Raw genomic sequence first — 60948 nt, forward strand, 5'->3', positions numbered from 1 at the left:
AAAGAGGGGTAAGGAGAGCGAGAGCCATACCACATCTACTTCTCGGAGCATCTCCTCCGTGTTTGATGCTGTTTTCCAAGCCATCCATCATATAAGCCGGCCCTCATAAACTCATCCGCTTCAACTATTCTTCTGGTGGCCGATACTGCTGTAGTTTCTATTGTTGATAAGTCAAGACAGTGTTTTTCTAAAGTATTGTGCTTGAAATGCTTCTCTCTAAATTTAATAGTACAAAAGACTTATATGTGAAAAAAGCCGAAAAATATAAAGAGAGTGAAAAACTTACAGGTGTGTTCCCAACAGCAACTCCATACTTGTTTCCTGTTATGACTTTACACATGAATTTCAAAGAATGGGAAAAGGGGTAGAAGGTGAGTTTCATACGATTACATCACCAATAATAATTCTCGTTATCCTCTCGCTATCCTTTACAAGTTTATATTAATCCTCATCCGAACTACAATAATAACTCTCGCTATCCTCACTACTATCATTTTCGGATTCCCATTCGTCTTCATCTTCGTTTGCCTCTTCCAGTGCATTGTATTGAGGCAGATCACCAAGGTCAATTGATATTTCGAATTCGGGAACTCCAGGTACGTCAAACGGTTCTTGGACAATATTAGTATCCCGGAGTGTTTCTTCACCAATTTCTATCGAAGATGATAACTGTTGGTCAGCAACGTTGTCGTCATTGTCATCATGATCTACTTCTGGAATATCATATAGCCCTCTTCGATCAATCTTCTGAACAACTTTCCAACCATTGCCGGCTTTAGGGTCATCTAGATAGAATATTTGTTTCGCCATTGTTGCCAAAATGTATGGGTCTTCATCGTACCAATGTCTCGTAGTGTTTACTGATAGTAGACCATGGTCTCGCTTAACACTTGTTCGGTTATGTGGGTTTGTATCAAACCAAAGACACTTAAATAGTATCACTTGACACCTGTCTTTGTAAAGCAATTGTACTACACTGGTTAGTTTGCCATAAAAATCAATGTCTTCACTGTCGCCCGCACCCGGGACATGAACACCACTATTTTGAGTAGACAACTTGTCATCACGTGTTGCCCCCAAGAACTTGATCCCGTTGACATGACAACCTGAGAACAATTCAACGTGAAGCGGTCCTCTCGCCAAGTTATATAATTCTTCATCGTAAGAGGGTGAATTCAAGGCCTTCAATTTGTTCATCTAATATAACATATACAAAAAGTTAACCTGTTAGTGTAACCAAATTTAAGGACGGGCATGAACAAGTTGGAAAATATGCTCAATTCAAACCACATACAACTTACATGTGTGTGAAACCATGAAGGAAACAAGTCACGGTGCTTCTTGGCATATAAATGTGAAGGATGTTCCCGCTTCATCAATTGTTCATGCTCTTCAAGGTATGGCAAAGCATCATCACAATTGTTAAGTATGAACCAATGTGCTATCTCCATGTCCTTTTTGGTAAATGATTCACCTTTTACAGGATCGCCGAATGGTCGTGCAATTTGGGCAAAAACAGACAGTTTCTCTTTTCTGATACCACCGTCATTATTGCGTTGAGGACGATTGAAAGTAGGTGACTCATATGCGACCCATGCCTCCACAAGTGATCCTTCGGGCTTTGCCCTGTTTCGAACACACTTTTTCAACTCACCAAGATATCTGCACAAATAAAAGGTATGCTACAAATAATTCAAAGTGTTCGTTGATCATGAATCTGTTATATATATAGACGCTTAATTAAGTACCTTTCTATTGGATACATCCATCGATAGTTCACCGGTCCGGCAAGCAATGCCTCATCTGGCAAGTGAATCATCACGTGAATCATACTTGTAAAGAAAGCTGGGGGAAATATCTGTTCGAACTTGCATAAAACGTTCACAATGTCGTCCTGCAATTGTTTAACATCCGACTTCCGCAAACACCTTGCAGTCAATTGCGAAAAAAATCTTGACAACAACACGATTGGTTTCACCACATCAAGAGGCAATAAGTGTCGAATACCAACCGAAAGAAGGCATTGTAGTATCACATGACAGTCATGACTCTTCATGTTTGAAAATTTACACCCCCTCATGTTCACGCAACGCGAGATATTAGAAGTATACCCATCTGGAAACTTTACAGAAGAAATAAAGTTGAAAAACTCTTTTTTCCCATTCGGCTTAACTGTAAAAAAAGGATGGCCTTTCTTCAATGTACCACCAACTCTCTTCATCCACAAGGATGACTTAATGCCCATTCGTTCCAAATCGAGGCGAGCTTCGATCGTGTCCTTCGTTTTTCCTTCAATGTCTAGAATTGTCCTGACCAAAGTATCAAACACATTTTTCTCAATATGCATAACATCGAGGTTGTGTCTCATTTTTAACTTTGACCAGTACGGGAGCTTAAATAACATACTCTTGTGCGTCCAGTTCAGATGTGTAGTTGGTCTGGGCTTACTGACCCCTTTGCCGAAATGACCAAATTCCAAACAGTTTAATTGATCCAAAATCTCATCTCCGGACCATTCTCTTGGTCTTGGCCGAGTCTCTTTTGTGCCATGGAAATCTTTATCGTTCTGACGCCACTCGTTGTCCTAAGGAAGCCATCTACGATGACCAAGATAACAAACTTTTCTTGCATGCCAAGAAGATGTTACGTTCTCCTTGCATATTGGACATGCCAAATAACCCTTAGTCATCCACCCAGAAACCATTGCATATGCGGGAAAATCGTTTACTGTCCACATCACTGCCGCTCGCATGGTAAACATCTGCCCAGTATACTTATCGTACGTACAAACACCGTTTTCCCATAAATCTTTTAGCTCATCAACCAACGGCCGCAAATAAACATCAATGGACTTTCCTGGATCTTCAGTAATTAATAGAGTCAACATCATGTATTCTTTTTTCATGCACTTCCAAGGCGGCAGATTATAAGGAAATACGACAACCGGCCAAGTGCTGTGGATTTGATTTAAAACCCCGAACGGATTAAATCCGTCAGTGGCAAGTCCCAATCTGACGTTGCGCGGGTCAGCTGCAAAATCAGGGTACATCCGATCGAATGCTTTCCATGCCTCTCCATCTGCAGGATGCCTCATAACATCATCATTTACTCGTCCTTCTTTATGCCATCTCATGTCGGTTACGGTATGCATCGACATGTACAATCGCTGCAACCTAGGCTTCAATGGAAGATAACGCATTACTTTTTGTGGAATCTTGGTCTTTCTATTCTGTGATGTCATTTTAAACCTTGGCTCATTGCAGACAGGGCATTTATCCAATTGTTTGTTCTCTTTATAAAACAATATACAATTATTTACACATGCGTGAATTTTTTCATACCCCAATCCGAGACCCTTCAACACTTTTTGGGCACTTTTATGATCTTCAGGTAAACAATTCTCCTTTGGAAGCATCCTCTTGATAACTCCCAAAAAATAATCAAAACACTTGTTTGACAAACGAAACTTGATCTTGCAATGCATCAACTCCACAATTGCTGTGAGCACCGAAAAGTTCTGGCAACACGGATATAATTCTTGCTTCGTATTTTTCAATAGTTTTTCATAGTTTTTGAATGCCTCACTATCCATGGTTGGACAACCGTCATCTCCCCCTTCCTGATTGGTGTTACTCGAGGCATATGGATAAACGTCATTTAGAATATTCATAACTTGTTCATTAGGATCCACATTACATTCAACAGTCTCCACTCGTGTCACGTATGAAGACGAAGCTTGGTCTAATCGTTCTCCATGATGATACCAAGTAGTATACGTCTCCATCATCCCATTTCTTACTAAATGAAATCGAACATTCGAGAATGTCTCCCACATTGAGTTGTTACACCTCCTACACGGACATCGGATATGAGTTGAACCTATGTTATGCCTAGTTGCGAATTCAATGAACTTTTCTATTCCATCCAAGTACTCAACATCACATCTATTATGATTATGTATCCACTGTCTGTCCATTTTGTCTGCAATCCCAATAAAAGTACAAGAATTACAACAAATTCAACTATTGTCTTGTCACCTCATTCCTCCGGTAAGGGCTCTATCCCATTCAGGAATGCACAGTTATGTGCCGTAATTTACGATTCCAATGGATTAAATTTCGACATGGGTTAATTTTGGCAGCATCTCCTTATAGTTCTTCAAGTGCACGCCGTAGATACATAATATCCACCGTGTACTCGAAGAACATCAGGAAATGTTACCAAAATTTCCATTATCGAAACCTAATCCATGAACCACAAACTACAACACATAACTATGCATTTCCAAACTGTCCAAAAAATAGGACAATTCAAGAATTAATTGGACCGCAGTCATGCTTTCGCATCCATGCACGAAATCCAACTAATTCTCAAACGGGAAACTAAGCTTTTCTTGAAAAAAATAAATTGTACGAAGTTAAGTAATATTAACTTCGTACAACACAAAACAATTTTGCAGGTGATGTACAAAAATATGTGCATACAAATAAACTAAATCAAAATAATTACTAAAACTAAATAAAATAAAATAAATTAATAAAAATTAATATAGCGAAGCAAATAAAGTGATTTACGTACACTGTGACATCTCAAATCTGAATTGCGGCCAAACCTACAACTCCTCCACCACCCACAACTAATAGCCGTTGGCTGTAGAGATAAGATGCAATAACAAAAGGATGCAAAATTGTTAATGACATCTTCCACCGAGATAAGATACAATAATCAAATCCCTACACCAAAATAATATAAAGCTTCAGCTGCCTCTCAATCCATGTTTCGCAAAGACACAGCATCAAAAATAAATGTCATACTTTCTTTTATACCTTTTACCTAAAAAATGCTGGGAAGATGGTAAAAGTTTGGACACAAAAGTTCAACATCTCTAGTATAGTGAAACAAATTTCATTACTGAAAGAAACATTTACCCCCATGTGAAAACGATAATAGCTTTTGCAATCGAAAAAAAGAAAGAAAATGACAATGGCTTCCTGATGACAACAGCTTTAACAGAAGAATCATGATACATCAAAGGAAGGAAGTTAATATCCGAGATAACATACCCCTTAGCTTTCCTAGCAGTACTTACGAGGGCTCGCCAAGCAGTCAGAGAAGCAAAAGGAATGGCACTAGCTTCCTAGAATCACATAGTAAGATAAAGCCAAATTGAGTTGTCACAGCAATAATAGGAATGAGAAGTTAAAAACTCTCATCTACATAACATCTCACCATGAATTCCTAACATCCCACCATTGTTGTCAATTCTTTCATGAATTCCTAATAACAGAAATCATGAAAGAATTGATAATAATGGGTGTAGAAACAGAAAAAAAAAAAAAAAAAAAATCAACAAAGGATTCGATATTTCCTCTTATTGCTATATGTCCATTTCCACAAAGCAACTTGCTGCTTAATAATTGTAGCTTGATTAACTCTAAGTTCCATTTCATATCAAGTAGTTTTTACTCCAGTTCATCCAACCAATCTAAGCTAAAAAAAACTGTTTTTTCTTCTTTTTCAGCTAAGCAAGGTGGAAAATTCAAATTAAATATGAATTAATAAAAAATTTAAGCTCCAAATGTACATTATTCAGACAAATGAACACAATCATACCACTAACACACTCAGAAGCATCATTACATTATAAAAGCAGCTAAATAACTAGAAAAGTATGCGTGCGTGTGTGTGTGTGTGTGTGTGTGTGTGTGTGTGTGTGTATTGCTACAAATTTTCAAGTTATATTGCTACAAATGAACACAATCATTACATTATATTGCTATAAATTTTTAAGTTTTGTTGGAATTGGAGGAACAAAACAGAGAGAGGAGCAAACAATAAAATGATCATTTCCCTCATTTTCTCCGCAAACAAACAGAACTTAGAAATGGGATCAATCTGAAAACAAGGTGAAATTTGACTCACTTTGATATCAACGGGATTGACTGGAGAAGGTTTTGAAGAGAGATGGAGGAGGGAGGTAGCTGCTGCAACTGGGTTTGCAGTTTCTGCCTCCCAAGCTGATTAAGTGGAGTAGGAAAAGTCGTTGACTTTGCGCGACGCACTTGCACATGCGTCGCGCAAACCTGTTTTACGCGACGCCAGTCTTGTCGCGCAAAGTCAACTTTGCGCGACGCATGTGTACGTACGTCGCGCAAAACAACTTTGCGCGACGCATGTGCACATGCGTCGCGCAAAGTTGGCAAAAAAGCGGTAAAACATTCTTTGTTTGGCGCCAAGATATTGCGCGACGTACAAAACGTCGCGCAATAGGCATTTGCGCGATGGTACTTTGCGCGACGAAGGCTGGCGTCATGCAAAGTGTTTTGCGTGACGCACAAGTTCGTCGCGCAAAGTACCGTCGCGCAAAGGCTGTTTGCGCGACGCTTTGTCTTTTAGGTCGCGCAAACATACTTTGCGCGACGAAATTTGGTGCGTCGCGCAAGATTCCGTCGCGTAAACATGTTTTTCTACTAGTGGTACCATGCCAAATCCATAGACCCGTGCAGAGAGCCCCAGCCGAATTACTCCACTCGGTTACTAAACCATGGCCGTTCAGGGGATGGGCAATGGACGTAATTGGCAAAATCACGCCATCGTCGGGGGCGGCGAAACACTCGTGGATAATTGTAGCGACTGACTATTTCACTAAATGGGTCGAGGCAAGATCATACGCCGAATTAACGGCCAAAGAGGTATGCAATTTCGTAGAGGAAAATATTGTGACCAGAATCAGCGTGCCAGAAACGATCATAACTGACAATGGCACCATATTCACGGCCGATAGGTTTAAGGAATACGCGGCAAGTCTGAATATCCGACTTGAGCAATCTACACCGTACTACCCTCAGGCACACGGACAGGCTGAGGCAAGCAATAAAGTGTTGATCAGCATCCTCGAAAAAACGGTAAGAGAAAGGCCTGGGTTGTGGCATTTGAAGTTAAATGAAGCATTATGGGCATACCGAACTTCACCCCGGTCGGCCACTGGAACCACTCCTTACGCGTTAACTTTTGGGCACGGCGCTATGTTACCGGTCGAGTTGAGTATAAACTCATTACGAGTAATCGAGCAGAGTAGTTTGTTCAGTGTCGAATATAGCCAAGCGATGTGACAAGAATTAGAAGACTTAGAAGAAAATCGAATCGACGCGGGTAACTTATTGATAGCACAAAAGAAAATTGCCGAACGAGCGTATAACCAGCGTGTAAGACAAAAAACGTTCGGCGAAGGAGAATTGGTTTGGCAAACGGTGTTGCCCGTCGGGATTAAAGACCCCCGATTTGGTAAATGGTCGCCGAATTGGGAAGGGCCTTTCATCTTTCATAAAGTTCTCGGCAATGGGGCATATCATCTCAGAGATCGGACGGGTTCAGTTCACAAATTGCCAATTAATGGAAAGTTTTTAAAAAAGTATTATCCAATTACATGGGAAATGCAAGAGTAAAAGACCATTGTGTCGATAAGAACCATTGTATTGATAGTAAAAGACCATTATATTGATAGCAAAAGAACCATTGTATTGATAACATAAGAACAAATACAAAGATAAATTCCTAGGGGATCGAGGGGAGGAAAGTCTCGAGGGCAGCTTTTAGCTCCAACCACTTCGCTTCGCTCAAAATTATCTCAACCTTCCTCGTCTTTTTGTTGACCTGCAGTTGCTGGATGTGCCGTGCGCCGGCAGGGAAGGCCGTCAGCCGAACCTTGTTGGACTCGAAGTCCTTCTCAAGCTCTGAAGCAGCAGCAGACCTTTGCCGTTGAAGGTCAGAAATTTGACGCTGGAGGTCAGAGATCTGGCGATCAAACTCGGTCAACTTCGCTTTCTTGGCTTTTATTGCCTCCATCTCAGCTCGACCAGCCTCTTGCGCGACCTTGGCCACCTTCAAGTCGTCCTTGGCTTGTAGGGCTCGTTCAAAAATATTGAAGTGTTGCCGAGTCCGCTCCAAAAGGTCGGTAAGGAAGGAGATATTCTCCGTGCTCAGGTAACCACCGCTGGCGAGGTCATTAAGACACTCCCCACCGGAGTCAAGGCCCTTGCATCGGAGAGCTTGGGAGGCAGAGAGAGACAGGACTTCGTGCAGCTTCACGAAGGCTTGGGCCTCGGGTATGGTTCCCGCTGGTTCGGCAGGAACAGCAGAGGAGCCGGCTTCACCAGTCGTGCTCTGAAGAAGAGCGTTGAGCTCCACTTCTCACGATGGCTGCACATAAAAGGAAAACTTTGTGAAGAAAAATAAGACAACGTAATATAGTGCATGATAAAGGGATTGTTTTAGACCTGCCGAGAGGAGACTTCGGCCATGCCCACTGGGTCATTGCTCGAACCCAGAGAACTTAATGGCCGAGCCCAGTGCCTTAGACCGCTTCTCAATTCACGCGGCCGATGGAGGTCATCTACATTTGATGGCCAGGACGGTGGCCAGGAAATATAGACAACGCCTGTCGGCGCATAAAATTGTCGGTGAAATGAACGTTCGGGCACCTGACATTTAATAGTCTTTTAAAAACATGTGTCATAATAAAATCAACGCAAAAGAAACAAGACTTACAAAGGCCGAAGAGACTTCATGCGGAGGAATGGGAAGGTCTTCATCCTGCGGGTGGATCGGCGTTTCGGCCATTGCCTCAGGATCGGCCATGGGTCTCTTGCCGCGATCCGCCGTAGGAGGATGGACGGGAGGAGAGTTGGCTGGTCGAGGACGACGCTCCAGCGAGACTTCGTCACTCTCGCTCTCGACGTCCTGGAAAAAATTTCGTTACGACTAGAAGCCTAAAGAAACAAAGGATGGAAGTAGAATTATACCTCTTCCAGAAAGACCGTCGGTCGCTAAGTGGAGGGTGCCTTGACAGGTGTAGCCGACTCCCCCACGGCAGGTGCCATGATCGGCTCCGAAGCTGGAGCTGATACGATGACTGGATCGGCCGTGGTCTCAGGCAAAGAGACGGTTGGGGGAATCGGGTTTGAAGGAGCTGGGGCAGCCGGGACAGAAGGAGAGCCGGCAAGAACAGTTGTCCTTGTGGTGTCACTGGGAACAACATGAATCTCCCGGTCGTCTTTCTTCGCCAATTTCTTGACGCGTTTGGAAGGACGATGAGCGTCATCCTCCGGCTCAGCTTCTCAATGAGGGCATTTCGCGGAGCCTGTTTGCTCGGTGGCGATGGTCCTCTTCGTGGGAACCAATTTCTTCGACCTCGCCACCGCGGCGACCACTTCCACCTTCCTCGACACGCGACCCCCTGAAATAGCAAAGTAATTAATAACCGAGAGGACAAGCAATTGAAATACAAAGAGCGAAAAGACAATATACCTTGGATCGACTCCTTGGGTTGGGCCGAGGGCGCTGGTCTGGGGCGGTCGCCGAAGATTCTGCATACCACGTCTTCGGCCGAGACGCCGAAGAAGTCGCTGGTGTACTCCTCCCACCAATCCCCGAAGTTTTCGGTTCCCAAGGAGTACTCCTCCCACCGTCGGCCGGAGCCGGAATTTCTTGCACTTCTCCTGAAACTCCTGCTCCGACGTCTTACATTCCCTCTCAGAGGAACCAGAAAGACGTCTTCGACTCAGGAGGGACCGAGAACCAAGCAGGGGTACAGGGCAGCCTTGGAGGTAGCCAAGCTGCCGGGCGACGAAATGGGGATGGTAGACCTCCCAGCTGGCTCGGCGGGCATCGCAACCAAGAGGAAGATCGCAAGCCAGAACGAATGACCCCCAGCGTTGACGAATGTCCGCATCCTCAGACTCGGCCCATGCTGCCGTAGGGAGCCTGATCGAGGTAGGGTACTCCTGGTGCCGGCATACCAGGAACTCGTCGTCCGAAAGGACGTCAAGGCTGAGGAAGTGTTTGAGGACCTCGTCGGCTCGGTGAGGAGGCGCCGGTCGAGAGGCCAGTTGGAGGCCGAGGGCGGTCGATCGCTGAAAGGCAGGAACCTCCGGCCGAAGGGTGGAAAAGTAAACCTGCAACCAGAGTTGGAACACCCAGAGGGGTCCGTTCTGGTGCGGGTCAATCTTGTTAATAGTCGTCTCGGCTAAGCAACGGTAGAGGTTGGTGAGTATGGCCGGGCTGAGCGCCAAGGAACGACCATTAGCCAGTGCCTGGGCCACCGGCATGTTCTCGACTAGGCATTTGTTTGACCTGGTACAACAAATGAATTTGTTGTACCAGTAGAAGAGAAAAGCTTCGTGTTCTCCCTTCCTAAGGCTTTCCTTGCCTCGGCCGGCGAAGTGAAAGATGAGAGTGTTGTAGTTGAAGAAGTTCTTGTGGAGCTTTTGAACTTCTTCCCTTGAGGGCTCCCGGTCGCCCCGACTAAGCGTCTCAACGGCCCGTTCGTCGAATAACGCCTTTAGGTCGAGAGGAGAAGGGCATCCGGAAAGGGCGGCATCGATGGGAAGGCCGGTTGGAGAAGTCCCAAGGATGGCCGAAATGTCGAGGACTGTAAAGCCGAGAGGACCGAAAGGCAGGATCATGGTGTTGGTGGCCGAACACCATAAACTCAGGGCCGCCATAAGCAACTCCTTGTTCATGGCAATCTCCATGGTCAAAAGAATGATGGCATCATAGATACCAAGAGTTTTCCACTCCTTGCCGAAGAATGTGCTCATTCGGTCAACCCAGGCGGCCCAGGCTGTGGTGGTCGAGGGCCAGGCTCCTTGAGGTCGCACCAGAGTCCATTTCGACCAATCGAACCCCTGCAGTAGGGGTATTAAGCACTGCTCCTTGAGAAGGTTAGTGATGGACGACGGTACTGCGTCCTTGAAAAGGGGGCCCAGAATCTGGTGGGTAATGGCCATGTCGTTTTCAAATCGCAGCGTCTTGATGGCGCTCCAATCGATGAAGTCCTTGCATTTGCTGCACTCGTCAAAGAGCTTTGAGATAAAGGAAGCCATTGATGGAGGAAAGGATTTGGGGTTAAAAGAGGAGGTTGCAGGAAGAACTTGAAGGCGTTGCTTGAACAAACGGGAATGATAAAATAAAGATTTCGAAATTTCTGAAGGCGTGGGCTGCGAATGGCAGAAGTTTGGGTTTTTATAGGCTTTTCAGGATGAAGATCAAACGTTTGGTATTCGAAAAGTACTGGTTCAAATTGGGGGGAAATTTAACCGGGAAAAGGTCCCAATCATTTCGGATATTTTGGGAACCTGCGAGGATAGGATCGAGGTCTCGAAGATCCAGGACGCACGATTACGTGCGGCGGTGGTTTTAATGCATTAATGAGGAAGAGACGCTTCAGTGGGTGCACGTTTTCGAGGGCCATGATTGAAAGCCGTTAAGATCGACGGAGAATCAACACGTGGCTGTACGTTGGGGGTAACGAGGAGAGTGCAATCATGTCTCATAAATGTGCGCAAGTAGTGGTCATCAAGGGAAATAAAGTCCGAAAAGCAATAGGCGTTTCCGCTTCTTCAAGGTCGAGGCCCGACCAAAAGTTAACAGTCGGTGACCTCAGAAGCGAGGGGGCAATGTTTGGGCCCAAAATAATATTGTTGGGCCGAGCAGCAGGATATGCTCGGCCCAAGGCTGTGTAAATACTATGGGCCGAATGATAAATCCCGGGCCAGTTGCCAGGGTCGGACAAGTCCTATCCTAAGTAGTCCAGATAAACAGAAAGGGTCGAGGAAGTCCTGGTACGACCTGGATTCCCGACTGGCAAAGAATAAAGCCTCGAAATGGGGGAAAGTTCAGAAACCCAGTGGGAGTAGGTGTGTTCGAGTTAGAGTTGAAACAGGACAAGGACTCCCAATCCGGATCAGGATGCAAATCGGTCTCAAGGAATGGGGTGCTATAAATACAAGAAATCACGCAACAGAAAAACCTCCTTCAATCCAGCATACAATTGCCCTGCGCAAAACCTCTCAAATACCTTGAGATTTTTCCTTTCTTTTTCTGCCGACATATCTTCAGTTTGGATAAACAGCACTGTGGAGGCACCGGGCGGGCATCTTCAGTTTGGATAAACAGCACTGCTGCCGCAGAATCAGCCGACCGAGAAGCACCTTCAGTTTGGATAAACAGCACTGCATCGAGGCCGACCGATTACCTATCTAAGTCTCGACCGAGAAGGGTTTTCGAACCCTTGTTGGTAGAGGTCATCTTGCTAGCCTTCTCGGCATAGTCAGGTGTTACAAATTGCGTTACTCGGCGTACTGGACGCCGAGTGATTTTATGATTGGATACTCGCAAATAAGTTTCAGGGTTCGGCATTCCGACGGCCGAACTACGTTTACCATCAAGACATACATCACATTTGAGTACCTGTGCCCATATAGTTTGGTCTCGATTCGACGTGCTTATACTCTTATGAATATAATCACAGTGACCGAATCGGGCTCCGACGATTTGTGAACTCCGCAGAATTAGTAGCCTTGTCTTCAGGCTATAGAACCCAGAGACCGAGAGTGTTCCTTCCTCGGTCGCAATCGCAAGATAGAAGTCAACGACGCGCTCAACGCGACATCACCGAATTTTACTCCTCGGCCAAGCTCGGCCGACGAGTTAGCACGCCCCGCATTCAACCGAATGACGTAGTTAGCTTATTAGTTACTTGGCCTGCGCGCCACGTAGGTTTTGTAATTTTTAGAGACAACAGTGACCCACTGGGAAGTTGCTCGTGAGTTCCCAAAAACAAAACCGTGAGGGCGTGGTTGGGGCCCAAAGCGGACAATATCGTGCTACGGTGGTGGAGCGGGCCCGGGAAGTGGTCTCGCCCAGACGGGGATGTGACAGATTGAATAAAATGTCATTAATTAGCTAATAGAGACAAACACGATGACTAAATTAGCCAAATCGAAAACACGGGAGCTAAGTTGGCCATATGACTTAACACATAGAACATTTTGATATTTACACGTTATTGAACGCTTGAGTAATAATTCAAGCATCAATATCCATTGATTTCTCTAGCATTATCTTTGAGGAAATGCAAATATTTTATATAAGGAAAATTAATGAAAATGACTTGAAAACTTTGAGTTTTAATGATAAGGACAAAATAAAAGGTAAAGTGAATAGTACCAGGATTGATTTTTTAGTGTAAAAATATGATTTTTCGTTAAAGTGAATAGTATCGAAAACTTTTCGTTAAATTTCTCTTTTATATATCATTAGGAGAAAAAGTGAATTTCCGGTAGGTTTTGGGATATGCACTAAAAAGGAACAGGATCCTGTCCTAATCTAAGGATGAGGATCCTCATGACCAAAGGATATGGGCCGTTGGATGAAAATCCAACTGCTACAAACAGGGGGTCCTTTAAAGTTATAATAATTATAACCGTTGGATTTTCATCCAACTGCCCACATCCTTTGATCATAAGGATTTCACCCAACGGCTACAAACAGGGGTCCTTTTAAAGTTATAATAATTATAACCGTTAGATTTTTATCCAACAGCTTACATCCCTTGATCATGAGGATTCTCATCCTTAGATTAGGACAGGATCCTGATCCCACTAAAAATAGTTCTTAGAGAGAGGAATTTTATATTGGCCTGTAAAAGAGAGAACCTTTGCATATTCTGTGGTCCGTAAACACCCGATGGTAAATGCGGGCAGAGGAGGTCTCAGACAGCCTTCAGAAAACGCACTCTAGCCTCTCTCTCTCTCTCTCTCACTCTCTCTCTTTCTCTCTCTCTCTGTTATAACTTATAAGCAGCTTTCTATATACATCCAAGAAGTGGAAGAGGACCTGAAGGAGGAGGGAGAAAAAGCCTTTTCTTTCCACAATTGAGGTGACAGTTTTTATCCATTTGTGTTTGGTAAAGAGTAAGAGAGATTTTATCTTTCACTGCATTTTCTTTGACCGACCTATCGATCGTGTTAGTGTATGTGTTTAACTTTTTCGCTTTGGGGAGTGCTGCCTTTTCTGGTGCTTTTGAGCTTAATTATACGTCCATGCATGCCTTTGCCTAAGTTGTGAAGTCTGTTGTTTTAGTTTTCACTCTCAAGAATTTCCCAGTTTTTGTTTCAGACGGTATTGCCTTTTTTTAGTTAACCTCATCATTTTCTTCTGAGATGATAAAGATCTTACATAGATTACTGTCTGTTGTTTTAGTTTTCACTCTCAAGAATTTCCCATTTTCTTGTACCTTTCACAAGTTTTTATTTATTTGACAAAGATCTTACAATTGGTTTTTGTCTATCTGTAGTTCTGGAAAATTAGCATTAGCAAATAAGATCTTCAGACTTGGGTAAAATCTCTCTCTACTTGTTCCAATTGAGAACTCTTATCATCTGGTTTCTGTCTAATTTCTTCTTTCTTATATCTTTTTTTTCTTTTCCAGAAAATAACAAAAAAATGGTAGACAATAAGACCTAATGCATAATTTGAATAATGGGGTGTCCCTAGATTTCCAAAATGTACTAGGAATCTATAAGTTAGCAGCACCCCAGTTTATAAATTGTTTAGTCTATTGTGATTTACTTACTCATATGGTTTATTTTATTTACCTTGATATTGTCAGATCAAGAAAAGATGGTTGGCTAAACAATCTTTTATTTTTACTTTTATAAATCTCGTTTTGATTAATCGTGCAGAGTTGATTAATTAGATGGTGTTGGTTAAAAGCTGTGATCTGCAACAGCAGTACACAAGTACAGCAGCCTGAGAAAGGATGCCAAACCAGCTATGGTTTGCACTGCCAATGATTTGCAGCAGTGGAACGATTTCCCGAAGGGCCTCAGAGTTCTTCTGCTTGATGGAGACACCACTTCTGCTTCCCAGATAAGATCAAACCTTGAGGCAATGGATTATATTGGTTAGAGATTCTTTCTTTCTTGGCAAAACAATTTTGTTTCCGAAACTAGAAACATATTAATTTCACTTTTTTCTCATTTGTTCGTTATCATTCCAGGAGTATGCTGGTCTCCATTTTCAAAAGCATCTTAATTATAATGCTTGTTTATATAGATGCATTCTCTATTTCGTTTAGATGTCGATTTGGATTTTAGTCGTATGGAGCTTAGGAAGCTACCTGACCATGGAAGAAGGATCAATGCTTGCAATTCTCAACACCACCATTGGTTTTATTTCCCTTTTTGTTTTGTTTACTTTTTTGTTAAATTGAATAGTTGGCTAGGTGTTTGAGTTAAAATAATGTAACTCTCTGAGCTAAACAGATGTGTTGAATGCAGGGAAAAAAATTTATGCTGTTTAGATCTAAATAGCTTAATGACATATATAGTAGTGCTGGTTTAATTCTAAATGACTATACTGCTTTAGTTTAATCTGTTTGTTTCACTGTTTGGCTTGCGTATACACATTTTGGGTAACATTATTGTGTTGATTGCAGTTACTGAATTCTGCAATGAAACCGAAGCATTGTCAGCATTTTCAAGCAACCCTGAAAGTTTCCATGTTGCAATTATTGAGGTAATGAACTTAAAACGAAACTATAACGTAATTTTGTTATTTTCAAAGAAGTTTAACATGCTTCTGCAGAGCAATGATTCTTAATAGCTAATTTAAATGTTTTGATGACAAAAGCAATCCACTCTGTTCATTGGTCCCAGGTAAACAATGGCCATTGGGGTTTCCAATTTCTTGAAACTGCTAAAGAGTTGCCTATCATTAGTAAGTTTAGAAAGTAATTCTAACCATTTTAAGTTCGCCATGAAACTGTGTTCTGAATTTTGTGATTTGTAGTTCGTTTCTATTTTAGTTCTTTAAACATTTTGTTTGTTAACCCGCTTAGTTCTTTCTTACAGTGACTTCAAACATTCATTGCCTGAGCACCATGATGAAGTGTATAGCAGTGAGCTATCTGCTCTGACCTGTTAATTAACGCTTCAATGGAACCGACAATTTTGTGATTCAAGTTTAGCTCTACCGTTTTATTACTCAAACCAAAACTGAAGTTTCTAACTTCATTTCCCTCATATGTTGTCATGTCGGTCTATTTTCAGCTTGGTGCAGTTGAATTCCTGCTTAAACCAGTCTCTGAGGACAAACTTAGGAATGTTTGGCAGCATGTGGTCCATAAGGTCTGTCGAGTGTGGAAACGTTGTTTCAAGATCTACAACAAAGTATTATGCAATTCTTGCAAGTAGAAATTTTCTGATTTTGTAAATCCTGAGCAGGCATTCAATGCAGGAGGAAGTCCCATCTCTGAAACGCTCAAGCCTGTCAAAGTGTCGGTAGTATCCATGTTGCAGCCCAAACAAGAAAATGAAGAACAGAACTGTAAAATCTCAATAGAAACAGAAAACGTGATACGGGTCCATGAAAATGACCAAGAACAATCAGCAGGGAGTGATAAGTACCCAGCTCCTTCAACGCCGCAGATTAAACAAGGATCACGATTACTGGATCATGGAGATTGCCAATATCAAATTAACTGCATGTCAGAGAAGGTGAGCGGGGAGAATGGCAGTGAATCTAAATCAATCGAAACTATGTTTTGCAATCCAATTGATGAAAGGAATCTTCACACGAGAGAACCTCATCATATGCCTAGGAAGACGGTGATTAAAGAGGAAAATGACTCACGTGATGGGTCTAAGAGTGAGGTTAATATGTCCCATCACCCGGATAATATAGACAGTGGCAATGATAATGGTGGTGCTGCTGAAAATCTGAGTAAAGCATCAGTTCCCAATACTTCATGCAAATCTAATCGGAAGAAGATGAAGGTACTTAATTTAACAGTCAATATCATGATAGATTGTTTGAGCTTTTTCAATTCATACCCTTACTAGTGCAGACAACATTTATTTGTGTTGGTCATGCATTAGTGCACTAGTTGTCCTCTTGGAAAATTATGCACTAAGCTGTGCTACTTCAATTACTGAGTACGTAAGCGCACTTGAAGATTTTGAAAATCTTATTACACTTGCGATTTTATGTTTGGTTTCAGGTAGATTGGACACCTGAACTGCATAAGAAATTCGTGAAGGCAGTAAAGCAATTGGGTGTGGATCAAGCCATTCCTTCTCGAATACTAGATCTGATGAAAACTGAAGGTTTGACGAGGCATAATGTAGCAAGCCATCTCCAGGTGCGTATTTTTCTAATTCTTTTATAACCAATCATGTTCTGTTTCGTTATAATCATTTCCTTGAGTGATTGAACAATTTCAGGTTGCGATTGCAAGCAAACATTTTTATACTCGTTATTTTATAATTACCGAAACACATTCCTATGATTGCTGATGATCCAAAGCTCAGCTCTATCCTATCGATTCCCATGAATGGGATAAAATTTGTGTCCAAAAAACTCTTCTACCTGCCAGTTAAAGCTTCAGTTATTTTAGTTAATCCTTTTTTGTTGAGTGTTCATACCATATTTGGCATTTAGTTTGTGAACATGAGATGATTGATTAGTATTGTTACCATGCAACCAGAAATATCGCATGCATAAGAGACACATTCTACCCAAGGATGAAGACCAGAGATTGCTGTGGCCGCATCATCCTCCAGGTGCTAGAGATCCAACTCACCAAACGAGTTATTATCCTCGTAGTCACAGGCCTATCATGGCCTTCCCTCCACATCATTACAACAATACCACTCTATCAATGCCACCGGCCTATCCTATGTGGGGATCACAGCCACCTGCCGGCAGTCATCCAGCCACCGTCCAGATGTGGGGCCAACCTGGCTATCCCCATTCTCATTGGCAACTGTCAGATCAAAGTTGGCAGTACTGGAACCCTTATCCAGGGGTAATGTATTGTCCGTCATCCTCACGAGTAAATATATATTGTAAATAAAATCTGTTTGTGTTTAAACCCTAAACCCTAAACCATACAGATGCAAGCTGAAGCATGGGGTTGCCCAGTAATGCCACCTGAGCAAGGTGGCTATTCCTCTTATCCTCAAGTGAGTATGCCAATGAATTAAAATTTCTACTACACTTTGGTTATATATGTAATATATACGCACAGGTGTTGTTTCACACTCATTTGTTTGCAAATTGCAGAATGCATCAGGTTTTCGAAGTGCAGGAGGTCATGCAGTTGAAAACGGCCATAGGTACAGCATGCCACGAAACTCTTTCAACATTCATCTGGTAACACCACAAACCCAGCTTCTTCGTTCGTGCACGTTGTTCTAAATTTGGACATTGCATCTAATTAAACTTAGTGAAAACCTTGAATTTCTACTGTGACACACAATTTCAAGCGCGAGGCCTTGAATGTCTGTTCATTTTCTTGACTGAAATGCCCTTCCGTGTGACGAGGGGCTCACGAGGTTAACCAACAGTAGTTTACCAGACATTGCAATTCAAAGTGGGACTCGTTTTTGAATTGCAATGTTTGATAAACTACTGGTACCAAAAGTGAAATTTAGCCTTCAACTGTTATTTGTCCAATTTGTCATCATTTTGTGTGAAAAGCATTATAAAAATCAAAATGAACAAGGAAAAGCCACTCATTCAATTATATGATCGAGAACGACTTTGTGTCTGCACCAAAATAATGCTTATCCATGCTGGGCTAAAATTTCGGTTGAATCATTTGCTACTTGAATTAGACAATACATTTTATGATACGCTATGACTACTTTGGCTTCAAAACTCATATTTGCATGCAAAATTACTTGACGGAAATCGTTATTAGTACTTCAAAATGGTTGTCACGTATATATTTTCAGTCCTTTTGAAGTGCCAATGATAGCTCTGGGACATATTTAACCGTCAGGGTAATATATATTCTGCAGTCAGAAGAGGTGGTTGACAAGGTTATGAAGGAGGCAATAAGCAAGCCATGGCTACCCCTCCCTTTAGGCCTCAAGCCTCCTTCCACCGAAGGTGTACTAGCTGAGCTAACAAGGCAAGGCATCTGCAACATTCCTCAGATCAACGGCTCCCATACACAGGGCTAGTGTTGTCCTCCTCCCTTCACTCAGCTAATCAAGTCAAAGTCCATAACTACGTGTACAATTTAGGCACCAAGGTATTCTTTTTCTGTCAAATTTTAACATGTTTTGGACACTTGATTTCTGAGGCCGTGGGGTCAAGGAGAACGAGACTACATCATCGATCGTCATCCAAAGCGCTCCCTACGGAGGGAGACAGTAAGCTTTTGACATTTGACAATTGGGATGGCCATGAATTAGACACGTTTCCTCGTCGTGGCGAAATTATTCAAAATTGCTCATTGTTAATAGTTCCAAAAGACAAGGGCCTAGCTAGTGTGTTTGTTGCACATATTATCTGGAACTAGATTAGTTTCAGATATTAATTTGGACTGGTTTAGAATAAATTAAGATAAACTGACTTAATAAAATATTTGGTACAATGTCGTACTAAGAAGCAAAATGATAAAAATTAATTCTCCTTTTTATTTTTTTCTGTTCTTTTTCCTTTTCCTTTTATAAAACTCTGTCGAAAGCTCTCCCTCTTTTCCCATCCGGCTCCCGTCTCTACTCTCTCTTGATGCTCTCATCGTTCTGCTTCGTCTTCTTCGGCGGCGCCATTTTCGATTCCACTCTCTCTAGCTGCGCCGATCTTGCAGCTCAAGATGGACGAGGACTCAAAACTTGATCCACCCAAGAAGCATTTTGAGTAAGAAGATACGGTTGCAGAGGATTTCAAGCTGCTGTGGTTGCATAAGAGGTGCGAAGCAGACAAAGCGATGCGAAGCAAACGGAAAGGTTTTGGCGAAGCAGTCTTACCAGTCCTCTACCTTTTCGGGGGAGGGTTTTGCTAAGACCGCCTGATAAAGCATTTTGTTGACACGAATCCGACTTAATTTCAGTAAAATTCAGTCTTTACTCGCACCAAACATGGACCAGTAACCGTTGCTAAGCCCGTTATAACAACCACGCCCTTGGTGTGAAAAAATAATAATAATAATCATAATAATAATAATTGAAGGGACAGCTGTTTACTCAGCCATCTGCCTTTACCACAAGAGCAGTTTCACCTCTAAAAACTTTGCGCTAGCACCCAGCGTATTTATCCATTCAAGTAAACAGTAATAGACCTCAGTGAACAGCAATAGATTAAAGCATCTTCACCCCTAAAAAAATATGTTGGCACAAACGATCTCCACCCCTACAAAATGCGCAGGCACCCAGCTCATTTAAAATATTTTATATTTTTTTAAAAGGAATAAATAAATAAAAATAGTTTCAGATAAGATTTTTAACCAATTTCAGATAAAATTTCAAATAAACTTAAAAAAAAAAACACACTAAAATAAAATTACATACTCATCAAATAAAATTAAAAAAAAAACACACTAAAATAAAATTACATACTCATCAAATAAAATTAAAAAAAAAACACACTAAAATAAAATTACATAAACTCATCAAATACACTTTATTCTTCAACCACAAGCTTATTTTAATTATCTTCACCTTCTTGCAATCCCCACTGGTGCTCAATCAAGTCATTCTGGCGGGTTACGTACCAGTATGGCTCTTGCACATCAATGTACCGATGAACGATCAATTCATTGTAACGTCCATCCCGTTCCAACGGCTCGTGTTGCACAGGATCTTCGGTCCGGTCATGAGCACAGTAGATACGTGTTCTTAAGTTGTTCATCGGATCCAGCTCATATTCATCGACGACATCATAATCATACTTATCTTCCACAATCATGTTGTGGAGAATAATATAGGTCATCATGATGGATCGAAGAGCCTCGACATCAAACATTCTACCAGCAGACCTGACAATCGCCCAACGAGCTTGCAGGATACCAAAACAACGCTCCACATCATTCCTACACCGCTCTTAACATTTTGCGAAGTGTTTTTCTTTCTCAGTCTATGGATGTGGCACTGTTTTGACAAACGTGGACCACCTTGGGTAAATGCCATCTGCAAGGTAGTATGCTCCGTCATATTTAGTGCCATTAACCCAATATGTGCATCTTGGCGATTTTCCTTGTAGCAGATTGTCGAACATTGGAGATTGAGCAAAGACATTTATGTCATTCTGAGCTCCTGGACCACCAAAAAAACATGTCAAATCCATGTATCAAATGAAGCCACTGTTGGAAGTATGCCCACAAAGCCACTCATTTGATGTGATAGCTTTTTGGAATACTTATTGTGTTAAACTTTTATATGTTTAATAGAGGGCAAAGCTTATTGTTAATCACTATTTATAGTATCTTGTGTTTAAGCAATAAGGGAATCCAAGGAATGTATTTGATCTAAGAGACAAGTGATTTAAGTTAGTTAAATTAACGGGACCTTTCTCTTATGTTCATTCCTAAAACATTCCTAGCCATAGGATTGCCAATTGGGCATTGACAATCCGCTAAGGTTAGTATGTGTTATGTCGACTCAAGCGTGAGTATGAACTAGTCTCAAGTCATTTGGTGTTGGACACTAAGGCAAACACATAGGTGCTCGAAAGAGTAATCGAGTACACTGAACTACGATCAAACGAGAGTTCGAACATACATGTCATGTGAGAACTCAATAGTTGCAATATGCAAAGTAGTCCTTTGACCTGAGGCATCATTGATGTCTAATGGTTAGGTCTTTGATCTTTGATTATGTCAACGGCATTCCATTGGAGTGTCCACGGCATTGTTGGGGTCAAGCTATCTAGTCATGTAGGCATATGAATGCACAACAAGGGATCTCTAACCTTCCATGGTGGAAGGAGAATACTCTAAGATATGATTCGAGAGTCTTTGGCCAAAGCATATGAATATGACTAAGGAAGTTTGTTCCAAATCTTATTCAATTGAATCATATAGAGAAATATCACATTGGATAGTAGACATGAAACAAACTATCACTTAAACAATGTGATTAAGAGTATTGTATTAGAGAAGGACCGTATTGCATTGTAGTTGTAACTGGATAGGTTCTCCAACCACTTCTACTTAGCTTGGGTAACCATGACATGCTGCTAGGCGTCACCCATGGTTTGTGGAAGCCCTAAAGATTAGCAAACACTAATTTTAAGGGAGAATTGAAATGTGGTTTCAATTCACAATCGATCGTTAAGAGTAACATCGCCCACTACCTCGCTAATTAGAACCTAATGGATCGTACACCGAGTAAGGATATAAGTGAAGAAATTATATGAAATGGATAAGCAATTAAATGGTTTAATTGAAGAATGGTCAAGATTAATTAAATAGTTAATTAATTATACGAAACGTTCGTATTGGGCGTTTAAGTTAGTTTTTGGGCTTCAGGGCACAAAAACGTTTTGGTCCACAAGGCCCATTATGTTTAAGTTGTATGACAACTAAAACAAAATGGGCAATTAAGCCCAATAACAAATGGAGGCCGGCCATATCAAGGGTAGTGGGAACTTTTGCTTAATTGCAAGTTTGCCACTAACCTAAGAGATGAAGTATAAAGTCATCTTTATAGCTTTGTTTCTAATTAGGGTTTTCTAATGGAATTTGGGTGAAACATATTCTCTCATTTTCTACATAGAGGCCGGCCACTTAGGGGAGGAACATCTAGCAATCTTCTTCTTCCCTAAGTCATCCATTTCATCTTCACACTACATCTTTGGTGTGGAGACTTAGAGACACCAAACCTTTGGTGTTTTTGGAGAACAAATCCTCAAATCCTCAAAGAAGAAAAGGAGCACTAAAAGGGAGGAAATCACAAGGAAGATCCAAGGAGCAAGGAGGTGACTTGAAGGCCCTCCACTTGGGTGAATCCCTTGTGTAATCAAGGATGAGCTTCAAGGGTAAAGAATCTCTAAATTCGTATTCTCTTTAATATTGTTAAAGAGTCTTATGGTTCACCATATACTAGGCTTTGAAAGTCATGGGTTTTATGAATTGTTTTTGAATGCATGCCTACTTTAAAGTGTTATTAGTATGCCTATGTATTCAAATGTTCTTACATGTTCTTAGCTAGGACAAAATTTTTCCTTCAACCACCGCTTCCAAAATGATACTTTTGACTCATTTTCTGTCACCATAAGCTCATTACCACTCACTTGGACAGTTTTTCCAAGTCCAGTGCATGCAGTCAATGCTTCCAATCATGCCAGGGAAGCCTCGCATCTCACCCTTCCTCAGAAGCCTTTGCATGTCCCTTGTCATGGGTGTCCGGAGGTACTCATTGGTGTACAGGGCTTCAATTGCAGAGCAAAACCGCATCAGGGACTCCAGAACAGTTGTTTTTCCCATCCTCACGATCTCATCCACTTAATCTGCATATGCTCTATATGCAAGCATTCGCAAGGCAACCGTAATTTTTTGCTCTAGAAAAAAACCTAGAACAGGAAAAACATCATCTTTTTGCACAAAATATGGATCATGGTTGCAAATAGCACTCATGATTTTGTTGAACAAACTTCGTTGCATTCTAAAACAACGTCTAAAAACATGAACAGAAAATACGCTGTTGGGAATAAAATAATCTTCCAAGATATCTTTACCTCGTCTTTCCCTTTTTTCTATCGAAGTTTGTGGCACGTCTGAGTTTGGCTATCTGACCCACAGCTTGCATGACACGGCGGGAATGTGAGGCCATCTGCCTTCTATGGTCATCATCCGAGTCCTCCTCCATTGCGAAAGCCTCATCTCCACGTCCACCTTCCTCGAGATTGATCAATTCTTCTTGTTGTGCCAACAATCTTTTCTGTTGCTCCACAAATTGTTTATGCACTCTCCTTAAAGAAGACATTGTAAAAAAAAACTCATGATTTGAAAACGATGAAGATGGATGTAGAGATTTATGGTTTATATGGACAAAAAAAATTAAGGATGAGCTTTTTGGTATTTCTATCACACAAAAAGTATATGAAAGCTTTGTTAGAAAGTGTAGAAAATATTGAAATGTGGTGTAAGGTGGAAGATGAGGGTTAGGTATTTATAGAAAAAAAAAAACTTTTCTGTATTTTTTAATAATTTTTCTGTATTTTTTCATAATTTTGAATAAATTTTAATATAGTTAATTAATCTAGATCGTTGGATTTTTTTCATAATTCTGACCGTTAGGCCTTTATTTATTTTTTTTATTTTTATTTTTGGTGAAAAAAACATGGACCGTTAATCTGTGATCGGACGGTCCATTTTAAAAGTCAAATTTAAATTTTTTTTATCATTGGAAATCCAACAGCATTCAGAGGGCCACGTCGTCTCCTTCTGGGTGAAGCACAAATGGGCTGACAGCGGGCCCCACTACCTACACCTTTGTCCCCTACTCGCGCCTATTCACGAGTGAGTTGCACGCGCCAGGAAAATAGCCCAGTTCCTTGGTCAGTCAATTTGGGCTAGTCCAGAGACCAGCTTGGGCTGGGTGCCAGGCAAGTTGCTGGCCTGGAGTGAATTAACAGGGTGCCAGCCTGGTTTTTTTACTAGGTGATGGGCTATTCCACCTCCGGTGGAACTGCTTTGAGGGACTTGCGAATTTGGCTAGTTCTTCCATGACATACATGATTTAGAAAAAGAAAAGGATCATTAGAAGTGGTTAATTGTTCAACCACTAAAAAATTAAAAAAAAAAAAAAACTCTTCCAGGAAAAATTAAATTATTTGCGTCGCATAAAATACAGACAAAATAAATGATGAAATGAAAGAGATTCGAGTGAATGGAAAGGGAAAAATGAAGGATCAATTCCACTTTAACTCTACTTGAACACATTTGATTTTTTTACTTTTACCGACAAAAACTTGCGCTCAAAAGCTATTTATTTGAGCACAGGTTTTTTTGGTCAAAGTTTTTCTGGTTTTTAACATGAATAATTTTCCTTGGTTAACGCTAGTTGTAGTTTTGCCAATATTCGCAGGTTCCTTAATTTTTCTGGTCCTTAGGCTAACTACGGCTAGTTAGGAATTTCGTAAAAGAGGAAAAGGTTTATTTTTAGTACGTTTAGTTCACTAGGTTCTACCATTGCAGGGCCCAATTTCCATTCTACCATTACGAAAGTAGTCCAAGTGATAGGATTCTAAGATTTTGAAATGCGGATTTGGTGTATCTTACAACACGAGTTGATGACAGCCATGCACCACCTGTGTCTGCATTCCTGAAACGACACCCGCCTTTTTCAAGAGGATTCACGGCATGTCAAGCCCTGGTAAGGTTATTCGCTTTGCATCGAATTAAACACATGCTCCACTGCACACCTAGAAAAAGAGGATGAATCAAAACATAGTTGCTACACCAAAACTGGGCACAAAGAATCAGGCAGATTGACCTAAAGGATCCAATTTTTTCCATCATTTTCATATCCGTAATATTGCAAAAAAAAAGCCCGACTCCAAGTTATTCAAGAATAGTGGCGTTGAGTTTATCCAAGTTTCTCATGCGTGGTTCTTGCCACAACACTTTCCAAGTGTGTAGTGACGTTCGTTGTTCAATCGCGAAAAATGGACTCGATCCACTTATTTTTATTTCTTGAACCAAGAGATCCATGAATTGGGATCTTAATGCATAAATGGTCCTTGTTTTTTTGGGATTAGCAGAATCATTTGCGTGGAAGTCCACTTCTATGCACTAGATTCTACGTGCCCCGGGGGGGGGGGAAGATTTGCGACTGACCTGCTGGTTAAAGGTTTGTTGCATTTCGGAATCCATTTTCAAATGCCCCCCCCCCCCCCGGGTCCCCAAGACCTTTTGCCTCAGCATCCCCACACAAGAAACACACGCACGGGCCCCTGTAAATATTATTTGCGAGTGTATTGAGTAACATAATAGTGAAGTAAAGATTTAATACTGGTGTTGTATTTCAAGTAGACGATGGCATTGCTCGAAACATCTTGCCATCTAGAGATGAGTAGAAGAACACCATGCATTGATGAGTGGTGGGGGCGGAAGTAGACAAGTTGATCAAGGCAGTGGATTGTGAATCCACCATGCACGTATTCTATTCTCGTCGTTCGCCCATAAAACTTACTCAATCCAATTTTCATTTTAAAATTGGATTTGAAAAGGGGAAACAAAAGTATGGTTGTTGGTTTCTTCCCTCACAAAAGATAAAAGTTTAGACCTAAAATACATATATATTTAGGGGGAGACAATGAGTTTTTTTTTTTCCAGAAAATATCGAAACATCATGAACAGTCTGGTAATAAAACCAGGTGTTGTTGTTACTTTCTTCTTGGTTCCTTCTTCTCTTTCTTCCATAACCCAAGCTTAAAGAAGGAAGAGATAAAAGGGCCCTTTAGAGAATGTGGTCAAAAATCCACAGTAGAAATGGCCTTTCTAGCTTGTTAGTAAAATCATGCCTTTTTTTATTTATTTATTTATATATATATATATATATATATATATATATATATATATATATATATATATATAGGAGCAGCTACTTTCTGGGGCAGGGTACTCTTCATTCTTCATTTGGAACTAATGAATGTCGGGTTGGGGGTTTATGCCTTGTTTTATTATGAGCCCAAACAATGGATTCAATAAGTTCTTGCCAATAACCATGGCCGTTGGATAGAAACATTAAACTAAAATGGAAGGTTAGGGAGCAGTAACAAATATTTGATTGTACCTCTAATCTTCTTCCCCCTTCCCATATCAGTGTGATCGACGTCACTCACATCTTTGATCAGTCTGTTCATGCGGAGTGCACAAAAGATGACTAGAGGGCAAAATCCTGGCCCAACTCTAAAAAGGAGGATACAAACAAAATTAATGAAACGAAAATGATCCGAGTGAATGGAAAGGAAAAAAAAAAAAATTAATTCCACTTTAATGAAACACGGTATAAAAAAAAAAAAAGACCCATTTTTTAAATTTATTATCTGCATGAGAATCAAGAACAAGAAAATTCAAAATAAAGGCCATCCTATCCAACTTTCAAGCATTAAGATACGTTTCAGGCGTGGATGATTATAAAAAAGGATTCCCAACATATCATAGGAATCATTTTCTTGAAATCCTGCACTTTTTCAAACCAAGTGTGATTTCTATGTTATGTATGGACATGGATGTTCTGTCCTAAATAGAGCTGTAATGAAAGGGAAGCAATATATGCATATATAGATAGCTATAGTTATATTTAGATTTGAACATGTTTATTAATCAAAATTGGCCTTTTTACTTTTTACTTATTTATTTATTTGTACATTTGTACATCGGGTCCTTTAGATTTCGAGTTTTTTTTTTTTTTTTTAGAAAGATTATCCTTTTCTTTGTTTATGCCTCGGGTTAGAACGAATTACTATAAACTAGCCTATGGATCAATCGACATTTTTCACAAATCTTACGAACAGAAGAGCTTTTATTTCTTGTGTTAAAGGAGATTCAGGAAAAGATGGAATAGGAAGACGTGTTTCCAGATTAAACACGAAACGGTTTGAGAAGGGGGAGTTAGCAAAGTTAGACGAGTCCCCATCCATCTTCTTATGATGATTACAAATCTAGGATAGGAATTAAAAGTTACTCCATAATAATAGGAATCTGCTTTCCAGTTGCTGCTTCACTCCTCAGCTTTTCTTGGGCTAGTTGGTTGATGATAGGGTTCCTATTTTTCGTAAATCCTTGGTCTTTCATTTTTATTATCTCACAAGGATAGGTACACTCAATTTAAATGGAAGAATTTTTTTAGGCTGATTCATTACATAGAAATATCAGTATTTGATTGATCTAACTTCATATAATTTAGTATTTATTCAATTTACCAATTGACCAAAAAAAAGAGGATAAAATCGACTGAAATGAGAATCTTTCTCTATACTATAAAAATCGCACGTCGTAAATAGATACACCTTTTGAACAAATGGAAGTCAACCTGAAGGTGAATATTAAATAACAAAACTTCTAGGTGCAAGTGAAAGGTCTTAAGTTCGATTGTTCTGAATCACGTGATGCCCTTTGTTTGGGCTAATTTGATGTCCAAATAGTAGTTTTAGACGAACGTTCATAGAATGTCATTTAAAAGCTTATGTTAGCTTTTATAATTGATACACATGCTTAGTTGAGGATAGAAAGGAGTCAGGCAAGGAACCTAACGAGAAGGGGTGTTCTGCTTACATGTGAGTGGATCTCCTTGAAAACTAAATGTTTTAGATTATTTTTATATGTTGATGCATATTATGATTATCGATAGTCTTTGAGGAGACTTATATCTAGTTAGACTTGAATGATATCTTGAGGCTATTGGTGATTTATTTTTACAACATTGCTATCATACATATTGTATAGCTAGTTACGGTCGTAGGTTATTTGCAAGTACTTATTTTCTAATAGAGGCTAGAATCTTTAGTAGACGCTAGACATCAATCCGTAGACGCCGCTTTTAGTGGCCATATGGTCAATTTAGTGGCGGCCAATATATCTCGGCCTCATAGCTTGTGTTATTGTGGTCTGGGTGTGTCAATTTGGTATCAGAGTATAGTTAGGGGATATACATTTACATCTTATGATGCCAACAATTGTGCTAATAATTTAATGTTTACTTGACATAACTATGCCACCTAGGCATGAACGTACTCTTAAGCATTAGCTCAATTGATTCCTAATGCTGATCGAGGCTGCACTCAGGCGAAAATTGTTGTGAGTCATGATGCCTACTCTTTTGATGGTTGAGGAGCCGGAGAAGAAGCTGAATCTTAGTTGGAGCATATGGACGATGTTCTCGACGTAATGAGATTTCATGTGGATCAATGAGTGAGCATGAAGACTTTCTTCATGGTCGATAGCTCTAAAAATTGGTGGAAGATGGAGCGCCATCACATTCGGGTTGATGAGTTTTGAACTTGGGATCTATTCAAGGAGTGGTTCAAGAACAATTTTCTGAGTCTTGAGTTTCAAGCTATCAAGAGGTGAGTTTTTGGCTCTCGAACAAGGCGAAATGTCTATTGTCGACTATGAACGGGAATTTTGACTTTTGCTTGAGTATTGCATGTGTATTTGTGATAATCCATATGAGAAGAGGAAGCAGTTTATTTTAGGTCTAAATTCGAACTTGTGCACCTATGCCTTGGTGAGTGATGGTGTTACCCTATGAGACAGATTTCCGCAAAGCTAAGCGGGTTGAACAAGTGAATAGCAGAAAGAAAGAAAAATAGATAGTGAAGCGTAAACAAGCAAGCACTAGTGATGGTGGTGGAGGACAATTCAGCAAATTCAAGAATAAGTTTAACGCCAAGAATATCAAGGAAGCATTGACTATGGGCGGAATGAAGAGTAAAGCATCTTTTTAGAAGAAAGGTAAGTCATCCAGGTCTATTACTAGCAGTGGTTCTAATAATCTACACCTCGTGCCAGTGAGGGTTCTACCGATAGTGGCCGATTCTCTAGCAGTGGATCTCAGGGTGGTTCTTTTCAGAAGGATCTCATACTTTTGTGCACTACTTGTTTCACCTATCAAGATGGTGAGTATAGATCAGATACGGGACTTTGCTTTAACTATGGTCAACCAGGACATTTTTAGAGGAATTTTCCTAATCCGAGGCAACAATCGAGGATATCTTATGGAATGACTCAGTAATCTGATTATGAGGTTATGGATAATTCTTATCAGCAGTTTGCACCTTATCCTGCGTATGGGCATCAGTTCTTTCAGCCCATTCTATATGCCTATCCTCCTGTTCACTAGTTTCCTCAGCCTATTACGCCTCAAGTTCCACAACAAACTTCACAGTTTAGTCAGCATAATACTTCTCGATAGCAGAATAACCGACAGGGTTGAGGGAGTAAGATTCAGAGATCTCGTATTGGTTGTACCTTAGGTGGAGCTAGTCGTTCGGGTGGTGCAACAAAATCAAATGTTTGCAATGAATCGACAGCAGGCTGATGAAGATCCTAATGTTATCACTGGTACGTCTAATGCTTTTGACTGTCTTGCTCTAGTTTTGATTGATTCGGGTGCTACCCATTCTTGTTTATCTCCTCAATTTGCTAGTATAGTGAATGTTCAACCTATTTCTCTAGATCATGAATTTGAGTTATCTATCCTTACAGAAGAAACTGTTAGAATTAATTGGGAATTAAAAAATTGTTTGATTTTTGTGGGTGTAGAGCTCATGGAAGCGGATCTCGTACCATTACATATCGTAGACTCAGATCTCATCGGAATGAATTGGCTATCGAGATATCATGCTCATATCGATTGCTATCGAAAGTTGGTTTTCCTTCGTCCACCTGGAAGGCCATAAGTGTAATTTCAAGGTGAATGGAGAATCATACCTAATAGTCTCATTTTTTGTCTTCGAGCCAAGAGACTCTTGTCTAAGAGATGTGCATGGTACATTAAAAATAAAATAAAAAAGTTCTTACTACTGAAGATGTTCCCATCGTGAATAAGTATCTTAATGTATTTCTGGGGGATCTCCCTAGATTACCACCTAATCGGGATATTGAATTCACCATTGATCTATTGCCAGGTACCAATCTTATTTCCCTACTCCTAATCGTATGGCACCTGCCGAGTTAAAGGAATTGAAAATCCAATTGCAAGAACTGGTTGACAAAGGTTTTGTTCAGCTGAGTACTTCTCCATGGGGTGCTCCGGTTCTATTTGTTAGGAAAAAGAATGGTAGCATGCATTTATGCATCGACTATCGTCAATTGAACAAGGTGACTATTAAGAATCGGTATCCTCTACCAAGGATAGACGACTTGTTTGATCAACTGAAAATGGTGAAAGTCGTTCCTAAGATCGGGGTATCATCAGTTGAAGATCCGAGCTGAGGATGTCTCTACAACAGTATTCCGGACCCAGTATAGTCATTATGAATTTCTTGTTATGCCTTTCGGTTTGACAAATGCTTCTGCAGCCTTCATGGATTTAACGAATAGGGTTTTTCAACCTTATTTAGATAAGTTCGTGATTGTATTTATCAACGATATGTTGGTATATTCTAAAAATGAGCAAGAGCATGTTCGACATTTGCGGTTGGTGTTGGAAAGATTGCGAAGAAGGAAGTTGTTTGTGAAGTTTAGCAAGTGTTAGTTTTGCTTGGATAGCATTGGTTTCTTACGCCACATTATCTTGGCCGAGGGAATCTTTGTTGACCCCAAAAAAAATCTTCGCTATTCTTAATGGGGAGCAACCAAACAATGTTACCAAGATTAGAAGTTTCTTGGGTTTGGCCAGTTGCTATGGGTGGTTTTTGAAAGATTCCTCTTCAATTGTTGTCCTGCTTGCTAAGTTAACCCGAAAGAGAGTAACTTTTAAGTGGAACGAAGACTGTGAGCGTGATTTTCAGGAATGGAAGCATCACCTCAATCAAAGCCACGTTCCCATGTATGTAATACTCATCCATGTGACAATCAAGCTGGACTTGAGGATGAATGGATTCATTATGTTATATGCTGATGCAGCTTTGAGAATGTTGACTTTCCCTTCAGCCGCATATCGTCCAATGATATTGAAGCATCTATCGAAATGATTTGACTAGATCATCCCTTGGCTTACCACTGTTGCGCCCAGAAACGGTCCAACAGAAAAAAGAGAAACAAGGTCATTAACGTCATTCAATAGAAAACAAAACAGTGACGGGGCACAAATGCGAACACATGGGGGACAAATTAAAAACGCCAACTGGCAATTAGACAAAATAAAGTACCTCACCTGACCGCCCTTCTTCCTACTTCGGCTAATATTGCCCCTGCTCCTCGTCGTGTGTGTCTGGTTTTAGAATCCGAAGAAGCTCGAAAATCCGACAAGCTCCTCGTACTCGTTGCTTCTAACGTGTAAGTCTTGTTCGATCTCTCCTAGATTTTTCAAACCATTCTGAAACTTTAATTATTTTGGTTTTTTTTTTTTAATTTCTGAAAAAATATATTTATTGGTATTTTATTTCGTATTAAATCTGATTTCTATTAATCTGGAGGGGTTAAATTTTCAGCTTTTGGAAAAATCAGATAGCTTAGTAGGTTGGTAAATTGAGGTAATTACGTTTGCAATGAAGCCAATTTTCTCGATGAGCTACAGCTGAATTGTATATCTGGTTTTTTTTTATTTTTTGTTTTTTTTTAATTTGTTAAAAATAATTTTCATTGATTTATTACCCTGATCTTGGAAAATGCATATTGTGGAGAGATGGATTCTACATTTCCAAGCAACCAAACACAACTCGATGTGTGGATTATGGAAATAATCGTGAACTCGCGATGGTTAGGAGTTGGATTGTGTGATTGAGTACTGATCTTTGGGTTAAATGCTTGACAATGACGGAATTAATTGCGACCTAGTGATAATTAGTAGTAGACGTAATTGTGGGCTAATTGTAATTGACGAAATAGAAGGGACCCATTTGACTTGAATTTGGAAACTGAAGGGGTCGAAGAAGTTGTCGAGGATGGCCTGCAGAGGGTGCTTGGAGTGCTTATTGAAGCTATTGAACTTTGTCTTGACCGTTGTGGGGCTGGCCATGGTGGGCTATGGGATCTACTTGCTTGTGGAATACTTGAGAGCTGCAGACACAACTGTAATGTCTTCGCCTGTGGGCGACGTTCATGATTTGGTACAGCTGAGCCGGCCTATGCTCATGACTGTGTCTCTTTCAGATAATATCTTGGATAATTTGCCGAAAGCTTGGTATGTCTACTACTAATTCACCAAAATTCTTTTTCGATTTTTGAGTTATAGCTAGTTATACATATGTTTTATCCTGATTCAGGAAATTTTTTGTTTATTTCGATATTTGATATGGCTGTAAACAGATAAGAAGTAATAAGTATGCTTGTGGTAGACTTATCTTCTTGCATTTGATTAATATTTTCTGAACTTCCTAGATTATCTTCTACAATCATTGTTTCATGTTTCCCCTCTGCCTCCACTTTTCTGGAAGGAACATGTGCCTTAAGTATCCTAGATTTATCCATAATCCCATATTAATGAATTTATATATAATATATATTATATTTAATAATAATGACCCGTTAAAGGTTACACTTATAGTGTTTGCTATGCCTGTTGAGTTCAAGCCGATAATTCTTCTTTCTTTTTTCCTCCCATTTTTGACCCCACATGCTTTTGCAGGTTCATATACTTGTTTATTGGAATTGGAGCAATTATATTTGTCATCTCTTGTTTTGGTTGCGTGGGTGCTATGACACGGAATGGCTGCTGCTTGAGTTGTGTATCCTAATTACTTATTCTTTTTGTCTAAAAGTATATCAGATAATAGTATGCCTGTCATATTGAATATGTGCATGTGCATGAAGCGATGCTTTATTTGTTTTGGTTTTATTTTAACAAATTGGGGTCCTTAAGTCAGCATAGTATTCGGTCCTGGTGATCCTTTTGATCTTGGTAGAGCTGGGAGCTGCCGCCTTTATATTCTTTGACAAAAGCTGGGAAGATGTAAGTGTTGTATCTGTTGATGTTTTGAAATTTAAATTGTAATGGTACGATTCAGTATCTAACCAGTGTCATAAGTTGCTGTTTAGGAAATCCCAACGGATTCAAGTGGAGATTTTGAGATGATATATGCATTTCTGAAAGCTCATTGGAACATTGTGAGATGGGTTGCTCTTGGAGCTGTTGTCTTCGAGGTAATTTTTACAATTTCAAATTCTTGTCCCGCGGTCTTCAGTTTTGACATGTTTTATATGATTTTATTTTGTATTTTTTGGATGAATTTAGGACTATATCGTTCCATCATTTTAAGGAAGATTGTTGGCATGACAGTCTCTTTTCTGGAAGAAGTTCCCTCCCTTCCCCTTCTTTGGAATTATATTTTTAACTCGTCATTTCTATATAGAAAGTTAAAAGATGAATAGAATGGGGTGGACGTGTTCTTAGCAAGTAGTGCATGCACAGAAAGGAAAGGAAAGCAAAAGTATACTTAGAATCTGCAAACAAAACATCTAACCTGAAATTTCTGTGGAGTATTTACTTCTGTTTTCATTGGCTAGACTTGAATTGCTTGCCACCATTGAGTTGGTTCCGCCTTGGCCTAATCAACATGTAGGATAAGAAGAAAAGGTTTAATGCTTTGGATCTCAGCTTGTATTGTTTACTTATATGTTTGAGTTTCACCTGATTGTATGAATCCATATTTTCTTGTTAATAGTCGTCGATTTCCTACGCCTGAATTGATAGTAATCATGACTCATTATATGATTTGAAGTATTTACTTGTTCTGCACCTAGATGACGATAGCAGTGATGGAATTGTTTGCATAAGCATGATTGGTATAACTAATATCCATTTTTTTATTTTGCAGTGTATGTTTGTTTGCATGAACTGGGATCTTATTGTAATTCTAAGTACAATTTTCTTCATTGCATTGATTAAAAAAATTTGTTAATAGCACGGAAATGATACAAGTCAATTTTTTTTTTTTTATACTCAATTAATGTAGTCCCTTTTAGGGGCCGCTTGATAACCATTTCATTTCTAGTTATCAGTTATAATTTTTTTTTAACTGAAAGTCAAAATTTGAAAACTCAAGAAAGTACTTTTCACTATTTGGTTTTCAGTTTTTGTTTTTTATTTTTCATTTTTTTGAAAACTGAGTGTGGTTATCAAACCGAGTATTCAGTTTTCATAAAAGGTGAAAAGAAAAAATGAAAATAAAATGGTTATCAAATGACTGTTAGTGAGCAACACTTCATAATAAAAAATTAGGAAGACATCTATAACTGTAATATTGGGTGCAAAATAGTCTGGTGCAATAACACTTGAGTTCAGGGGGTTTTCCCTCTTCAAAGTCGGGTTTAAGTGTTTTTTACTATGACATGCAGTTTTGACGGGCTCATGTGTGAAAGTCCTCTTTCTAATGGCATTATTCCTACATGACAATGACATTAACGAAACTTCCTTTATATATCAATACTCTAGGAAACTTGTGGATATCTTGTCGCTGCTTCATAACATTCTTTTCTTTAAGTAAAATATGTTTCTTACCAGAAAAACATTGAGAGATATGTTTGCATAAAAGTTCAAGAACAAAACCATTGCAATGTGACATTAATGTTGGTTCCAGAGATAATGTTAGATCAGAAAATGACAGCCAGCTCCTTAAAATTTTCTCATGAACTTGTACCGCTTTGCCAGATATGGTTAATGTTTCCTCATTAACCGAATAAGGTTTTGGTGCATTCTTTCTTTAGCTGTACAATATCATTGCTAAGATGAGCGTTCTTGCGTTGTTATTCTTGAATCTAGGTTTAGTGGTTTGGAAATAACCAGTTGAAGATTGTTTTGTTTTCTCATGTGATATGTTGCATATATAATGATTGTCCATGGAATTTCAGGCTCTACTTTTCTTGCTAGCTCTTGTGGTTAGGGCAGCTAATAGACCAGCAGAGTATGACAGTGATGATGAGCTCATTGCTCCAAGGCAACAAATTAGGCAGCCATTGATCAGCAACCGGCCAGCTGTTCCAGCAACTGGTGTACCTGTTGCTGGGGCTCTTGATCAGAGAACACCAAACAGAAATGATGCTTGGAGTACACGCATGAGGGAAAAGGTGAGGGATTCTGGAAAAAATAATTCCTTAAAAGTTTGTGTGAGATGTTAGTATAGAAATATAGCCATGGAAGTCTCAAAGTAAGGCCGCCATATTAGCATGCTTGCCTTAGACTTTTGTTGATTGTTCCAACACTATCAGGTTACCACATTTTTGTGATTAGATAAATTCCGTTTGTCATTTTTATTTTTCCTATCGAAAACTCAAAATGTTCATTTTAAATTTTTCCGTAGCCTATGATTCTGATGCCTGTGCTCTGTTTTGTCTGTTGACGTGCACATAAATCAGTACGGACTTGATACAGCTGAGTTTACATATAACCCATCAGAGTCACACAGATTCCAGCAAGTTGCAGCTCAACCACAAGAAGAAAGGAGCCGATGCATTGTCATGTGATAAAGGTGGATTTAACCAAAATTAAACTTGGGTTTGGTTTCTGAAGACCACTTCTTCGACCATGTTAAAACTTCAAGATTTGCAGAGGATGGTCTGTTCCTTTTTGTTGAGTTCGTGTACAACAATTTTCTTTTCTTTTTTATTTCTGTTTCTCTTTTCCATTTTGTTTCAGGAGCATTACTTAATTCCCCGCAGAAGCGCGTGTTCTCTTTATATGTATTACCATTTGGTGTATAAATTGTACTGCTAGTTAGGGATTATGGAGTGAATAATTTTATGAGACATTCTGGCAGTTACAATGATGTGCTTGATCTATAGGTTTTGACCTCCTCCCCTTCACTGATCACACATGCAAGGATACCAGCAGAATGCCCAGAGCATGAGGATGACGAAAATGGTGGTGATGGCTTGATTTCGTGGACAAGTAGAGATGGCCACGGTGGTGACAGGGAGTGCATGGAGAGATTGAGAGTTAAAGAGAGAGGGAGTTTCAGAACTGATGGAAGAGAGTGACCGAGAGTGCTAAGCAAGCTAACTTAGATTATCCAAGTGAAATTACCTAAATATAATTAGGTAAACATAAGAAAGTATAAGAAAGTATAAGAATTAAGCCCTCGAGGCTTCGATTCAAATTTCGTTTTCGATTTCACATTCACATGCATGAATATAATTAGATAAACATAGGAAAGTATAAGAATTGAATTTCGATTCAAGGCTTGAAAATTACTCAGGACACCTACTTAGGAGTATCACACGTCTTAGGAATAAAATAACATTATTTTAAGCGATGTGTTGTAAAAGTCCACCCCCTTCTAGAAAATTTTATCCCCGAAACTTCTACAACAACTAGTAGAAAAGATAGGGATATTTAGCTCTCATACTTTCTTCATTTTCCTAGGTGGCTTCTTTGATTTTGTGGTTTGGCCAAAGGACTTTCACCAAAGGTATCACCGAAGTGTTTTCTCTCTCTGATCCAGTGTAGCAATTGGTTCCTTGATGTGGTAGAAACTAGTACACAAATTAAATCCTATAATTTAGACAATTGTAGTATGAGTAAGTAGGGATCGTTCTAGCCGTGGATTAGAAGGGATGCTAATCAACACAAACTAGACTTAAAAACAATAAACTAGATGAAACTAACACAAATAAGAACTAAGGGGGGTTTTTGGACGAATTTAAGAAACTAAAGTAAATTGCATCAAACAAAGTAAAGTATGAATGAAAATTGGGTGAAAGACTAGCTAGAGGATTCTTCTTCACACATGAACTATATGCATACAAATCGATTTCCAATTATTATTCCTATAGACCATGAATGACAATGCCCCAAATTAATCGTGAACATCACTAATTAACTCTCAAATTTTCCTAATTTCATTGAATTGGACTTAGCGACGCAACCAAATTATTCTTATCAAGTTCCCTATATGGATAGCATGATAGAGATACATATCAAAGATCATTAAGTTCTGTAAAAATCATAAGCATTGACAAGGCATTCGTAACTATGAACTGCATGATACTCCTACCAAGAGTTTACTTAACACAATCATGACTAGTGACATTTACTACTTATAAATATAAGTTCACAACGATTAAGTGAAATTCCCTTATATTCTAGCATCAAATCCCTGCATGCAAACTAAGTATGCATCCTTAATAAACATACAAGAACAAGTTCTTAATAAAACAGATAAGTAAATCGCATTCACATTTTATGAATTAATAATTGAATGTAATCAATTCATATAAAACACATGTTCATGGCTTCGAATTCACCCTAACTAAAAAGAAATTTAGTTACGCATGTTTATCATAACTGAAAAACAATCTAAAATAAACATTGAAACTTAAAACAAAGATAGAAAGAACTCTTGAAAATTCCAGCAACTTCAATGGATGAATGGTAGGCATGGCACACTCTAAATCTCTGCAGGCATTTCATATATATAGGGGGAATGGCTGAATCCAAGGAGGAAAGGGCTTTGGCGTTTTTGAGTTATTTTTGGACTAAAAATCAGGTCGAAAGTATTGGAATGTGATTAGGATTCCTCCTTGCAGCTAAAGATAAGATAAGATAATGTTGGATAAAATAGGATAAGATAAGATAATGTTGGATAAAATAGGATAAGATAAGATAAGGTTGGATAAGATAAGATAGAATAGGATAAGATAATGTTCCTCTACTATAAATAGAAAGGAGGGGTGTATCATTCAAAGCCCCCTCCAATTCAACACATAGCTACCCTGCGCAAACCTCTCAAACACCTTGAGATTTTTATTTTCTTTTTTCCCGCCACCACATCTTCAGTTTGGATGAACAACACTGTGGAGGCAACCGGCAACATCTTCAGTTTGGATAAACAACACTGGAGTCGTAGAATCAATCGACCGAGGAGCACCTTCAGTTTGGATAAACAGCACTGCTTCGAGATCGACTAGTTATTTATCCAAGTCTCGGTCAACAAGGAGTTTCGAGTCCTTGTTGGTAGAAGTCATCTCATTAGCCTTCTTAGCAAAGTGAGGTGTTACCAGGTTACTACATTCAGCACACTAAAAGCCAAATTTGATACTAAACTTCACATAACTGGTAGTCTTGTCTTCAAGCTCTAGAGTCCGAATGCCGAGATGTGTTCCTTGCTCGGTCGCAATCACAAGATCAAGAAGTCATCAGCTTGCCCAACGCCACTTCAACATACATTTTACTCCCTACCTAAGCTCGGCCAACGCGCTACTTAGGCTAGGTAGTTTTTAGGGTCAACGTTTTGCCACGCCCAGTGAGACCCAATGCTAAACTCGAAGATGAAAATTGAAGAAATACAACAGACTTTGAGTCATGTAATTCAAATTGCAAACAAAGGGCTAAAGAAGATGAATCCAATATACAAACTCCCGCTAAAGGGTACCAAAATTTTCATCTTGAAACGTAACAATCCCAAAATGAAACCCTAAAAGTTGGCATGCACAGTGAAGATGTAAGTACATATACGACTTCGATATATATATATATATATATATATATATATATATATATATATATATTGTCATTGTCAGGAGCATCAAGAATAATTGGCTCCCACTAAGTGTTGCTAAAATTATATATTGATATAGACTGATGTTCATGATACGAGGAATACATGCATGTAGAGTTTCTATTGGCATGAAGTTTTGAAGGTAACAAATTACATGAAAATTGAAATTGAAACTACATTGTAGAATGTTAAATATTTACTTTGAATTTGCAGACTGAAAATAAAATAACTTAAAAGCTAGATTGAGTAACATTAAATTTTTACCCTCAAATATCCTTAGGCGGACACAAAAGTTTGACCCCAACATCCAATTTTATTAATTCAATTTTGATAAATGATTGAGAGATTTTCAATGATTGTATTACTATGTTTGATTAATGATTGAGGAGTTGGATATATTTTCTTGGTTATGTTTTTCTTAGGTGTGTACTAAATTGGATGTTGGTTTGGTTATTTCATGACTTTCGATTCCCAATAGAGTATGAAACCCCAACTTTAATTTTGCACATGTTTTGGTGCCTGCAAATGAAATCTGTCATAGTGAAATCTTGCATAGTGAAATTATAAAACTTTCCCTTCATCTTTAGATTTTCATTCAATTCAATTCATAATGCAATTTAGGGTGATTCAATTCACGAGTGATCAATTTTTTTTTCCTACTTTGTATAGTTGTAAACATAAAACACTCCATGAGATAGAGCCATAGCTTTTGAAAAACAATCCTTCAAGATGGCGTACCAACATTCCCAATTTTTGTAATATAATATGCATACCAACATCTTTCTTGCCACTTAGTACTATGATCTAATAGTATTCCTCTTTGTTTGAAAGTGAGAGGTATTATGTTCGATTCTTATCAAAGACGAATTTGAACCACATTATTTCTATCCCATTATGAGGCTAAACCTACCGTACCACTCTTTAGCGTATACATTTTTCGAGACTTTTTACATCTTCAACAGTGTTTTAAACCCTGCGCAACGCACGGGTACAATTTGCTAGTATATATAGACAACTGACTTGGTATGCGTTTCCTAAAATTTCCGTCGAAGATATCGGTATATCCATGGTGAGTCGCTCCCCATGACCTCCTCTCTCAGCCCTCAAGCACCCACGATTCCCTCTATAGTCCGACGCTGCCGCCATCACCGTCGCCTACGTACACATTCTCTCTTAGTCTCTCTCCTCTCCAAACAATCATTTCCCCAGATGAGATGAGCACCACCACCGACATCCTCCACGGAGCCACCGTCATCACAAATTAGTCCACATTCCACGGTCCAGAGGAAAATTATATGATATAGTCAATCATTCGTAGGAGGAAACGAAAGATTACAAAGATTTCTGATTTAATTTTTGGTATTAAGGTTGGTGATGTTTGGTTTCTGGGTACTCAAATGTTGTTTATTTCCCTGTTTTGTTTTGTTTGTTTTATTAATATGTATCTTGGTTTGCATTCTCTGTCAATCCCTGTGCTCTATGTAGATCAAATTTGTGCAATACACCCCACAAGTGCCATCAGTATTTGGCCTTACTATAAAGTTAAAAAAGAAGGGGAAACAGCATTATTACAACTTACCAATGTGCATTTACTTTACTAGTCATATTGTGAAAGAGCTAAAGTTGTCTGTATAATGGTAGAGGTTCTATCTTGATGCATACACCCTTTACAAAACACATGGAAACTATTTTTGATGGAATGAACTTCTTATTTCAGGTATTTTAGGCATTTTAGTGTTTTTATGTTTTACTTCCATTGATGGAAGTTAGGTTTTCTGGTATTGTAGTCCATGTGTTTGATGAAATGCCACTTAGGGGAAGCCTGTAGCGTTTAAATGTTTACAGGGTATGTTACAGGACAAAACAATGATTGGGTTGCTGGATTTGTTCCTCGCTCGAGTTTGGAGGTTGTTTGATTTGATGTGTTGGTGATCATTGTGTGCAGGTGCATGCTAGAATGGCATGGTTCTTGATTGTTTCTTCAGCGATTGTACTTTGGGTAGCTTCGTTATTCAAAATTATTCACGGCTCATATTCGCTTCCCAAGGGCACTTTTTTGAATAATTTGAAAAATGGTGGGTAGTTTGCATGAGCTTCTTTTCCTGGGTGTGTTTTTTTTCTTCCACGTCTATTGATTGACTAAAATGTATTTGTTAAACAGGTGGCAGTTTCAACAAGAGAAATGTTTTGTTCGTTGTTGCCCACCCAGATGACGAGTCCATGTAAGCCTATACAAAATTGGATTGTCACTGCTTTGAATCTATACTGGCTTCAGTTGTAGCTACTTTCAATTGAGTTTTTTAAGTGCTCTCATGGCCTAATTTCATTTGTTTGACTGGTTTTCCTCCTGTGCAATTGTTGAGATTTTATGCTATGAGAGACAAGGTCTTTTTTTGTTTCCAAATTGTATAATGTGATGCATGAGGTTCTGAATTTATAATGTGTTAAAACCTTGTGTCGTACTTCTGCAGGTTCTTTACTCCAACAATAAACTATCTGACCTCGAGAGGGCATAATGTTCACATTTTATGCTTGTCAATTGGTAATGCACTTTAACCTAGTAGATAACTTTGTCTATGCATTTTTGTTAATCTCCTTCTAGCTTAAACATAAACTTGTTCACAAATTTATTATGCGGCGAAATGACTTTTTCTTTCAATAATCACCTGTACGATGGATTAATTTTACATAAAAACAACGTATACTTTAACTAGAGATAGATCATATGACAACACAATTGTAGATATATCCGGAACAGTTGAGGTCATCATGGGTTTTGAAATCTATGTAACCCCATTTAATTTGTTTTATAAATCTCTTATTTTATCCACATCTTTTCTTGAACATTTGAACAATTGTTTATAGGTTTAGCTATGGAAATGGGCCTCTCGGAATAAAAACCCAAAAGGGATTATAACTGATTCAAGGGCAGTGTTTGCATAAAATTGATGTATAAAACTTTAGTCAATCTAATGAGCATATATTATGTACATTTATTGTAGTCATCCCTACTCTTAAACTACAATTTGGTTTTGTTCTCCATCCGCAAGTGTATCTGGAATTGAGGTAAGCCCATTCCTTTAAGATGGGATAAGAATTTCTCTCGAGGTCTTTCTGCTGGTTTCATACATCCTGTGTTACAGTAGTTTCATCCTTTACCACTACTTATTGTAAATTGTCATATCTCTAGAGAATAGGTTTGATGGTACAATTAGAATTATGTCTCATAAGTTGTTAACCCTTGCCCTTATCATCTCTTGTATCTTTTTTTTTTTTTTCGAAATGAATTCTTAGTTTCGTCTGTTGAGTAGGTGATGCAGATGGCAAGGGAACTACAAGAAAAGAAGAGCTCTACCAGGCTTCTGCAATTCTCAAGGTGATATGCAATGTTGTGGTTGAGGCTTTCATATTAGCTCGGTATAATGTTGTGAGCCAAAATTTATTCATGTCAATCCAGTGCTAAAGTTATTGGAAAATGATAAACACTCACCCCTATTTAATCCTGGCTGTTGATTATGATTGACTTATTCAATCTGATGGCTAGAAAGAAAGAGGGGCGTGTGAGAAGCTAAAAAAGGTGTGTAAAAATCAATTCCCAAGCTATTTAGTGTTGTGAACTTTATTTTGCCCACAATTCTGAAAATCCTGTTAAGGGTCGTTGCTTGCAGAACCTGTGTTCATTTTTAATCTTTGATACATCGTGAAGTATTTTCACCAGACCATTTTACACTTTGTAACATGCGAAATTGGATATGTAGGTTCCGCATCAACAAGTGTCGGTTCTGGATCATCCAGATCTTCAGGTTCTACTGAACTATTGAATTAACACAATTTCTAGTACATTCTTGAGGTATCTATAACTACATACTTCTCAATCCTTAGGATGGTTTTGGCAAAGTTTGGAACGATAGCATATTGGCAAATATTATCGAAGAGGAAATTACAAGAAACAGCATTGACTTGGTAAAGATAATCCTTCAGAATAAATTGTTTTCTTTATGAACTCACCTTCTGTTGTAATTTCGGCTGAAGTTCTTGTCTTTTTGTGGTGATGTGATAAGCATCGTTTGATGGACTACTGTTTTGTATGAAGTATTGCCTAATCTTATGTTTCAATCTCAATACCCGTTTTAAAATCCATTTCACACAAACTTTATCAGATAATTACTTTTGATAACTACGGAGTTTCAGGCCATTGTAACCACCGTGATGTGCATTATGGGGTAAGGTGAGTTGAACTCTATTTCTTAGTCATTTTTTATCAATATTTTTGAAATTGAAGGAATTTCTTGCTACAAAATGGTGTAATTTTGACTCCCCTCTGTATCTTGTTCTTTGATGTTTCCGGCACTAGACTAAACTTGGCAAATTAGAGAATAACTAGAAACACACAAGATTTATCCTAGTTCGGCAGAACTTTTGCCTATGTCCAGTTGTGATTTCTCTGGGTAGAGAAACCACGGCTTCTTTGATCAATAATAGAGTATACTGTACTTTTGCAAACCCTAGAACTAGTCCTCTCTTCCCTCAGCTGTCTCTCTGTTATCTCTCACTAGCTTTTCAGCCTTTCCTGCACCTCTATTTATAAGTATATGGTGTGGTTTACATCCTATTTTCTGCTTCTATATGGATATAAAATTACAGTTTCTTTCCTATTGCAATTCTGCTTCTAGGACTCCTAATCTAATTGTACAAGAAAACTTAATTCTTTTCTAATCCTTGTAGGACAAGAATCTGTGCACCTTACCTTTCCTAACACAACCCTAAACAAAAAGGCGAACCAGATCCTAATAACAAATTCCTAAATATGTTTGATATTTATGACAGATGTTACAAAAAAGTTAAGACCAGGTACTAGTCTTCTTGGGACATGAATGTATTCTCTTGCTGTACAATTTTTCTTCTTTACCTTTTGAATCTCACTATTTTCAGACAAATTTTGACCTCTAAATTGAAACTTGGGGAGTTATAAGTAACAGGGCTACATTGGTAATGGCTGAGGTACTTCAGTTGTCCCATGAGGTCTCAGGTTTGAAACCTGTCAAGGTACCTATCTAGCAGTCGCAAGTGTTTCCTGCTGCCAAAGATTTGTAATGTTCAGCAGTGGGCCCCAGGTTGGGCTTCCTTGTCAGAAAAGCTGACAGGGTGGCTCTCCTGGGTGATAAAAGAAAGAAAGAAAGAGAATAGTAATTGATGAGAGTAATCCTACAAATTCTTGCACCACTGACTGCATATAATAAGATAATGACGTACTTGCCCCAAATGAATACCGAACTTAACTATTGTCTTCTTCCATCTGGGTTGATGTACGTTTTTCGGGATGACCATTTTGTTATTTGTTTACTATGGCATACTATAATTTGCCACATTTATTTATAGTTTATTTATGTTGTAAGCAGGAAACTCTTACAAGCTTCGTCACAAAGGAAAATTGAAGCCTGGGAACTCGTATGTTTTCTCTTCATTCGCAAGTATCCTGAAATTCTGAAGAAACTATAATTCACCTGAATTCTTATACGATAGTACTTGTTGGATGTTGAACAGTGATGTTAGCTTTTGTTTTGCTGTCCCGTTAATTGTTCCCAGGTTAGTACAAACATATTTCGCAAGTATAGCGGACCAGTCGATATCTGGCTGTCCAGTTTAAATCCCATGCAATCCTCACATGAAGTGGTGCATTGCTTGCTCAATGAGCAGCCCAGAAAGAGCTTCCTAGCGATGGCACAACATTCCAGCCAATGGGTTTGGTATGCTTATACGTTGTGAATTGAAAAGGATACCGAACCATATTATTCAACCAATCTCAACATATTTTCTCATGTTTTCTTCCTTATTTTACTTGTGAATCTTTAGATTTCTTTTACAAAATCTTCTTCAGCTTCCATGAACCGAAACGATTCCAAGTCATCAGTTTCTGGCTAGTCCCAAATTCAGATAGTCGGCTATTAGTTTTTCTAACTTTTGCATTTTATATCTACAGGTTCCGCAAGCTGTTTGTAGCATTTTCCAGTTACACGTATGTGAACACGCTTAAAAAAATGTAGTAGCCACATGGTAGATGTTCTGTTTCTGTGGATATACTGCCACTGCCAGCTGCGGATATGTTTTTTTCTTTTTGTTCGTGTCCTTACTTTTAGAGTTTCTTTTTGTTCGTGTGGATACACTGATTTGCAAATTTTTGATTGCATCCGGGATAACCTTTCATCTATGAATTTAAGCGAGCAATACAATAGCAATCCTATCGAATGGAATAACTCTTTTGTTCTGCCTCTCAGTATGATGAGTTTCAGTTATGAGCCGCTGTGTTACATTTCACAAACAAAATAAGTGCAAGGGGGGGGAGCCACTCACATATTGACGGAGGTCAAACCACTTTCTCCTTTCATTTTGTGCTGGATGCTCTTAATATGGGTTGAGTTCAAGGCTCGGGACTCCCAGACATACTTCCAACATAAATAAAAGAGTGTCTGAATAATTTCACCGCTGAATACGGAACGCTTTACCTCAAGATTCGTGTGCCCGAAAGCTGAGCCACTCAATAATATAAAGAGCCACCTCTTGTTTATTGTGCAACGCAACAAGACGCTCCTCATCATTAGAGTCTTCCTGCCCCAATTTTCGAGGCCGCACGTTTGAATCAAGAACGTTATAATATGCAGGTTACGCACGTGTCAGAAAAATTTAAATGGTATCGTATTCCAATTTACTGCAAAAGATATGGTCTTCGAATAACTATCCTTCCTTAAGGGGAGCATCCCTTTCACATGCATAGTTAGGGTGAATTGTGGGACCATGATTTTCTAGAGCTAAAGTAAGGGTGATCAAAATACGGATACCACAAGAGTCTGGTCATGGACTCAACAGCTCCTATCGCAGAGTGCACAAACGGATTAGCGATGCCACCATCTCCTGTTCTGGATAAGTGGGTGAAGTCCTTTGACTTTGCCGAGATTGAGCCTTCTTATTTTGCAAGATACAAAACCTGATCCCATATGAAACCAACCGAGTTGAGCCACTCAATAATAGAAAGAGCCACTAAATAATAGAAAAGGCTGCCTCTTGTTTATTGTGCAACACAACATGACTCTGCTCATCATTACAATCTTCACGCCCCAATTTTCATGGTCGCACGTTTGAATCAAGAACGTTATAATATGCAGGTTACGCAAGTGTTAGAAAAATTTAAATGGTACTTGTTTGGGCCCAAAATAATATTATTGGACCGAGCTTAGGTTTGTGTTCGGTCCAAAGCTCTTCCAAAAAATACTATGGGCCGTCCAGTCAAGTTGGTCGAGTCCTATTGCAAGAACGATTGATATAGGTAAGAGCGAATGAGTGGAGTCCTAGTATATTAAGGAGTCTCAATGGAATGAGGATGCTCAAATTTAAGAAGTGAATGTGAACAGTTAAAGAGTGTGGTTCAAAGTCCTAATGGAGGTAGGATTGGGCGAGACTTGGTTAGATTAGGATAAAGAATCCTAATCCGAGTATAGTTTTAGTTCGGCCATGACGAGATTGGCTATTATAAATAAGAAGGGGGTGCATCATTCTAAGCCCTCCAATTCAACACACAAATTGCCCTGCGCAAACTCTCGCTTTACGCGAAACCTCTCAACAACCTTGAGATTTTTATTTTCCTTTTTCCGCCAACACATCTTCAGTTTGGATAAACAGCACTGCGTCGAGGCCGACTGGTTATCTATCCAAGTCTCGGTCAAGAAGGATTTTCGAATCCTTATTGGCAGAGGTCATCTCATTAGCCTTCTCGGCGAAGTGAGGTGTTACAGGTTTCTACATTCGGCACATTGAAAGCCGAATTTGATATTGAACTTCGCAAAACTAGCATCCTTATCTTCAGGCTCTAGAACTTGAAGGCCGAGATGTGTTCCTTCCTCAGCTGCAGTTGCAAGATCAAGAAGTCAGCAGTGCACCCAACGCGACATCAACACATTTTACTCCTCGGCCGAGCTCAGCCGATGAGTTGGCACACCCCGCACACAACCGAATGACGTAGTTAGTTTATTGATTACTCAGCCTACACGCCACGTAGGCTTGGTAGTTTTTTGGGTCAACATTTTGGCACACCCAGTGAGACCCATTGCTGAAGCTAAGAAGTTCATGACCATTGAGACACGATCGGTAAAAAAGAAAATAGGGATGGGTAAATTAGCGACTAACCTTCCACCTACGGTCCAAAACCTAGATCATGATGGCCTGTCACAAGCACAGAATCCTCTTGATACCATCACACTCGAAGCCACGAGTGTGACATGTCGAGAAAATGAAGTTAGTCTCGGCGGACAGGCTCGTGATGCGGAGATCACCACCAGAGCAACAAAAGCAATTTTTGTCGAATGAATAATCGAAGATTGCGATGAGGATGGTGGTGAAGGTTCTGATCTGCCGACTAGATCTGTTCTTCAGAGAAGACTCGAAGAGCAATCTTAGATTTTCAGTCAATAAGTAAGAAGCATACTTGAAGTAATAAGCAGTAATGGTGAGGCACACAACAAAATGCTCGAATTGTTGGTTAGTAAAGTTTACGATGGCGGACCCACTGATCGTTCCCGGCAACTTCCACCTAAAGGTAATCCGATATCAACACTACAGGCCAAAACAGGATCTGCTCGGCTCAAAATGATCGATTTTAAAAAAAGAGGAGGATCAACCAATAGATCAGACGGATCCGTTCAGAGAGAAGAAACAACATCCGTCAATGTGATCGAGGTCTAAAGAATGATCAATTAGGCCTTGAAAAAAGGGCCAAAGTTCCCAAAGTTCATCCATCTATACCCATCTTATGTAGAGAAGTTCAAATATCCTAAAGGTTTCAAAATCCTAGACTTCAGCCTTTTTGCTGGCAAATTGTCCCTGTCTTCATTAGAACATGTGGCTCAGTTCACTGCACAATGCGAAGATGTTAATAGCAACTTCCATAAACTACGATTATTCTCGCTAACAGGTTCGGCATTTGCTTGGTACATCAACCTTTCGCCCAATTCCATCCAAAGTTGGGAGGAACTGGTCGTAAAATGCCATGAACAATTCTACCGGCCGGGGATGGAAATGTCAGTTTCGTCACTGGCTAGGATGGCTCAAACATCTGACGAGTCACCAATGGAATACTTAACGAGGTTTAAGTCGGCCAGAAATTGGTGCCGAGTACCTCTCCCTGAAGTTGAATTTGTCAGAATCACTTTGAATGACCTGGATGTGGAATATAAAAAGAAATTCTTGGGGGCAAACTTCCGAGATTTGAACGAACTGGCCCAGGACGTCGAGCAATATGACTATTTGCTTCGAGAATAAAAGATCTCAAAATCCCCATCCCGAGGAACGATTTACAAGAATCCCACGGTTAGCTACACATCGGCCGAAGGCGAGGATTCCCAATACGCCAAACTAGGAATGTTTACAACACTCCCCATTAACTGTGTAAATACTCAAGGTAGATTCAGCATCGTGCAGAAGTTGAGGAAGTCGACTCGTCGACACTGATTCTAAGGAACAACGCTTATTCACAATAAGGTAAGAACTTGCATAAGTAAACGAGTCTCACTAAAAATCCCTAAGGCTATGGCAAAACCCGAGTAGGGACAAAATCCATAGTCTAAGGAAAAATGCGTGAGAAATGCAAAGTTAAAAGAAATGTCTACGAGGCGTCGTCAGGGATATGACCAGCCCAAGGTGGGTGCCTCGTTAAAAGTTAGGTAGCAAAAACCCAGTGGGAAAAATGTTCCTAATCGTAGGGAAAAAGAGTCCATTAAGATCAAGCAAGTATCTTCAGGATACTCTCCGTGAGTTTGACACAATTCCATAAAGAAATAGCAAAGTTATAACTGAAAAAGTTTACGCATACCAATTCCATGAATAAGCTTCTGAAACGTCGTCTTCGGTAGTGATTTGGTGAAGAGATTGACTAGATTGTCTTGTGAACGGATTTGCGTGACTTCAATCTTCTAATGTTCTTGTTGCTGATGTGAAAAGAAGAACTTCGGTGTAATATGTTTAGGGTTGTCTCCTTTGATGTAACCCTTCTTGAGATGTTCAATGCATGTTGCGTTGGCTTTAAAGATCGTCATTGGGACATCAACGGGGGGATAAAGATCGCAGGAGCTTCGAATATGGCCCACTACTGCTCTCAATGAAAAGCATTCCCGAGTTGCTTCATGTAAGGCGAGAATTTCAGCATGGTTAGATGAAGTGGCAACTAAGGTATGTTTAGTTGACCTCCAAGAGATTGTGGAGCCTTTAACGGTAAAGACATAACCCGTTTGAGAACACGCCTTGTGCGAATCAAATAAGTATCCTGCGTCGGCAAAACCAACAAGGTGAGAATCGACTCGAGAAGCAAAGGGTGCAGCATCACTCAAGGATTTGTAGGGATAGAACAAGCCCAAATTCGTAGTACCTTTAAGACAACGGAAATTGTCTTTCATGCCAGTCCAATGTCTACGTGTTGGTGCCAAAAGATTAATAGCGAAGGAGATGTCGGGTCTAGTGCATTGAGCTAAGTACAATAAAACGCCTATCACACTTAGATAATGAACTTCAAGCTCCAAAATCTCTTCATCATCCTGATTCGGATGGAAGGGATCTTGTTTTGCATCTAGCGATCAGACGACCATAGGAATACTCGAAGGCTTCGCTTTATCATCATTAAAGCGGTGCAACACCTTCTAGGTATAGTTCGATTGATGTACTAGGATTCCATCTGAACAATGCTCTATCTCGAGACCGAGACAGTATTGAGTCTTTCTTAGATCTTTCATCTCAAATTCTGACTTCAGGTGCGCGGCAGTTCTCGCGAGCCCTTTAGGAGTTTTGATAAGGTTCGTGTCATTGACATATACTATACCAATCACAAATCCAGAATGTGACTTCTTAATGAACATACAAGGGCATAGTTCGTTGTTCACATATCCCTGAATAGTCAAATACTCACTCAGACAGTTATGCCACATTCTTCCAGATTGCTTCAAACCGTAGAGTGACGCCTTAGTCGAATTAAGAGCGTGTTTTGGGGTTTGGAAATATTTGAACCAGTCAATGTAAGTCTTTCGGGAACTTTCATATAAATTTTCATATTAAGATCCCCATAGAGATACGTGGTTACTATGTCTATCAACTGCATATCTAGTTTTTGGAAACTACCAAACTGATAAGGTAGGGAAAAGTAATCACATCCATAACGGGTGAATAAGTTTAGTCATAGTCAATCCCGAACGTTGTGAGAAGCCTTATGCAACAAGACGAGCTTTGTAACACACAATTTCGTTCTTCTCATTACGATTCTAAACGAAAACCCACTTGTAGCCAACGGACTTCACATATGGAGGAGTAGGAGTTACAGGTCAAACATCTTATGTTTCGTAAGTGAATTGAGTTCGACTTGGATTGCTTGTTTCCAGTTTGACTAATCAGTTCTACATCGACATTCATCAACAGAATGCGGTTCAATGTCATCGCTCAACATGATCTCAGTAGCTACTGCATATGCTAATGCATCGTCGACAATCATCTTATTTCTACACCACACATCATCTAAGCTAGCATATTAGACCGAAATCTCACGATTCTCAGGAGGATGATTCGTCTCTTCAAGCAAGCTTCCATAATCTACAATTTCCTCATGAGTTGGATAGAATAAGTAAGCGATAGTCGGATTCACGATAGATTTTTCGGGACCTTGTGTCATGGGTTTCCTCTTCCGGGGGTGTGAATCCTTTGAACCAAGGGGTTTACCACGCTTTTGTGTAGGGGTAGATGATTGGCTAGCCGTTAATGTACGTGGATCACCAATATTGGCGTCCTAGGCCTCCAGGAAGGAAGTCTGTCGTACATTTGGTACATCCATCTTTGCAGGCGTATTCGCAACAGGAATATGTGATCTTGTCACGCACACTAGATCGGTGAAAACATCTGGCATGCTCTGAACTATGCTATGGAGATCTAATATGTGTTGCACTTTAGTTTCAAACTAAGCGATGCAGGGATCTAAATGAGACAAAGTGAAAGTCATCCACGATAATTCGCATTGTTCTTCAGGAACGTTGACGTTCTTATCTCCCTCTAACTACATGAAGATTGTCTCATAGAAGTGACAATCTGCAAAACGAGCGGTAAACAGATCGTCTGTCAAAGGTTCTAAGTAACGAATAATCGAAGGAGAATCATATCCAACATAAATTCTCATCCTTTGCTGAAGCCCCATTTTTGTACATAAGGGCGGTGAGATCAGCACATATACTGCACAACCAAATACGAGCAGATGCGATATGTCGTGTTCGTATCCGATAACCAATTGAAGGGCACTAAATGGTTATGTCACAACAGGCCTCAAGCGGACCAACTTTGCTGCGTGCAATATTGCATAGCCCCAAGCAGCGATCGGGAGCTTGGTACGTAAGACCAACGATCGAGCAATCATTTGTAAGCGCTTAATGAAAGCCTCTGCCAGGCCATTCTAGGTGTGAACATGGGGTACAGGATGTTCAACTTCAACCCCAACCGACATGCAATAGTCATCAAAAAATTTAGATGTGAATTCTCCAGCATTATCCAATCGAATATATTTGATCAGATAATCAGGGGGGTAAGCCCTAAGCTTGATAACCTAAGCCAATAGTTTGGAGAATGCAGCGTTCCTTGTGGACAACAAGCACACGTGTGACCAATGTGTGGAAGCGTCAACCAAAACCATAAAGTATCTAAATGGTCCGCAGGGAGGGTGAATCGGTCCACAAATGTCCCCCTGAATTCGTTGTAGAAAAATGGGAGGATTTGAACTAATCTTGTCATAAGAAGGCTTGGTAATAAGCTTTCCCATTGAACATGTTTGACATGCGAGTCCTTGGATTGAACCTAAACTTCGGGTTAGTGGATGCCCGTGTAAAGATTTGAGGATACGACGCATCACTATTTGTCCAGGATGTCCCAAACGATCATGCCAAAGTGTAATTTCGTGTGCGGTCCCAATGGTAGGGCTGGCCACATAGTAGCATTCTATGGGGCGTATGGTCATAGTATACAGACCACTCGGGATACGCTCTATCTTTTCTAGAATACGCTTCTGGCCATATTCGTAGGAAGTTATGCACATAAATTCAACTCCGTTTTCTACATGGGTTTCATCATGGCAATTGTTATCTCTAATGTCCTTGAAACTTAACAACGTTCCTCCGGAACGTGGAGCATAAAGTGCCTCAGAAATGGTCAAGATTGTACCATTAAACAACATTATACATGCCTTACCATATCCTTCTATCAAGTTGGATGTGCATTCTTAGGTATGAAGTTAGTGAAATAGATGCGTTCACACAAAACTGTGTGCGTTGTTGCACTATCTGCCAGACAACTAAATTTCCCACTAGTCATACCTAGAATGAAAAATTAATTTGAATTGGTCACGTGCATAAAAGTTCTAAAAACAAATATAAATTCAAAATAATTTCATTTATTCAAGGATGGTAATTAATTGAAACTTAATATCCAAAAACAAATCACCAACAAATAATCCAAACACAAAAGGAAAATTGTTCAAAAATCAACCAAAAACAAGGGGGGATCGGCCACTAGGTGGAATTCGGCCCCAATGTGCAATTTTAACTAACTAAAATTGTTTATGTCTAAGATTCTAATCTTCCATAGGGGTGGTATCCTCTTGAAAGTCAGAAACCTCCATCTTTGTAGTCTCCTATTCGTCCACTTGCACGAAGTTTGATACAAACTTCTTACGACGAGCATGATATTCATCTACAACCTTTTTAGGAGCATAGAAAACACAAGACCAATGGTCCTTTGAACCACAGTGATAGCACATGTCCGCATCTATGGTTTCAGGTGCTTTGCCCTTATTCTTGAAGTTCGGGGCCTTGGGAGCAAGGTTTGGCACTTCTGGGCTTTGTTTCCTCCCTTGGATAGGCCTTGACTATGCTAACCTTGGTGGGATGGCTTCTGGCCGCCCCTCCCACGCCTCTTTTGGCGTTTTGGGCGTTGGTTTGTGCTATAATGTGCTTCAGGCACATCAGTCGCCCCAGTAGGTTGAGCTTGATGATTCTTCATTAACAACTGGTTCTGTTTTTCAGCAAGAAGTAAAACAGAGATTAAATCCGAGAACTTAGTGAAGGTCTGAGCTCTATATTGTTGTTGCAGGACACTATTAGAAGCAGAGAAGGTCGAATAGGTTTTCTCCAGGAGATCCTCTTCGGTCAAAGTTTCATTACAAAACTTGAGAAGTGATCGGATTTGACAAACTTTAGAATTATATTCATTCACAAACTTAAAGTCTTGGAAGCGTAAATGCTGTCAGTCATGTCTTGCTTTAGGCAAGAATATGTTCTTTTGGTGATCAAAACGATCAGCCAAAGCGACCCATAGTGCACGTGACTCTTCCTCAGCAAAATACTCAGTTTGCAGAGCGTCATGGATATGTCTTCAAATGAAGATCATAGCGGTGGCTTTTTCAGATTCGTCAACAGGGTTGTTCGTCTCTTCTTCAATAGCGAGATGTAAGTTCTTTGCAGTGAGGTGGAGCTTCACATCTTGGACCCACTTGAGGTAGTTTCTTCTAGAGACCTCTAAAGCAGTGAACTTGAGTTTGTTTAAGTTCAACATGTTCCTATCACAAAATAGATGGACAAGATGTGGTTAGTGTAATGGAGAAAAAATCAATCCATTCACATAGGAGTAGAACATACAGGTTCTAATAGACATGTATTGGTTTAAATTTGCATGAAAAACTTCAGGTTTTCATGGGTGATGTTTTTAAATGAAAACTTCAGGTTTTCAAACAAGGCATGTTTATAAGAAACTTCAGGTTTCAAAATGATTATGAACTTCAGGTTCATAAATTCCTGCAGGCAAACACAAATATATATACAGAAATATACAATAAGAATATGCAAAAATAGAACTTTTAGGTCTATAATTATAATTGAATTAATTATTTGGACTTTGGGCTAAATTAAAGTGTGGGTGAAAAAAATATAAAACCCATTGGGCCTAAAATAATTAGGCGAATAAAACTCGGGGCCCAAAAATATAGGCCAAAGCCCACGAGTGGCTTAAAAAAAATGGTGCCGTGGAAACCAGGCCCTAGGATGGGATGGGTTTGGTCTCGGGGTGGAACTGTAGGCCCACGGGGAGAGGATAACAAAATAGGCCACATTAGGCGGGGCTAAATTTTTTTTTTTTTTTTCTCTTTTATTTTCTTGGCAGGCCGGGGAAAATAGTTGAGCTGAGGGATGCTCCATAGCCCAACCGGCTGGAGTTGTCACCGAGAATGGGCCAAGCCTAAGAAAGGCTCAGGTTATGGAACCAAACACCCCAATGTGTGCTGGGTGTGTTTCGTCGGAGAAGAACGCCAGACCTATCACTCCTGGCGGCGGTCTGGGGTTTGTTAGGACTCGGGTTAAGTTATGGTGGTCGTTGACGACCAAGGTGGTGAACAGAGATGATGTAATCTCAACGTTATAACAACCAAACCGTAGAAAATTTAAATCGGATTTTTGAAAAAAATTCCGATGAGATTTAATCGAAACTTGGTCTTAGGGGGAGTGTATTCAATTGAGAATTTGAGAGATTTTAATGAATTTATAAATCCATGGATTTTTATGGAGTTTAATTGATTTGGAGAGATTCCATATTAAATTTTGATTCATTTCCCTCGAAATCTCATGGGGAGAGGTGGGATTTGTGGATGCTTAAAATACACTACGAAATCTCTTCAATTCCCTCTAATTCCTCAACTTTCTCAAATTCTTTAAAATCAATTTTTAATTGAATACACCTCGAATGTTATAAACTTCTTTAAAATCCTAATTAAATACACCCGAATTTCTATGGATTTTAATAAATTATCTTAAAATTCTAATTGAATACACCTTGAATTCCAGAGAATTACTTAAAATCCTGATTGAATACCCTTAGATTCATTAAAAGAATTAAAATCCCTCAAAATCCCAATTGAATACACCCCCCTTAATTCCATTGGGTATGACTTCGAGGCGTCGGTGTTGATAACCAAAAGGGTCAGGGTGATGGCTGCATGCCATACCCGTGGTGATCATGGACAAAGACACCATCAATGTTGTCGGATTTTTTGGGTTGTGAAGCTCATTGCTTCTGGCTCCGTGGTTCTCGGCTTGGTGCAACATCAGTTCTCTAGTTGCAGGTCTGGGTGATGTCGGGGGTTCGAAGAACCCTAGGTTCCCAATCGCAAAAAAAAAAAAAAATTTATTTTTTCAATTCAATTCAAAATATATTCAATTTGATGCATATGCAATTCAAAAATTTTAATGCATGTACATATATTTGATGCAATTCATGGCAAATATCAAACTCACATAATTCAATAATTATGAGTATAATGCATACACAATTTATGTCGAATCAAAAACGTAAAGTGGGGTCATGCATTATGGTGAATGTTCATGCTATCAGGGCTGCAAAAATATTGAGATAAAAATCATTGTTTTGAAAGAACCTGATTGCGTGATGCTATGGATGAATTGGTTTGATGCAGAAAAATTTTTCAACGTCAGATTCATAAGCGCAGTGGTTGGAGTGTGCTGATAACGTGTTGTAGCCTATTTTATTTGACAAGGTGAAAGGGGGCCGGTTGAAAGGGTAGAGAGATTGAGAAAGATGTGTTTGTAGAATTGTAGGGAAATGTGTGTTGTTGTTATTCCTCCTACATGACGCCTTTATTTACAGTAGTAAAAGGAGAGAAGATATTCATTTTTCCCCAAGTAATACAAGTTGTAATAGGAAAGGATAACTAGAATCAATCTAATCTAGGATTTAGCACAATCATACTTAAACTATGAATATTTACAACAGTTTCCTTATTATTCAACATGAATATTTTAATTAAAAATAAATAAAAATAGAATAAATGTATGAAATGACTAATATGATTTTAATTATTCCTGGTCTTAAATTACATTCGATAAGAATTCAAATTGAATTTATAATCGGACATGAATTAACAAGTCATAATTTGAACAAATATGTTCATCATGTATAAATGGATTCAAATACGGATCAAACCTGATACAAAATCCGACCCGTATGTCTAGATCGAAGTGTGTAGAGCGCTCAATTTTATTTACCATTTGAGGGAAAAAATAAAAATAAAAATTCTCTGTTTTATTTGTAGGCGTTGGATTTTAATCAAACGGCGCATGTGCGCGCGCACGAGAGGACAACTCAGAGAGAGAGATGAAACGAGCAATCTCAATCTCAATTTCGCAGCTGTGGGATCCTGATTCCTGACGCCGCACCATGGCATACGAAGACAATCCGTAAGTCCCTCCCTCGCAAACTCACGATTAGGGTTAGAGTTCTCTTCGATTCCCTGCATCTAATCATCGTTATTGGTTTCAGGTACCGTGATGAAGATGGGGAGCCATTGATGGACTACGACGACTTTGGAGCTGGTCGCGACCCGTCTCCCGAGCCCCACCAAGATGACGTCCTAGAAGATAACGACGATTGGCCCGACCAAGACCGGTCTCGGACCCCTGTCCACGAGGATCCGTCGTCGTTGAAATCGAAGCCGAGGAAGCGGTTGATCAAGAAGAGCCAAGTTGGAAAATTGCCTGTGATCTCTGATTTGGACGATGATGACGGTGGCGATGGCGATGAGGGCAATCGGAAGAGGTTGAAGAAGGAGAAGAGGCATAAGGGGGAGAAGAAAGGGTCTAAATACCCCAGGAGATCCTCATCTGACAAGGCGGCCACCGATGGTGAGGTCAAGGAGATGTGGGAAACCATCGCGGGCGGCGACTCTGAGGTTGTCATGAATGTTTTGTTTTGTTTAATTTCGTAAGCAATTTGTGTTTAATTTATTTTATATTTGAATTTTATGCTCTGTTGCATAATTAATTGTTTATGTTGAAAAAAAAAAAGAAAAAAAAAAAAAGTATGGTTCTTGCTTTTCCCATTTGAATCGAATTGCAATTTGTCAGAAAGAATCTGAATCTGTTTCTTTGACGATGTTTTAGAATTTATAGCTGCATTATGCTTTCCATAACTATAAGCTGTATTGTTCATCTTGACTTCACTTTACTGTCGGAACTTCCTAATTGTGTTATCCTCTTCAATGGAATAGGATGATCAAGAGGGTGTCAGGAATTACGATGACGACAACTTTATAGATGACACTGGTGTGCATCCTTCTGATCGGTATGGAAGTGACAACGAACCACGTTCTCCTAGTCACCATCCTCAGGTTTGTGTTTTTTTTTGTAGCCTACCCCACTTAGTGGGATAAGGCTTTTTTGTTGTTGTTGTATGCCTCTTGTGCTTCTATCTATATGCTTATGAAACAATGCCACGGCAAGGAATTTAAAGGCAAGATGTAGTAGAGCTTCGGTTGATTGACAATGTTTCTGTCTTCAACTTAAGTCATGTCAGATACCACATGTCACAACAGATGACTTACCAATACTGTTGATTATTACTGCTTCGGCTTGATTGATTTTTCTATTTGTTTATTGTTTTACTTGTTCTAGGCTGAAGAGGGTGAGGAAGATGATGAAATTAAGGATATGTTTAAGATGGGTAAGAAAAGGAAGAAGAATGAAAAAAGTCCTGCAGAAGTAGCATTCCTGGTTGAGAAAGTTATGGCTGAGCTCGAGGTAACAGCTGAAGAGGATGCAGATTTAAATAGACAGGGGAAACCTGCCATTAATAAGCTCAAGAAGTTGCCTCTTCTTACAGACGTCCTGTCAAAGTAAGCTGGCTTCATGTGATCTCCCTCGCCAGACTTGCACCAAATATATTTTGCATCTGTAATAATGGACTCTCTCTTTAATTTGTACTGTTTGTACAGGAAGCAGCTTCAACAAGAGTTTTTAGATCATGGAGTGTTAACTCTACTGAAGAATTGGCTTGAACCTCTTCCAGATGGAAGTTTACCGAACATAAATATACGTGCAGCAATTTTACAGATTTTGACTGATGTATACACCTCTGTTGCCATTGTTGTATTGGAAAGTTTGTAAAGGTAATCAATAATAGGACCTGAATTGTTGTATCTGTTATGCAGTTCCCTATAGATCTAGAGCAGTATGATAGAAGAGAACAACTGAAAAAGAGTGGCCTTGGAAAGGTTAGATCATTATTTTTTGGGAAAAGCATGGAAAGCTTGTCAGTCAGTGTGACAACTTTTATTGATGTCAATCAGTGTGACAACTTCAATTGGTTTACTTTGTTCTTGGGCAGGTCATCATGTTTTTATCAAAATCTGATGAAGAAACAACTTCCAACAGAAAACTTGCGAAGGAATTGGTTGACAAATGGGTAATTTGATTCGTCCTCTAGTACTTACCTTCCATGCTTCTGCGTTTTTATGTTTCTTTTACAAATATGTGGCAATCACCCCCTCCCTTTCTACGAATTTATTCTTCTTAGTGACTCTGCATTAAATAGATATATATGTAGCACTAATCTGATATATCCTACTGGAAGAGGCAGTTATGTTGAATAGTTATTCTCCTTGTCCAAGGATCATATATAGGAGATCCCATTCCATTATTTGTTTATATATATATATATATATATATATATATATATATATATCTTTGTCTTGAGATTCTAATTCTTTTGTTTTCTTATTTAATGCTCACTAAATGAAATTCGTTTGTATTGCCTCGAATGACTTTGACATTTTGTCTGTTGCACAACTGCAGAGTCGACCTATATTTAATAAAAGTACGAGGTTTGAGGATATGAGAAACGTTGACGATGAGAGGGTTCCCTTTAGAAGGCCTACAATTAAAAAGTACTTAGACTTTCTTTCATCCAATATCTTATTGCTAATATGCATGTTTACAAATACATGGTGAACTCAATATAAATTTCTCTAAATTTAGCGCATTAGTAGTTGATTTTCTTAAATTATTATTTATATTTTATTACACAGGCCAGTGAGTAATGGCACAGGAATGGAATCGAGAGATGATGTGGATGAATTTTCAAGGTAAAATTTGAGGATAGATTAGGCATACTTCATTGGTCATTCTAAATGCGGAGAGTTCAGCTTCGAAGGTGCATTTCTTTCAAATTCTAATGTTGACTTTGGTACAGGGAAAGAAAATCTGGCCAATCATCTTCTCGGCAACATGCCTCTAGACCAGAAGCGACACCGATGGACTTTTTGGTGCGCCCACAATCCAGGATTGATCCTGATGAAATTAGAGCCCGTGCTAAACAAGGGATACAAGATCAGCGCCGAATGAAGGTAGGCTTTGTTTTTCCTACTGGTAAATGTCTGAAAAGAAAAAAAAACATGAAAAAAGAATGTGCTGATTAGTTGGCATCCAAGTGAGCATTATTCTGTAAATTGAGTGCTGCCAACGATTTGAAATTGAAACCTTACATGCATAAAAACTTATCATTTTAGTGGTTGAAGTTGATAGTTGAAGTTATTCATATTGCGGTGAACCCAAAAATCAATGGAGCTTGCTTCAACTGTCTCTATTTGTTTGTTGAAATTTTGGAGTTGAGCTTTTGCCCTTGTATGAGATTTTCTTTGAGCTTAAATCTTCATTCTTTCAACGGTCTAAGGATTTTTTTCCCGTCTTTGTTCGTTGGTTTTTCTTCATAATTCTTAAATGGCTTTCCTTGTTCTGAACTTTACTTTGCTAACCTCTATTGATACGATAATTGAAGAAAGGTTATCTTTGTTTGGCAGATGAATAGGAAGTTACAGCAGTTGAAAGCACCAAAGAAGAAGCAGCTTCAGGCCACAAAATTAAGCGTGGAGGGTCGTGGTATGGTCAAGTATTTGTGATTTTACCCAACATTCAGATATGTTGGTGTACTCCGCCACTGTCCAGGGTCCAATACAGTTGTGCAAATTGCATTCTGCCTACATACTTATATTTCATAATATTCATGTTTCTTGCGCTTGAGGTACAAAGTTGTTGATTAATCTTTTTGAACTGCCAAGTTTCTAGTTCTTTTTCTCTAAAAATGAAATAAAACTAGGATCATTTAATCATTCAATTGTAGCAAATAGACAGATGGTTCGCAAGGGTTTTACCGAATCTGTCCATTTGTTTTACAGTTTCATGACTAAACAATTTTAGTTTTAATTTATTTTTTGTAGAGATGATTTTTACATAGTAATTTATGATATGGACGTTTCAGATCATTAACACAAAGTTTGGTGAATAAGCCACGAGGTATTTTAAGGAGGTGTGTGTGTGTTTTTTTTTTTTTCCTCCGAAAAAACAGGAGTTATTTCTAAATCATTGAGGAGCCAAGTCTTTCTGAAAGACTAATATTTGAGCTGGTGCAGCTGACTTGTTACGCAAACAACCAGTTTAAACTATAGAATTATTTACATTAAATTCGTCTAAATTACAGGAAGAGAGAATTGAACACGAGATTTCAAGTGTAAGTGATAATGTTCATTAAAACTATTTTGCAAGATTTCTTGCTAAGATTGAAGGCTCAATTTGCGTTTGCGTAGGTTTAAGCTCAAGAGGAAGTTAGCCACTTAGTACTAGGGGTGGGCATGGGGCTGAGCTGGGCCCAAATTTGGAGGGACTAGACCGGATCTGTTTTACAATGAAACGGGTCGAGGTGAGTTGGGTATAGCATTTCTGATTATTGGAATTGGACCTAACCCGATCCGTTTAAAACGGGCTGGTTCGGATCAGGTCTGAGTCCAATTGTTTTTTTGTTTTTTTTTTCTTTCAAAACTTGATTATTAAATTTTTATCATCCATTACCCTAACAAACGAAAATTCTAGTCAAGTTCATACGATAATTTATCAAAACCGGATTACTAGTTCATACCTGAGAGTTCTATCTCACCGGTTGTGTGAGTGTCTCCAATCTTGCCACAATCCAGAGCCGCTGTCCCTAGATATGGCTGGGGGCGGTGGCAGTCCCTTCCTCCTGTCCTTTGTCTCCTCTTCTCTTCCTTGATTTTGATGTCTTCCTTTGCTCCCCACCTCGATTTGGATTGTCCCTCACTCCTCCTGGCATTCGTATTCTTCACCCATCTCCTCTTTGCTCTAAAGTCATGGTGTTCTCACTGGCTCGGGTGTTTACCACACCACCACTCTCTCATTGTTTGCTGCTCTTGTTGGCAGTGTTGCCTGGGTTTTGCCACGGGCTTCTTCCCCTTTATGGCTTGTTTCATCCTTTGTGGCTGCGTTTGAACAGGTGCTTGTGGCAGTTTGATGTGCTTGGCTAGGCGCTTCTCGGTTGGCGGTGTGAAGGCTGGCTTCTCGTGGTGGTTCATTGTAG

The 60948-nt window shown here is 39.4% G+C and overlaps 4 protein-coding genes and 1 long non-coding RNA gene across 12 annotated transcripts; 4 read left to right on the top strand and 1 right to left on the bottom strand.

The window, feature by feature from the left end:
* The first annotated feature begins 13541 nt into the window (after positions 1-13541).
* LOC103934524 (two-component response regulator-like APRR2) lies at positions 13542-19135 on the top strand. Of its 5 annotated transcripts, none has more exons than XM_048570699.1 (13): positions 13542-13720; positions 14138-14179; positions 14526-14746; positions 15281-15364; positions 15499-15561; positions 15696-15742; positions 15894-15971; positions 16068-16619; positions 16844-16984; positions 17330-17650; positions 17739-17807; positions 17908-17960; positions 18648-18812. In XM_048570699.1, the coding sequence occupies exons 3-13, from the start codon at positions 14617-14619 to the stop codon at positions 18673-18675; spliced, it is 1566 nt and encodes a 521-aa protein (XP_048426656.1). In that variant the 5' UTR covers positions 13542-13720; positions 14138-14179; positions 14526-14616; the 3' UTR covers positions 18676-18812. The 5 variants fall into 5 exon arrangements, with proteins under 5 accessions (XP_048426656.1, XP_048426652.1, XP_048426655.1 ...); XM_048570695.1 differs by having other exon boundaries at positions 13545-13720; positions 17908-17997; positions 18648-19135; XM_048570698.1 differs by having other exon boundaries at positions 13545-13720; positions 15281-15360; positions 15501-15561; positions 17908-17997; positions 18648-19135.
* Positions 19136-31362: 12227 nt separating this feature from the next.
* LOC103937428 (tobamovirus multiplication protein 2A-like) lies at positions 31363-35927 on the top strand. Its single transcript, XM_009347369.3, has 7 exons — positions 31363-31522; positions 32110-32369; positions 32814-32913; positions 33057-33137; positions 33224-33328; positions 35036-35251; positions 35540-35927. The coding sequence occupies exons 2-7, from the start codon at positions 32131-32133 to the stop codon at positions 35645-35647; spliced, it is 849 nt and encodes a 282-aa protein (XP_009345644.2). The 5' UTR covers positions 31363-31522; positions 32110-32130; the 3' UTR covers positions 35648-35927.
* Positions 35928-39672: 3745 nt separating this feature from the next.
* Positions 39673-44948, top strand: LOC103937420 (probable N-acetylglucosaminyl-phosphatidylinositol de-N-acetylase). 4 transcript variants are annotated; one of them, XM_048570722.1, is made up of 13 exons: positions 39673-40011; positions 40625-40754; positions 40841-40901; positions 41151-41221; positions 41991-42055; positions 42438-42482; positions 42562-42642; positions 42840-42907; positions 43405-43419; positions 43459-43530; positions 44079-44127; positions 44266-44426; positions 44660-44948. In XM_048570722.1, the coding sequence occupies exons 2-13, from the start codon at positions 40637-40639 to the stop codon at positions 44721-44723; spliced, it is 870 nt and encodes a 289-aa protein (XP_048426679.1). In that variant the 5' UTR covers positions 39673-40011; positions 40625-40636; the 3' UTR covers positions 44724-44948. The 4 variants fall into 4 exon arrangements, with proteins under 4 accessions (XP_048426679.1, XP_048426678.1, XP_048426677.1 ...); XM_048570721.1 differs by having other exon boundaries at positions 39676-40046; XM_048570720.1 differs by lacking the exon at positions 39673-40011 and adding an exon at positions 40130-40396.
* Positions 43297-43724, bottom strand: LOC125470909. Its single transcript, XR_007253279.1, has 2 exons — positions 43461-43724; positions 43297-43421 (listed from the first exon to the last, which is right to left on the bottom strand). It is a non-coding gene; the product is annotated as an uncharacterized LOC125470909 (long non-coding RNA).
* Positions 44949-55827: 10879 nt separating the features above from the next.
* LOC103938125 (protein IWS1 homolog 1) lies at positions 55828-59600 on the top strand. The gene is made up of 11 exons (XM_048570675.1): positions 55828-55985; positions 56068-56476; positions 56795-56914; positions 57198-57418; positions 57518-57647; positions 57734-57796; positions 57910-57987; positions 58377-58468; positions 58610-58666; positions 58774-58927; positions 59381-59600. The coding sequence occupies exons 1-11, from the start codon at positions 55966-55968 to the stop codon at positions 59477-59479; spliced, it is 1443 nt and encodes a 480-aa protein (XP_048426632.1). The 5' UTR covers positions 55828-55965; the 3' UTR covers positions 59480-59600.
* Positions 59601-60948: the final 1348 nt, after the last annotated feature.

This window comes from the organism of the source record quoted next, unplaced genomic scaffold (assembly GCF_019419815.1).
Source record: "Pyrus x bretschneideri cultivar Hongxiangsu unplaced genomic scaffold, Pyrus_bretschneideri_v1 Contig54, whole genome shotgun sequence".
In the NCBI taxonomy this organism is placed as follows: domain Eukaryota; kingdom Viridiplantae; phylum Streptophyta; class Magnoliopsida; order Rosales; family Rosaceae; genus Pyrus; species Pyrus x bretschneideri.

Bases quoted from the DNA above. Each gene is read 5' to 3' on its own strand.
- LOC103937428 (XM_009347369.3), top strand. From the start codon at position 32,131: ATGGCCTGCAGAGGGTGCTTGGAGTGCTTATTGAAGCTATTGAACTTT. The intron at 32,914-33,056 runs GTATCCTAATTA...AAGTCAGCATAG, and splicing joins ATGGCTGCTGCTTGAGTTGT to TATTCGGTCCTGGTGATCCT. The intron at 33,138-33,223 runs GTAAGTGTTGTA...GTTGCTGTTTAG, and splicing joins TTGACAAAAGCTGGGAAGAT to GAAATCCCAACGGATTCAAG.
- LOC103934524 (XM_048570695.1), top strand. From the start codon at position 14,617: ATGGTTTGCACTGCCAATGATTTGCAGCAGTGGAACGATTTCCCGAAG. The intron at 14,747-15,280 runs GTTAGAGATTCT...TGTTGATTGCAG, and splicing joins TGAGGCAATGGATTATATTG to TTACTGAATTCTGCAATGAA. The intron at 15,972-16,067 runs GTCTGTCGAGTG...AATCCTGAGCAG, and splicing joins GGCAGCATGTGGTCCATAAG to GCATTCAATGCAGGAGGAAG.
- LOC103937420 (XM_048570720.1), top strand. From the start codon at position 40,334: ATGCATACACCCTTTACAAAACACATGGAAACTATTTTTGATGGAATG. The intron at 42,483-42,561 runs GTTCTACTGAAC...CTCAATCCTTAG, and splicing joins TGGATCATCCAGATCTTCAG to GATGGTTTTGGCAAAGTTTG. The intron at 44,128-44,265 runs GTATGTTTTCTC...AATTGTTCCCAG, and splicing joins AAATTGAAGCCTGGGAACTC to GTTAGTACAAACATATTTCG.
- LOC103938125 (XM_048570675.1), top strand. From the start codon at position 55,966: ATGGCATACGAAGACAATCC. The intron at 56,915-57,197 runs GTTTGTGTTTTT...TACTTGTTCTAG, and splicing joins CTCCTAGTCACCATCCTCAG to GCTGAAGAGGGTGAGGAAGA. The intron at 57,648-57,733 runs GTATACACCTCT...TCTGTTATGCAG, and splicing joins TTTTACAGATTTTGACTGAT to TTCCCTATAGATCTAGAGCA.